Below are 72,089 nucleotides of genomic sequence, written 5' to 3' on the forward strand. Positions count from 1 at the left end.
ACAGTGACATAGACAGACAAAGAGAAGTCATGAACCAAATGGACTTAACAGATATTTATAGAACATTCTATCCTAAAAAAAAAGGATATACCTCCTTCTCACCACCTCATGTTACTTTCTCCAAAATTGATCATATAATTGGTCATAAAACAGGTGTCAATAGATACAGAAAGATAGAAATAATCCTATGAGACCTATCACTCCACAACGGGCTAAAGCTTGTCTTCAACGATAAGGGAAGCATGCCAAGATGTACATGGAAATTGAACAATGCTCTACTCAATGATAACCTGGTCAAAGAAGAAAGAAAGAACGAAATTAAAGACTTCGGACTATTTAATGAAAATGAAGGTACAGCATACCCAATATTATGGGACACAATGAAAGCTGTGCTAAGTGGAAAACTCATAGCTCTGAGTGCAGCTTGACAGAACACCTAAAAGATCTAGAACAAAAAGAAGCAAATACATCCAGGAGGAGTAGAAGGCAGGAAATAATCAAACTCAGAGATGAAATCAACTAAGTAGAAACAAAAAGGAAAATACAAAAAATCAACAGAACCAAAAGCTGGTTCTTTAAGAAATTCAACAAGATAGATAAACACTTAGCCAGAATAACAAAAGGGCCCAGAGAGCATGCCCAAATTACCAAAATCAGAAATGAAAGGGGGACATAAATACAGATTCAGAGGAAATTCAAAAAAATCATCAGATTCTACTACAAAAGCCTATATTCAATGACACTTGAAAATCTGCAAGAAATGTACAATTTCCTAGACAGATACTAGGTACAGAAGTTAAATCAGGAACAGATAAATCACTAAAACATGCCCAAAACTCATAGAGAAATAGAAGCAGTCATTAAAGGTCTCCCAACCAAAAAGAGCCCGGGTCCAGATGGGTTCAATGCAGAATACTTTCAGACCTTATAAATGACCTCATACCAATACTATCCAAATTATTTCACAAAATTGATAGAAATGTAGCACTACTGAATTCTGTCTATGAATCCACAATTACTCTTATACCTAAACCACACAAAGACCAAACAAAGAAGGAGAACTTCAGACCAATTTCCCTTATGAGTATTGACCCAAAGATACTCAATAAAATTCTTGCAAACAGAATCCAAGAGCACATCAAAACAATCATTCACCATGATCAAATAGGCTTCATATCAGGAATGCAGGGATGACTTAATATATGTAAAACCATCAACATAATTGATTATAGAAACAAACTGAAGGAACAAAGCCACATGATCCTTTCATTACATTGAAAGATGATATGATAGCATATTTAAGTGATCCCAAAAGATCCACCAGAGGACTTCTAAACCTGATAAACACGTACAGCAAAGTGTCTGAGTATCAAATTCTCTCAAATAAATCATTAGCCTTCCTCTACACAAAAGAGAAACATTCCATGAAAGAAATTAGGGAAATAACACCCTTCGTAATAGTCCCAAAAATATAAAATACCTCGGTGTGACTTTAACCAAGCAAGTGAAAAATCTGTATGATGAGAATTTCAAGCCTCTAAAGAAAGATATTGAAGATCTCAGAAGATGGAAAGATCTCCCATGGTCATGGACTGGAAGGATTAATATACTAAAAATGTCCATTTTACCAAAATTGATCCAGAGATTCAATGAAATCCTCATCAAAATACCAATCCAAATCTTCAGAGAGTTAGACAGAACAATTTGGAAATTCCTCTGGAATAACAAAAAACCCAGGATAGCTAAAACTATCCCAAACACTAAGAGGACTCCCAGGAAAATGATTATCCCTCCACACAAGCAGTATTACAGAGCAATAGTGATAAAAATTGCATGGTATTGGTACAGAGACAGACAGATAGACCAATGGAATAGAATATACCCATAAATGAACCCACACACACATATGGTCACGTGATTTTTGACAAAGAATCCAAAATCATCCAATCAAAAAAAAAGAAAGCATTTTCAGCAAATGGTGCTGGTCCAACTGGAGGTCAACATGTAGAAGAATGCAGATCGATCCATGCTTCTCACCCCATACAAAGCTTAAGTCCATGTGGATGAAGGACCTCCAGATCAAACCAGATACACTTAAACTAATAGAAGCATAAGTGGGAAAGCATCTTGAACACATGGGCACTGGAGAAAACTTACTGAACAAAACACCAATAACTTATGTTCTAAGATCAAGAATGGACAAATGGGGTCTCATAAAACTGCAAAGCTTCTGTAAGGCATAGGACACTGTTGTTAGTACAAATCGGCATCCTATCAATTGGGGAAAGATCTTTACCAATCCTACAAATGATAGAGGGCTTGTGTCCAAATATTCAAAGCACTCAAGAAGTTAGACTGCAGAGAGACAAATAATCCTATTAAAAATGGGTTTTCAGAGATAAACAGAATTCACAGCTGAGGAATGCCAAATGGTTGAGAAAGACCTAAAGTGATGTTCAACATCTTTAGTCATAAGGGAAATGCAAATCGATACAACCTTGAGATTTCACTCCACACCAGTGAGAATGGCTAAGATCAAAATCTCAGGTGACAGCAAATGCTGGATAGGATATGGAGAAAGAGCAACATTCCTCCATTGTAGGTGGGATTGCAGAATGTTAAAACATTCTGGATACCAGTCTGGATGTTCCTCAGAAAATTGGACATTGAACTACCTGAGGACCGACCTATACCTCTCTTGGGCATATACCCAAAATATGCTCCAACAAATAAAAAAGATACATACTCCTCTATGTTTATAACAGCTTTACTTATAGTAGCCAGATGCTGGATAGAACCTGGATACCCTTCAACAGAAGAATGGATACCGAAAATGTGGTATATCTACAGAATGGTATATTACTCAGATATCAAATACAACGACTTCATGAAATTCATAGGCAAATGGAAACTCTGGAAAATAGCATCCTGAATGAGGTCACCCAATCACAGAAAAACACAAAGGGTATGTCCTCATTGATAAGTGGATATTAGTCAAATGCTCAAATTACCCTAAATGCACAGAGCATATGAAACTGAAGAATGATGACCGAAATGTGAATGCTTCACTCCTTCTTTAAAAGGGGAACAAGAATACTCTTGCAGGGAATAGGGAGGCAAAGCTTAGAACAGATGCAGAAGGAACACCCATTCAGAGTCTGCCCCACACGTAGACCATACATATACAACCACCCAACTAGGCAATATGGATGAAGCAAAAAAATCAAAGTCGACAGGAATCAGTTGTAGATCTATTCTGAGAGTCACAGCCAGAAGACAGCAAATACACAGGTGAATGACATCATTAAACCACTGAACTGAGAACGGGATTCTTGTTGAAGCAATCTTAGAAAGGACTGAAAGAGCTCTAACAGGCTTGAGACCACGTATAAACAACAATGCCAACCACCAAGAGCTTCTAGGGGCTAAGTCACCACCCAAAGACTATACATGGACTGACCCTGGAGTCCATCTGCATATGTAGCAATGAATAGCCTAGTAAGAGCACAAGTGGAAGGGGAAGCCCTTGGTCATGCCAAGACTGAAACCCCAGTGAAATTGATTTTTGGGGGGAGGGTGGTAATTGGGGGAGGGTGGGGAAGGGAACACCCATATCCAAGGAGTGGGGGTGGGGTTAGGGTGATGTTGGCCTGGAAACTGGGAAGGGGAATAACAATCGAAATGTAAGTAAAAGTACTCAAGTTACTAAAGATGAAAAAATATTTATTGGGTTCATCTATGTGAAATTTCAATAATAAGTAAGTCTCAAATTCATGGAGTTTATATTTCAGTAATCCTACATAACAGATAACGAATATCTGGTCCATACGTATACATATACATATACATATACATATACATATACATATACATATACATATACATATACATATACATATACATATACATATACATATACATATACATATACATACACATACACATACACATACAAATACACATACACATACACATATGCATATACATAAACATACACACACAACAAAGACACACACACATATATATTTATATATATGTATATATATATATAGTGTGTTTGTGTATTTACATCAAAAATGTCATTTCTCAAAATTATATTTGTTCACTGAATCTGCAAAGCCATTCTGATCATCCTTTTTTCTAATAGGGCGGTGCCCCATCTACATACACTCTAGATAAAGGTGGTTCTTTGGGATATCAGATTTCAAAGAACCAATTGCCGACCTACTGAGGGATGACAAAGAGGCTGAAACTTCCTCTTTTCAAAATGCCCTGGGGAATTATTTTCCTTGGGGAGGCACTACTGGAATGGTCTCTCCCAGAAGCACTGCAGACCTTGGACACTTGCATGGGATAGTCCAGCTTCTCCTTACTTGGTGTCTTATAGGGTGCAGGCCAGCTAAGCTGGGCATCTGCACCTTGTGAATATGGACCAGGTTCCAAAGACAGTTCAGCAAATTATTGGCCATGTGTTTTTTCTTGGCCTGAAACCTCTTGGTGAGCTGGACTTCCATGGGGATGGGACTCCTAGGCAACTTGGTCAGCCACCCTAAGTGTCATTCTGGGCACCTTATGGGTGTCATTCTGTGTCACCCATAAGTGTGTTGTCACTGACCATTCACTGGCCATATACTCCAACTTGCATACACTTAAACGTGTAGGAAGAAAATTTGGCCTCTGCAAAACAGTAAAACCTATAGGAATTGGATTGTATGTCACATGAATGGAACATGGGTTTATACAATTCAAGTAGAAAAATCTCCCTAAACAAAGGTCCTTAGATCTTTGGGTGTGAACAAAGTTGTCCTACACATATCAAGACCTTAAACAACTCTCCCTATCCAAGCAACTGAGTGGTAATGAAGTATTAAGAACTCTGAAGCTCTAAAAGGAGTGAATGGGTTTTCTCTGGATCAAAAGTGAGTCTCTGCAAAAGTGCACTCCAGAAACAGGTCAGCATATGTAGAAGTATAGTACGTAGGCTATGATATTGCCCAATGACATTGTTAGTAGTGTCTTCCCTGGACATTCTCTTGTATCCAGGAGAACACTAGAATATTCTGTGATGTCATCAGTGTTGTGGTGAGACCAATTGCCTGTGAACTGTCCCTTCAGAGTCTAATGGGTTCAGAAGCAGACAATTACTGCAGGCTGCTCAGTCTATTTTAGATTGAGAATTGTATGCATTCAGAGACCAGACCAAGACAGAATGAGGACAGCCTTCTATCACATTGGAAAATAAGAAAAAGAAATGGTCCTGGGAAAGCCTAGTTAGGACTTGGAAGGTGTGGGGGAGCTTCCATGGAGAGGTTGACTTGAGCTGGTCCTTCTTAGAATAGGGCTTATGTTTTAGAGCCTCAGTCTTCCTGAAATGCTGACCCTGACTCAACAATTTCTGATGAATAATTGGACAGCGAGGTAAGAATTGGTATATGTCACATGGCTTTCCTTGTAGCTCTTTAATGTGATGGGGAGTACCAAAGTATACTAGGATGAGACTCTCTAAAAATATCAAACCGTGTCTCAGGATAATCTGTTGAAGCACCTCATCCTCAGAAGTGTCCTGTGTTACATGGGATATAGATGACAAAATGGATACTCTCCTGGTCATAAATCAAGGTCTCAGTTTCTTTGTACTTGAGCACACATGATTAGGGATTCAAGATTCTAAGCATTTTGGACTCAAGGACTTCCTACCTCACATTAGACATTAGCTGATAATGTCCTTCTATTCTCCTTGTTTAGGCCAGGTTTTGTCTTTCAGTACCAGAAGAATGGCACTAGGAACTGTGGCATATGTCTATGGTGGCATAAGTCAGCATATGGCTAGGATGGTGGGTAGCAGGAACATAGCAGAGTTCAGCTTAAAGATAGATTTATTACTCTCTCAGGGATTCACTGTAATTCTAGAACTTTTTGGCCACAGATTTCACTTTGGGACTAACAATATTTTTTCTGACATCATGTCCTCATATATGCCAGTTTACTCGTGATATCTACCAACAGAATTTCCTCAGGAGGCATCATTCCAACACTCCAGAAATCCTGTTGAGGAGGAGAGAATGAAGCATTTGAAGAAGTTGAAAATCTCCACAAGATGCCAAAGGAAGGAGAGAATCTTCACATATTAACACAGAAAGAACATAAACGACAGATATCCAGAATGAATGTTTTTGTTGAATGTATTGTGATGTCTGTCAAACCTATATTTCCTCACATAACAGTAGGCTAAAACTCCAAGGTGTCCTATTGGTCAAAATAATTTTCCTGATTGCATCTAAAATACAGAATGTGAAGTTCAGATAGGAGTGTGATGGGTGCACAGGTTATTTTGATTCCTTTAAAAGTAAATCATAGTGTGTGGACTGAATCACAGATTGGGAAAAAGAATAGTAGTGTATGACTTTTGTTTTGTGTTTTAAGAAGCCTGTGCATGTGTTGGCTTATAGGAATTTCTAGTTTCTATTTTTATGACAAATCATTGTTGTAATTAACCTGGAGGTGCTTTGGGTTCAATAGGTTATGTGAGCAGCTGGAAAGGCACATTCCCTCTTACTGCCTCACACTACATGACTGTATTGGCAACACGGTATCATTGGTTTTCTATGATTTTGTTCATTGTACTTTGAGATAAGGCCACATCATTGTATTCATTTGGTATTCTAAAGATGTGTATGTGAATGTGTGTGTGTGTGTGTGTGTGTGTGTGTGTGCGTGTGTTTGTTTCTTTGTGTATCCCTTAAGTTCCGGGTATTCTATGTCCTTGATTTGGCCTCAGAGTTAGCCTGTCTCTATTTCCATAGTATGATAGTAATAAGACTGAGAGCCTCCCTTTGAGGAATACAACATTTCACCTTATCTCACCTTTGATGCACAATGGTATCTCCTGGTATATTATAAATTCGTTTCCCTTTAAATACTCATAATATTCCTTTGGGTCTTTGTGTAGCAATAGATAATATGGATAAAAATTCTTACCTAATAAGACAGTAGTGTTCACAAATTTAGGTTGTAGCCTGGACTGTGAACAGGGTTCTAAATGTACTTGGAAAGCTAGTCTATTCCTTCATGAACTCTCATGGAGATCAAGCAGATGTGCTCCCTCCTATTGTTTGCTGGCTCTGCTATCCCCATGTCCATAATAATAAGCTTTACAAGAACCAAAAGGACCCAGTACCAATGGGCAAGTGTGTGGCATGTCATATACTGGGGTAATACAGGATTTAGCCTGAATTCATATAATCCTTGAATTTTTTTTCTGGACTGAACTGTATTATTGGTAGGTGTATAGATTAAATCTATGACTTTTATATAATTACTTTTTGTGTTCTCTGTAAGTATCAATATACGTTAAATTTATGACTTTTATCTATTTATTTTTTGTTTCTACTTAAGCCTCAATTTTTCACCTTAGGAAGAAAGGTGGCAAGAAAGCCAATCACTAAACTTAGGATGGAGTAAAAGCTCTGGGTAGGAGCAAATGTTCAACACAGAAAATAAAAATTCTAGGAACTGAACAAAGACCAAGTTCTTTTAGCTGGACTCTCAAAATCCCAGTGTAAACTTTAGACATGCTCACCTAAAAATGTCCATCAAGGTAGCACCTCCTCACTGACAGTTTGGTTGATGTCTCAGGTGATATTGGATCAATTACTATCTCCATTTGCATTTATCGTTGTGACTGAAAGACATTTATTTACTCAGATTGGGTCAACTAGTAAGTTGTATTTTTTCCACCATTGAAATACTGGTAACTCCTGAGATACCTGCTCAGAGTTTCCCAAGTATACTGTTGTTATAGTAACTTGCATTATGAGTACTATGCTGTATACTTTCCTGGAGACCAGCGTAGAGATATCATCACGTAACTCATTTCCTGTACAGTAACTGTGGGTACCATACTATCAATGTGCTTTATGTATTGGATTATATTGAATGATTTTCATACATTGAAATATTCTTGTTTCCCTAAGATAAAGCTTACTTGATCATGGTGTATGAGCATTTGATATGTTCCTGGGTTCTTATTGTGGGTATTGTGTTGACTACTCTTCATCAATATTCAGAAGGAAGATTGGACAGAAGTTATCTTTCTTTTGTACACTGGTGGATTCATAGAACAAATTATGAAGTTTTGCTTTAGTTTCTGTTTGAATAACAGTTTGGTAATTATAGGCAGATGGTCTTGTTTGTGATGATCTGGTAGAAATCTGCAGTAAAACCCTCTGGTCCTGGACATTTTTTTTTAATTTTTTTTGAGTAATGACTTTTCTTAATGTCTCTTTTTCCATAAAAATTATCCTGTATCTATCTATAAAATCATTTCTTCTAGGATTTTCATTTAATTCTTCATTGGTATATGGTTTTATGGTTTGGAAGAAGGATCTGTTGGTTTATTATATTTTGTTTGTTTTGTTTTAAATTTCCTGAGTTTCTGTTGTTATGTTTCTTTTCTCATTTCTAATTTTCTTAATTTGAATACTGCTTCTCTGCTGTCTGTTTTGTCTGGCTAAGATCTATCTATCAAATTGAAATTCTCAAGGACCAGCTCCTATATTTTTTGCTCCTTTGTAAAAATCTGTTTGATTCTATTTGGTTGATTTTTGAACTTTATTTGAATAATCCCTCCTATATACACTGTTCTACAGGTTTCAGATAGTTTATTAAGCTCCTTGCAAATGATCTAACCAGTTTCTTTATAAAGGCACTCAGAAAAATTAGGTGTCTCTGTGTTTGTTTGGATTTTTTATATCATTGCTTTCATTATGCACTGTATGTTTGTGCATGTTGTGGCATCACTTTTAATAAAGATTAAAAAAAACTCATAAATGTCTTAATTTCTATCCTAAACAAGTTTTAATTGAATTGGGAGTGTTCATCTTCCAGGTTTAGCTGGCTTTTTTCTTCTTTTTCATGTCACTGAGGAGCATCATTATTCCATAGTGATACAGTCTCATAGAACTCATGACATTAATTTAATAGTCTTATATCCATTGATGATTCTTTGTGTCTTATTATGTAGGCAGTTTTAGAAAAGTTACCATGTGGTGCCAAAAAAAGGAATATTCTTTTGTTTTAGGGGAAATATTCTGTAGATATCTGTTAAATTCTTTTGTTTCATAAGAAAATTCTTCTGTTAATTTCACTCTGCCTCAATTTAGACTATATTCCATGATCTATCTGGTGGTTAGAGTAGGCTGTTGAATGGTCTTTTTATTATTGAGTTATGTTCAATATGTGATTTAAGCTTTAGTAATGTTTCTTATACAAATATGGGGGCATATACATTTATATCAGAGATGTTCAGAATGAGAAATTTTGTGGGTGATTTTTTTTCTTTCTAGGGTATATAGTGTCCTCCATTTTTAATTAACTTTTTATTGAAAGATTATTTTGCTAAATTTTAAAATGAGTATTTCAGCTTGTTTCTTGAGATTATTTGCTTGGATTTTTTTTAGACATTTTTCATTGAGGTAGCTTCTGTCACTAAAATATTTGGTTCTAATTTAAGTATCCACTCTGTTATCCAAGGTCTTTTTATGGATGAATTGATTCCATTCATGCCAAGATATTGAGGTCGAGTGACTGTTGCTTCCTATTTTTCTTTTCTTTTATTGTTTGTTTGTTTTTTGTTTGTTTGTACATTTGTTTGTTTATGTGTAGTGTTTTTTTTGCGTTGGTTTGATTTACATTGATTTGGTTTGCTGTTTGGTTTGTAGTTTGGTTTGTTCGTTTGTGTTTTCCTTTTTTCTTTCTGGCCTTGGTTTGATCATGGTAGAATTATGTTTTTCTTGATCTCTTATTTTGTTTTTGGTTTTTGTCTCTTTTGTTTCTTTTGTTCTTTTCATAATTTCGTTTTTCCCCCTGGGTGTAGTTTCTCTTTGTTGGTAGAAATTTTCCAAATATTAAACTCAATATGGATGGATTAATGGATAATCCTTACTTCCCTTTGGGTTTTGAATAAAATATCATGTATTCTCCACTAATGGCAGTTGCAAGTTTTACTGGGAATAGTAGACCGGGCTGTGGTTTTGATTTTCTGAGGATCTATATGATAGCTGCCTAAGATCTTCTGAATTTTAGTGTCTGTGTTGCAAATTCTAGTCTAATTCTGATATGTACAATGTACATATTACTGGACTTTTTATCTTTTTTTTTGACTGGCTAAGACTTTTATTGGGTACAAAATTCTAATGACTTATTATTACATGCCATTCTTTAAGATGGCTTGAATAGAAATTTACATTGTAGCTTGATTATGTGATCAAACTAACATCTAAGGAAAAGCAGTTGTTTTTCTTTCTTTCTTTTTGTTTTTTTATTAACTTGAGTATTTCTTATATACATTTCGAGTGTTATTCCCTTTCCCGGTTTCCAGGCAAACATCCCCCCCCTCCCCTTCCTTATAGGTGTTCCCCTCCCAACCCTCCCCCCATTGCTGCCCTCCCCCCATAGTCTAGTTCACTGGGGGTTCAGTCTTAGCAGGACCCAGGGCTTCCCCTTCCACTGGTGCTCTTACTAGGATATTCATTGCAACCTATGAGGTCAGAGTCCAGGGTCAGTCCATGTATAGTATTTAGGTAGTGGCTTTCTCCCTGGAAGCTCTGGTTGCTTGGCATTGTTGTACATATGGGGACTCGAGCCCCTTCAAGCTCTTCCATTTCTTTCTCTGATTCCTTCAACGGGGGTCCTATTCTCAATTCAGTGGTTTGCTGCTGGCATTCGCCTCTGTATTTGCTGTATTCTGGCTGTGTCTCTCAGGAGCGATCTACATCCGGCTCCTGTCTGTCTGCACTTCTTTGCTTCATCCATCTTGTCTAATTGCGTGGCTGTATATGTATGGGCCACATGTGGGGCAGGCTCTGAATGGGTGTTCCTTCAGTCTCTGTTTTAATCTTTGCCTCTCTCTTCCCTGCCAAGGGTATTCTTGTTCCCCTTTTAAAGAAGGAGTGAAGCATTCACATTTTGATCATCCGTCTTGAGTTTCATTTGTTCTAGGCATCTAGGGTAATTCAAGCATTTGGGCTAATAGCCACTTATCAATGAGTGCATACCATGTATGTCTTTCTGTGATTGGGTTAGCTCACTCAGGATGATATTTTCCAGTTCCAACATTTGCGTACGAATTTCATAAAGTCGTTGTTTTTCATAGGTGAGTAATATTCCATTGTGTAGATGTACCACATTTTCTGTATCCATTCCTCTGTTGAAGGGCATCTGGGTTCTTACCAGATTCTGGCTATTATAAATAAGGCTGCAATGAACATAGTGGAGCACGTGTCTTTTTTATATGTTGTGGCATCTTTTGGGTATATGCCCAAGAGAGGTATAGCTGGATCCTCAGGCTGTTCAATGTCCAATTTTCTGAGGATCCTCCAGACTGATTTCCAGAATGGTTGTACCAGTTTGCAATCCCACCAAAAATGGAGGAGTGTTCCTCTTTCTTCACATCGTCGCCAGCATCTGCTGTCCCCTGAGTTTTTGATCTTAGCCATTCTCACTGATGTGAGGTGAAATCTCAGGGTTGTTTTGATTTGCATTTCCCTTATGACTAAAGATGTTGAACATTTCTTTAGGTGTTTCTCAGCCATTCAGCATTCCTCAGCTGTCAATTCTTTGTTTAGCTCTGAACCCCATTTTTAATAGGGTTATTTGTTTCCCTGCAGTCTAACTTCTTGAGTTCTTTGTATATTTTGGATATAAGGCCTCTATCTGTTGTAGGATTGGTAAAGATCTTTTCCCAAGCTGTTGGTTGCCGTTTTGTCCTAACCACAGTGTCCTTTGCCTTACAGAAGCTTTGCAGTTTTATGAGATCCCATTTGTCGATTCTTGATCTTAGAGCGTAAGCCATTGGTGTTTTGTTTAGGAAATTTTTTCCAGTGCCCATGTGTTCCAGATGTTTCCCTAGTTTTTCTTCTATAAGTTTGAGTGTGTCTGGTTTGATGTGGAGGTCCTTGATCCACTTGGACTTAAGCTTTGTACAGGGTGATAAGCATGGATCGTTCTGCATTCTTCTACATGTTGCCCTCCAGTTGAACCAGCACCATTTGCTGAAAATGCTATCTTTTTTCCATTTGATGATTTTGGCTCCTTTGTCAAAAATCAAGTGACCATAGGTGTGTGGGTTCAATTCTGGGTCTTCAATTCTATTCCATTGGTCTATCTGTCTGCCTCTGTACCAATACCATGCAATTTTTATCACTATTGCTCTGTAATACTGCTTGAGTTCAGGGATAGTGATTCCCCCTGAAATCCTTTTATTGTTGAGGATAGCTTTAGCTATCCTGGGTTTTTTGTTATTCCAGATGAATTTGCAAATTGTTCTGTCTAACTCTTTGAAGAATTGGATTGGTATTTTGATGGGGATTGCATTGAATCTGTAGATTGCTTTTGGTAAAATGGCCATTTTTACTATATTAATCCTGCCAATCCATGAGCATGGGAGATCTTTCTCTCTTCTGAGGTCTTCTTCAATTTCCTTCTTCAGTGTCTTGAAGTTCTTATTGTACAGATCTTTTACTTGCTTGGTTAAAGTCACACCGAGGTACTTTATATTCTTTGGGTCTATTATGAACGGTGTCGTTTCCCTAATTTCTTTCTCGGCTTGTTTCTATTTTGTATAGAGGAAGGCAACTGATTTATTTGAGTTAATTTTATACCCAGCCACTTTGCTGAAGTTGTTTATCAGATTTAGTAGTTCTCTGGTGGAACTTTTGGGATCATTTAAATATAGTATCATGTCATCTGCAAATAGTGATATTTTGACTTCTTCTTTTCCGATCTGTATCCCTTTGATCTCCTTTTGTTGTCTGATTGCTCTGGCTAGAACTTCAAGAACTATATTGAATAAGTAGGGAGAGAGTGGGCAGCCTTGTCTAGTCCCTGATTTTAGTGGGATTGCTTCAAGTTTCTCTCCATTTAGTTTAATGTTAGCAACTGGTTTGCTGTATATGGCTTTTACTATGTTTAGGTATGGGCCTTGAATTCCTATTCTTTCCAGGACTTTTATCATGAAGGGGTGTTGAATTTTGTCAAATGCTTTCTCAGCATCTAATGAAATGATCATGTGGTTCTGTTCTTTCAGTTTGTTTATATAATGGATCACGTTGATGGTTTTCCTATATTAAACCATCCCTGCATGCCTGGGATGAAGCCTACTTGGTCATGGTGGATGATTTTTTTGATGTGCTCTTGGATTCGGTTTGCCAGAATTTTATTGAGTATTTTTTGCGTCGATATTCATAAGGGAAATTGGTCTGAAGTTCTCTTTCTTTGTTGTGTCTTTGTGTCGTTTAGGTATAAGAGTAATTGTGGCTTCATAGAAGGTATTCGGTAGTGATCCATCTGTTTCAATTTTGTGGAATAGTTTGGATAATATTGGTATGAGGTCTTCTATGAAGGTTTGGTAGAATTCTGCACTAAACACTTCTAGACCTGGGCTCTTTTAGGTTGGGAGAACTTTAATGACTGCTTCTATTTCCTTAAGAGTTATGGGGTTGTTTAACTGGTTTATCTGTTCCTGATTTAACTTCGGTAACTGGTATCATTCTAGGAAATTGTCCATTTCCTCTATATTTTCAAGTTTTGTTGAATATAGGCTTTTATAGTAAGATCTGATGATTTTTTGAATTTCCTCTGAATCTGTAGTTATGTCTCCCTTTTCATTTCTGATTTTGTTAATTTGGACACACTCTCTGTGTCCTCTCATTTGTCTGGCTAAGGGTTTATCTATCTTGTTGATTTTCTCAAAGAACCAACTTTTGGTTCTGTTGATTCTTTCTGTGGTCCTTTTTGTTTCTACTTGGTTGATTTCAGCTCTGAGTTTGATTATGTCCTGCCTTCTACTCCTCCTGGGTGTATTTGCTTCTTTCTGTTCTAGAGCTTTTAGGTGTGCTGTCAAGCTGCTGACATATGCTCTTTCCTGTTTCTTTCTGCAGGCACTCAGCGCTATGAGTTTTCCTCTTAGCACAGCTTTCATTGTGTCCCATAAGTTTGAGTATGTTGTACTTTCATTTTCATTAAATTCTAAAAAGTTTTTAATTTCTTTCTTATTTCTTCCTTGACCAGGTTATCATTGAGTAGAGCATTGTTCAATTTCCAAGTATATGTGGGCATTCTTCCCTTATTGTTATTGAAGACCAGTTTTAGGCCATGGTGGTCCGATAGCACGCATGGGATTATTTTTATCTTTCTGTACCTGTTGAGGCCCGTTTTTTGACCAATTATATGGTCAATTTTGGAGATAGTACCATGAGGAGCTGAGAAGAAGGTATATCCTTTTGCTTTAGGATAGAATGTTCTATAAATATCCGTTTAGTCTATTTGGTTCATGACTTCTCTTAGTCTTTCTACATCTCTGTTTAATTTCTGTTTCCATGATCTGTCCATTGATGAGAGTGGGGTGTTGAAATCTCTCACTATTATTGTGTGAGGTGCAATGTGTGTTTTGAGCTTTAGTAAGGTTTCTTTTACATATGTAGGTGCCCTTGTATTTGGGGCATAGATATTTAGGATTGAGAGTTCATCTTGGTGGATTTTTCCTTTGATGAATATGAAGTGTCCTTCCTTATATTTTTTGATGACTTTTAGTTGAAAATTGATTTTATTTGATATTAGAATGGCTACTCCAGCTTCCTTCTTCTGACCATTTGCATGGAAAATTGTTTTACAGCCTTTCACTCTGAGGTAATGCCTTCTTTGTCTCTGTGGTGTGTTTCCTGTAGGCAGCAGAATGCAGGGTCCTTGTTGCGTATCCCGCTTGTTATTCTATGTCTTTTTATTGGGGAGTTGAGGCCATTGATGTTGAGTGATATCAAGGAATAGTGATTATTGCTTCCCGTTATATTCATATTTGGATTTGAGGTTATGTTTGTGTGCTTTCATTCTCTTTGTTTTGTTGCCATGACGATTAGTTTTTTGCTTCTTCTAGGGTATAGCTTGCCTCCTTATGTTGGGCTTTCCCATTTATAACCCTTTGTAGTGCTGGATTTGTAGAAAGATAGTGTGTAAATTTGGTTTTGTCATGGAATATCTTGGTTTCTCCATCTCTGTTAATTGAGAGTTTTGCAGAATACAGTAACCTGGGCTGGCATTTGTGTTCTCTTAGGGTCTGTATGACATCAGGCCAGGATCTTCTGGCCTTCATATTTTCTGACGAGAAGTCTGGTGTGATTCTGATAGGTCTGCGTTTATATGCTACTTGACCTTTCTCCCTTACTGCTTTTAATATTCTTTCTTTATTTTGTGCGTTTGGTGTTTTGACTATTATGTGACGGGAGGTGTTCCTTTTCTGGTCCAAACTATTTGGAGTTCTGTAGGCCTCTTGTATGCCTATGGGTATCTCTTTTTTTAGGTTAGGGAAGTTTTCTTCTATGATTTTGTTGAAGATATTTACTGGTCCTTTGAGCTGGGAGTCTTCACTCTCTTCTATACCTATTATCCTTAGGTTTGATCTTCTCATTGAGTCCTGGATTTCCTATATGTTTTGGACCAGTAGCTTTTTCTGCTTTACATTATCTTTGAAAGTACAGTCACTGATTTCTATGGAATCTTCTGCTCCTGAGATTCTCTCTTCCATCTCTTGTATTCTGTTGGTGAAGCTTGTATCTACAGCTCCTTGTCTCTTCTTTTGGTTTTCTATATCCAGGGTTGTTTCCATGTGTTCTTTCTTGATTGCTTCTATTTCCATTTTTAATTCCTTCAACTGTTTGATTGTGTTTTCCTGGAATTCTTTCAGGGATTTTTGTGTCTCCTCTCTATGGGCTTCTACTTGTTTATTTATGATTTCCTGATATTCTTTCAGGGATTTTTGTGTCTCCTCTCTATGGGCTTCTACCTGTTTATTTATGTTTTCCTGGAATTCTTCCAGCGATTTTTGCGATTCCTCTCTGTAGGCTTCTACTTGTTTATTAATGTTTTCCTTTGTTTCTCTAAGGGAGTTCTTCACGTCTTCTTGAAGTCCTCCAGCATCATGATCAAATATGATTTTGAAACTAAATCTTGCTTTTCTGGTGTGTTTGGACATTCCATGTTTGTTTTGGTGGGAGAATTGGGCTCTGATGATGCCATGTAGTCTTGGTTTCTGTTGCTTGGGTTCCTGCACTTGCCTCTCGCAATCAGATTATCTCTAGTGTTACTTTGTTCTGCTATTTCTGACAGTGGCTAGACTGTCCTATAAGCCTGTTTGTCAGGAGTGCTGTAGACCTGTTTTACTGTTTTCTTTCAGCCAGTTATGGGTACAGAGTTTTCTGCTTTCGTGCGTGTGGTTTTTCCTCTGTACAGGTCTTCAGCTGTTCCTGTGGGTCTGTGTCTTGATTTCACCAGGCAGGTCACTTGCAGCATACAAGTTGGGCTCACATGTGGTCCTGAGGTTCAAGTTCGCTCGCGGGGTGCTGCCCACGGGCTCTCTGCAGCGGCAGCAACCAGGAAGACCTGTGCCGCCGTTTCCAGGAGCTTCAGTGCACCAGGGTTCCAGATGGCCTTTGGTGTTTTCCTCTATCGTCCGAGATGTGTGTGCAGAGAGCAGTCTCCTCTGGTTTCCCAGGCTTGTGTGCCTCTCTGAAGGTTTAGCTCTCCCTCCCACGGGATTTGGGTGCAGAGAACTGTTTATCCGGTCTGTTTCCTTCAGGTTCCGGCGGTGTCTCAGGCAGGTGTCCTGCCGTTCCTGGGCCCTCTCCCACGGGAGCGCAGAGGCCTTATACAGTTTCCTATTGGGCTAGGGATGTGGGCAGGGTGGGCAGTGTTGGTGGTGTCTTCCGCTCTGCTGCCTCAGGAGTGCCCACCTGACCAGGTGGTGAGGTCTCTTTCCCACGGGGTCTGGGAGCAGAGAGCTGCTGCAGGCCTGGACTTTTTATTTTAATACTGTTAATAAGGTTTTTATTTTTTATTTTTTCTGGGCATTTTATATTTTCATTATGGTGAAACAATTTTTTTTTATTCTTGTCCAAACTGTTTGTTGTAGGCTCCTGCCGTGTTTATGGGCATGTGTTTTGTTATTTTAGGTATAAGGAAACTTTTCTTCTATAATTTTATTGATGGCATTATTGGCCCTTTTGGTTGGGAAATTTTATAATATTTTATACCTATTGCTCTTAGGTTTGTGTTCTCAATTTCATGATTTTTTTGATTTGGGATCCTTTTTGTTTTCATGTTTCCTTTCTTTTTTTTTTTTTTTTTTTTTGGTTCTTTTTTTCGGAGCTGGGGATCGAACCCAGGGCCTTGCGCTTCCTAGGTAAGCGCTCTACCACTGAGCTAAATCCCCAGCCCCTCATGTTTCCTTTCATTGTATCAATATCTTCAGTATTATCTTCTATGCTTGAGACTCTACTTCTTGTACTCTGTTGTGGATGCTTACATCTCTGACTCCTGTTCTCATTCAAGTGTTTTCCATATCCTGGGTAGCTTTTCTCTCTTCCATCTTAATGTTTCGGTTTCCATCTTTTTATCATGGATTTTTTTTAATTCCTTCACATGTTTGAGATGTTTTCTTGTATTTCTAAAAGAGATTTATATGTGTACTCTTTAACAGCTTCTACATGTTTGCCTCCATCTTTCTGTGTTTATTTAATTGTATTATTTATGTCTTCCTTAATGTCTTCTCTTATTTTAATGAAACATACATCAGAATCTACCTTTTCAGGTGTTTTGGGGTAGGTAAGTTTTTTCATGCTGGGAGAACTATATTCTGATGTTCCCAAATAGCATTGTTTATTGATACTTATATGCTTGGTCTCTCAATATATGGTTTTCTCTAACATTTATTTATTTTGTCGTTTCTGTAGCTTTTCCCTTCTGCAAACATATTCTCCTGGATGTGTTTGACCTCATAGGTGGCTGGCTGTCTCTTGTTTATTTGTGTTCTATGAGGCCTGAGCACTCCCTTCATACATGTGTGCAGTTGAAAACCTCAAGGAGCATATGTCTCTTTTTCTGACAGTTTTCTTGATACCTGGTTCCTAGTGGTAGGTGTGTTAGTAGCTAGTGTGGGCATGTAATATGGGTAGTTCCTTAAATGTCATCCTGAACAAATGTAATTCTCTTTCCTTCTTTCCTTCTTTCTTTCTCTCTTTCTTTCTTTCTTTCTTTCTTTCTTCCTTCCTTCCTTTCTTTCTTCCTTCCTTCCTTCTGTAGTTCATTATTTGTGTGTTACTCTTGTTTTTCATTATCTGGTCATTGTTTTATGAATAAAGATTAGATGATAGAACTTCATAGTGTCTATTCTACCCTAGACTTATTGAAAACTTTAGGAATGTATTTATAACATCATTACTTGCAAAGTACATATAGAATAATGGATGGCTTCTTTGATTCATGTGATCTAATAAGAATTTATAAAAGTGATATAGGCAAAGTTTGGAAATAATAACCTGGGAAAGAAATAAAATATATCACGTAAATTTTACTTTTTAAAATCTGGTCTTAATGAAGTACATTGTATATACTGATCATTAACAGTAATAAAAGTTACAGTTAGTGTGCCATGATTGTTATATTCTTGTGAAAATAAGTGATCATTGAGGAAGAAAGTATGAAAATCAGACATAAAATATCTATTTTTATAATATCTGTTTTATGGTAACTACTGTATTATTTAATTTAAACATAGTTTCACAATGTATTTTGCCACTGAATTTAGGTAGATACAATAAAAGAAAGTTGAGCCATTGAAAATGTTATCAAGGTAGAATGACTACATAACAGAAATGTATTAATAACTTTTCAATTCAGAAAATCATATGTCAATTTGCTAATATATAAATGTTAATGCTTTCAGCCAAAGGCTCATCAAGTATTTCTTTAAAGGACTAAGGATTTTGGACTTGGAGGTACATTCATAACTTTATGTCAATTTCTGTGCATATGATTTGTGATTGTGTTTCATGAACTATGTTTTCTCTCTGGTCACATTGCCTTTGTCCATTGTGACTAAGCAAGTGGTATAACCCATGTCTGTGGCAATATTCCTGGTGGACACTGTAGATTTTGTTGAGCATGATGTTTCTATATTTAAAAATGGGTCTATTTTATAAATAAGATATGTCTAATTGGGATAGTGTTAGGGTATTCAGTATGATATGCACAAATAGATTAGAGAGAATAAGTGGTCAGGGACATTTTACTGCTATTCTCATTTCCAGTGTTACCTTATATACCTGGGTTGACTTTCTCTGCTGTTATAGATTAATAATTTTATCAAGAGTGAGAGGAGTTGAGGAAAAATAATGTTAGGAAATTTAGACACTGGAAGAGTTTCTCTGGCAAATATTCTATTTGGGATTCTAGTGGATAATATGGGTTTGGGGATAGAATATATCTGTCTGAGTTGGAAAAGGTTTCATGGTTTAAGAGCAGTTGGGATTTAATTGTATAAAATATCTGATTAAAGAGGAGATGGAGTAAGTACATGTTCATAATCAAGCAACTTGCTGTGCATTTTAGCATATATGGTGAAATTTTGGTCAAGTGTAACTTTCTGAATTTTGAGGTGAAACATAGCAACCAATATGGCAGGGGGCTAAATATTGGTTTATTTGCATGGTAGAGAATAGGCAATAAACACTGGCATGTCATTTTCCTTGTGTTAGGGCAGTCATGATCTCTGTTTGGGGAGGTGCTCTCAGCTACAGGGAAACAATGACAGTGGGGAAGATCAAATTTATGTTCCATTGTCACATTTATCAAAACAAAGAGTTTCCTTATTTTGCACTGTGTAATAACAAAAATATGAAAGTATTTTAACCCTGTAGAAGGATTACGGTTATTAATGTTAAGGTAATTTCCTCACATAGCTGCATATAATCAAAAATGCTAAAGTAATAATAACCTTTTCATTTTATATTATCACCTCAAATTTCGAGTTAAAATAAAATCAAACAGTGGAGTAATATTGTAAAGTTCAGCTGTGAATTCTTTGCAGTGTTAAAAGGAAATGTACTCAGTCTCAGATCCGAAAATACAAAAAACAAAAAACCAAAAAAAAAAAAACAACAACAGCAAAAAAACCCAAGTAAATGTACATTCTTTTTTGTCAAAAAAACAAAAACGAAAGCAAACCAAAACAAGGAAACAAGCAAAGTAAAGAAAAGAAAGAAAAAAAAAGAAAAAAACAAAGAACAAAACGAGACAAAAAAAAAAAAACAAAAACAAACAAAACAAAATAAAATCCAAAGGGCTGCCAAATGATGATTCATTGGATATTATAAAGAAAACGTGATATAAAAGATAGAGTTGTTATATAAATTGAAAAACTGAGCTGTTTTACTGAATGAGATTACTTGGAAGAATCAAAAATATGTGTGTTCATAGACATTTTTAGAAGGAACTGTACTGTCTGGAGATGTCCTGAGAGTGAAAAGAGTTCTTAGAAATTTTTTATGTAATGAGATTTCTGACTCAGTCACAAGATCCAAAATATTTACAGCACTTGTGAACATTGCTCTGAAAACCCATTCATTATCAAAAACCTTTTAACAATTTTATTAGCAGAAAGAGCTCTCTCAACCAGAGAGGTTGTAGAATACCAAGAGAAAACTGTGTGGAACAGTGCAGAATACATTAACATTTACATTTATTCATTTACATTCCAAGGGATTTTCATGCTTTGGTCCCTCATTTATTTATTTATTTATTTATTTATTTATTTATTTATTTATTTATTTATTTATTTCCTTGTTTTCTTCTTTTCTTAATTTTTATTGGCCATATCCTTATTTGAATTTCAAATGGTATTCACTTTCGCTATATACCCTCTGGAATCACCCTCTTCTTCTTGCCTCTATGGCAGTGTTTCCCTCCCACCTACCAACTCTTTCCCATCTTCCAAGCCTTACATTCCAATTCACTGGGCCATTGAGCCTTCAAAGTTTCAAAGTCCTGTCTTCTTATTGATGCTACATATACGGATGGAGCCATGAGTCCCACCATGTGCACTATTCGTGCAAAGATTAGTCTCTGAGATCTCTTGTGATCTTCTTAGTTGATGTTACTATTCTTCCTAGGGGGGAATAAAACCCTCTGCTCCTTCATTACATTTTATAACCCTTCTATTTTGGGCCTTGTTTACAATTCAATGTTTTCTTGACACCATTTGACTCTGAATTTCACAGGATCTTGACAGTCCTCTCATATAATAACTATATAATATTCCTATTAACATATATCTCTTGGCATCAGCAATATTGTCTGAGTTTGATGGCTGTATATTTGTGCTATATCCCTAAGAGGGAATGGCCATGGGTTACCATTCCTTCAGTCTCTGCTCTAAACTTTGTTTCCTTATCTCCTTCTAGGAATATTTTTGTTCCCTCTCTTAAGAAAGACTGAAACATCCACACTTTGGTCATCCATTTTCTTGAGCTTCATGTGGTCCTAGGATTGTATCTTGGATAATTTCATCTCTTCAGCTACTATTCACTCACCAGAAAGAACATACCATGTATGTTTCTTTGTGCTTGGATTTCCACACTCAGGATGATGTTCTCTAGTTTCATCTATTTACCTATGAATTTCACGAAGGCATTGTTTTTGATAGCTGAGTAGTTCTCCATAGTGTAGAAGTACCATATTTTCTGTATTAATTCTTCTGGTGAAAGACATCTGAGGTCTTTTCAGTTTCTGGCTATTGTAGATAAGGTTGCTGTGAGTGTAGTGGAAGGAATGTTTTTGTTATATGTGAGAGCATCATCTCTACATATGACTAGGAATGGTATAGCTGTGTCCTCAGGTATTACTATATCCAATTTTCTGAGGAAACTACAAAATGAGTGAGAGTGTGGTTGTACTAGTTTGCAGTTCCACCAAAAATAGAGGCGTGTTCCTCTAACTACATATATTAGCCAGAATCTATTGTCACATGAGACTTTGATGTTAACCAGTAAAAGATGGCATCTCATTGTTGTTTTGATTTGCATTTGACAGATGACTTAGAATGATGAACATTTCTTTGGGTATTTTTCAGACATTCATAATGACTCAGCTGAGAATTCTTAGTCTCCATATACTTCCCATTTTTACTAGGGTTATTTGATTCTCTGGCATCTAACTTCTTGAATTATTTTTATATATTGTATAATAGACTTCTATCAGATGTAGGAGTGGTAAAGATCTTTTTGTAATTTGTTGTTTGCCATTTTGTGGTAAGGACAGATTATTTTTCCTTACAGAAGCTTTGCACTTTTTTGAGGTCCCTTTTGATGATTCTTGATATTAGAGAAAAAGCAATTGTTGATTTTTTTAAGGAGATTTTCTCCTGAGCCCATGTGTTTGAGGCTCTTCCCAACTTTTCCTTCTATAAGGTTCAGTCATTATGGCTTCATGTGGAGGTCCTAGGTATATTCGGACTTGAACTTTATACAGGGCAATACAAGGCATCAGTTTGCTTTCTTTTACATCCTGAACACCAGTTGATCCAGCCACATTTACTGAAAATGCTATGTCTTTTTCAACTGAATGGTTTTAGCTCCTTTTTCAAGGACCAAGTGACCATAAAGGTGTGGGTTTCATTTCTGGGTCTTCATTTTTATGCATTGGTCATTTTGTATGTCTCTGTATGAATACCGTGAAGTTTTTAATCACTATTACTCTGTAATACATCTTGAGGGCAGGATATTGATTCTGCAAGAAATTATTTTATTTTTGATGAGATGTTTTGCTATCCTGAATTTCTTATTTTTCCAAATAATTTTGAAAATTGTTTTTTCTAATTTTATGAAGAATTGTGTTGGAATTTTGCTAAGGATAATATTGAATCTGTGGTTTGCTGCTTGAAAACTGGCAATTTTTCCAATGTTAAATTTGGAAATCCAAGACAATGGGAGATTTTTCTATCCTCTGAGATCTCCTTCAATTGCTGTTTGCAAAGCATTGTAGTTCTTGCCATATCTTTCACTCACTTGGTTAGAATCAAGCTGAGATATTTTATAGTGTGTATTACTATTGTTATTCCTCTAATTTCTTTCTCAGCCTGTTTATTCTTCTAGCAGAGGAAGCCAATTGATTTTATTGACTTAATTTTATGCTCAGCTATTTCGCTGAAGTTGATTTTCAGGCTAAATTGCTCTCTGGTGAAACTTCTTGGGTCACATAAGAATACAATTTTATCATCTGCAAATTTTGGCAACTACCTTTTCAATTTGAATCTACTTAATCTCCTTTTGTGTCTAACTGTTGTCAATGGGCTTTGAGTATTATACTGAATAACTAGAGATAGTGGGCAGCCTTGGTTTTAGTGGGATTTCTTTAAGCTTCCCTCCGTTTAGTTTGATGTGGGCTACTGGTTTGTCCTATATTGCTTTTACAATGTTTAAGTTGGGCCTTGTTTTCAGTCTAATTTCAAGAAGATTATGTGATTTTTGCCTTTGAATTTGTTTATGTAGTCAATTAGTTTGTTGGATTTATGGATATGAAATTATACCTGCATCCCTGATGAAGCCTATGTAATCATGAGGGATGATCTCCTTGATCTGTTATTAAATTTGGTTTGCATAAATGTAATAGAGTATTTTTCCATTGACATTCCCAAGGCAAATTGATCAGATGTTTTCTTTCTTTGTTGGATCTTTATATGCTTTGTGTATAAGCATAATTTTTGCTTCACAGAAAGAATAGGAGAGAGTTACCTTTGATTATATTTTGTGGAATATTTGTACACTATTGATATTAGGGATTCTATGAAGGACTGATAAAATTCTCCACTAAACCTACCAGCTACTGAGATTTTTTTTTAAACCGGGAGAATTTTAATAATTGCCTCCATTTCTTTAAAAGTTGTGGATCTGTATAGGAGGTTATCTGACTCTAACTTTATTTTGTTATTTTGTATCTGTCTAAAAAATTTTCCACTTCAACCAGATTTGTAGTTTTAATGAATAAAAAATTTGTAGTAGGATCTTATTATTTTTTTGAATTTTCTCAGATTCTGTTGTTTTGTCATCATTTAGAAATGCCACAACACTTAAAAACTAGGCCTCTTGTATCTTACAATAAACCTTTTGCCATATTTATTGTTAGCTTTCACAACTGTCATTTATTCTTTCATAAAGATAATGTTTCAGCAAATTAAAGAAAGAAAGTTGTGGAAAGTGGGAGTTAGTGTATTCAAGAAAAAGAATAATAAGATATGGTCATCCCTTTATTATCATCTCAGTATTAAAATAGTAAGTAATATTCTGTGAAATTGTGCTCAGCCTCAGGTCCACAGTGGTAGATGCTTGGAAAATCAACATATTTTTTCCTTTCAGGAAAGCCTTAGTTTTAGCTTTGGGTCAGAGTCAATATCTATAGATGCTCTTGTATGTCAAATTGGAAAATCCTATTTCTTAAGAAGATGGCAGAAATAGCAATGAGGCATTTTTTCCCTTGCCAATACCTATACCTACAATACTGTTCAACTAATGCTTTATAAACCTCTGTGAAACCAGACACCCTGCTCCTAGGGATAACAAAGTCTAAGGCTTATCCAGTGTATGATTTCAAGCCTGTCCATGAAAATATGCTGACATTGTATAATATATGTTGTATACTAACACTAAAAGACTTTAATATTTAATATTTTGTTCTCAGGAACCTCGGATCATTGTCCCATATTATCAACTCTGATTATCCCCACATGGGTTGAAAGATATCAAGCATAACCTCACTATCGCAGATTGAATTAAACTTTCCAACATTAGTGAAAACGCTGTCACATAAGACTACTGAGTACATATTTATTGAATCCTACAAAACAAATATCTTATAGTATTTACTTTGTTTTTACTAATTATAGTAAAGGTCTATCTGATATATTTACAATAACTCACACACACATTGACGGGAAGGGATCACAATATCATGACACCAGATTGATGAATTTTTTGAAACAGTCCAAATAGTCCCCAAATAGTATCTTCTGAATAGAGACAAATACCATTCATGGTTTTCCAGCAATTAGCAATTATCTATCGTAAAACAAACTCTTTTTTTCCTGTATACTTTTTGCTAACTCAGTATAAACTAAAATGCTCGAATTAAGAACATAAATAATTATTTCAGCACATATATACACACTCTAAGAAAGACATACTTATAAAATAAAACTGGATATTAAAACAATAAAATTGTTACTAATACCCACACACATTCAAAGACACTTGAACTACTACTACTACTACTACTACTACTACTACTACTACTACTACTACTGCTACTACTACTACCAGTACTACTACTACTTCTACTATTACTACTAGTAATACTACTACTACTACTAATAATAATAATAGAAGATGAACCCAATCACAAACATCCATGTTCACATAGATATAAAGCATTTGTAAACATGATATTGAATTATATCTGTATTCATCACAAATTGGTCCTAAATCATAAAAATGTTTTCCTTCTACCATGACAGAAGTCCATGCTATATGGATGTAACTCTGTAGAGATCCTCTTTCTAACTTGTAAGATATTTGTAGGTATACAAAAACAATGAATAAATAAAAAAAAAGACGTACTCCATTTTTAGTGACATTGTGTAATTACTCTGTAATTATATGGAATCAGCATCTGTTTTAAAATTAGATAGCTCTCCTCTGGGATTCCTTCAATATACCAGAATTAGCCTTGCAAATAGTTAAGGTTTCTATGAACAAGAGATATCCATGAGGGTATAAGGAACAGCTATAATTTCTTGTTTAAACATGGAGAGAGCACGAAACAAATAATTTCTCCTACAACAGTTAATATGTGACATACACTTCCTATATGTCTGCATAAATTCACAGTTGGTTTCCACTCTAAACTATGAACAAAAGAAAGAAACCTTTGCCCAATTTGAGGGGTTTTTTTAGATCTATTTCACTATCTCATCTGAAATTTTTTCCTAGGTAATCCATTCTTCAAAGTAGATTCAGGAGTTACTTTGTCATGGAGAATTGTGTATACATGAAAAAGAATGTGTGTTTGTTCACACATTATATTCAGATATTCTCAAAGAATAATTTACAAATGATAGTAAATGCCAATTTTTTTTATTAACTTGAGTATTTCTTATATACATTTCGAGTGTTATTCCCTTTCCCGGTTTCCGGGCAAACATCCCCCCCTCCCCTTTTTATGGGTGTTCCCCTCCCCATTCTCCCCCCGCGCCGCCCTCCACCTAACAATCTAGTTCACTGGGGGCTCAGTCTTAGCAGGACCCAGGGTTTCCCCTTCCACTGGTGCTCTTACTAGGATATTCATTGCTACCTATGAGGTCAAATAATTTAGATGTTATAACACCTGATATTTTATTGTAAAACAGAAAGGCAATATAACCAGAGACATAGAACTACTTGTACTTTTTCAGTTTAAACTACCAATTTATCTTTTCATACAGATATATATTCCTGGTCGTTCATTATGATAAAACACAGAATTTTCTTCAAATCAATTTTCTACATTCACTTGCCACAACTTAGGTACAATGTAGTACATAGAATAGTTCTCACATTTCCATGTAATAAGTATATGGATATTTTTCTTGCAGAAAAGCTTATCTGAAAAGTAAAAGTGATAAATATATTGAAATTTAAATACTTATGTAATGAAAAAAGAAAGAAAGGGAATGTGAACAAAATAGAGGAATAATAGAAAATAGCTTTGGGAACAGAGAAAGAAAAATAAGGAATATATAGAAAGGCAATAGTAAGAGAAATTAAATGAAAAAGGAAGCACTGAAGAATGAATGGCATATATCACTACATAATTTGGATTAGATCAAAGTTTTTAAGATTTTTCATAAATATTTGTTTATGTAAAATAATATAAATCTTGATTTTCCATGGAAGTATATATTCATTTCTATCCAGAGATGTCAAGGGGTTTGAAGTAAGTATTATATAATATCTACATAGTAAGATTTCATTTTTGATAACAGACATTTCTCTTTTACTATGAAAGTTCTTTCCAAATCTCATTGTTCCTGAGATTCTTCTTGATCTCTACAAATAATTGTGGCATGTGGTTTGTTCCCAAAACTTTGTACTGTGTTCATTGATATCCTTTTACACCTCATATTTTGTCATGTTTTTTGATCAAAGTATAGCAGAGTGAAGAGAAAAGTAAGTATTATTGATTTTTTTTGTTTTAAGAGAAAATTGCTAAAGATAATTGAACAACTATGCCAAACATAATAGGATATTTGAGCAGCAAAAAAAAAAAAAAAAAACAGTCTGAAGAACGGAACCACAAATGGTTAAAGGGTATTCTCTACAACTCTGTTGGAAAGACAGGACAAGGGAGCTATGAAAGCTACACTTTTTATGTAGGGTGTCTACCTAATTCATTACATCCCCATTAAACAGGAACATAATTGAAACTAGAAACCTATCTTTATACTGACTTCCTAGGCATAAAGTATAGGTTTACCATACCCATAAGAAACTACAGCATTGTCTCTAGAACAAAAATTACCATTGAACACAAAGATAGAAGTCCCATGACAGTGCGGACTTTCTTCAATTCAAACTCAGAGAAGAAAAAATCAAGATATTATTGATATCGAAATCCTAGCTTTCGATTATCACCGTATAAACATCCTTCTTATGGGCAAACCATTTATTACCATGGCAACTAAATATCTCAATCAATTATTGTCTGGCAAAAGTGAACATAGTTGTGAATGTGAAGTTTTCCTATCTTTAATATTTTAAAGGTTTTTCATTTCCATTTAATTTGAAAAAATATAAATTTGGGCTAATTGCTTCTACTTTATTGCTAAGTCTCTGTAATATATAATTCATTCATTCTTTAATAGAAACATATTGGTAGCTGGAAGAACATTCAAAAGATTCACAATAAAATGACTTCATTCAATTTTGATGTAAGATCCTTTTTTTCTCCTTAATTAATGAAGGTAACATATTCTTATCTTTGATGAAGAGTAGATTCTCACATCTCTCTCCAACGAACCACCCATTTCAAAACATACTACCATAGTGCATGGTGGATTTAATGGAAGATAAAAAGATAAACTCTCAGGGAAGAAAAAATTACCATCAGGATCATAAAGAAATGCATAAACTGTGAAATCACAGTGTATTTTTTTTTAGTCTTACAATATACATCAACAATTCTTTCTTAGTTAAACAGCAAGGATAGTACTACATTTCTTGTCTTATATCGACTACCAATAGTAAAACCTTTCCAGTAACTCTGCATGTTCTTATCTTCTTTTTAGCTTAAGACAAGAAACACTATGCATGCCCATCTAGTCATTATGGGATTTCTGGACAAAAGCACCTAGCTACACTATATGCCAAGCATTTCTTCACATTTGAATAGCATATATATTCTTTATTTATGTGTCATATAGTTAAAATAAAAGCATTGGGAGAATTTCCCAATCTGTATATTGATAGTTCTTCAGAGTTTTCAAGTGAAAGCTGGTTGAATGTTACCATATTTAAAATAAATCAGTTATTATCTGTTGTATCTTTGTAACTTGAGTGATATGGAATAATATTAAAGAATAATAAACATCGTGATAAAGAATGCTATGCTTTTCTGCTACATGGGCTTAGGTCAGAATATGCAGTACATTTGGATTTTATATTAAATGAAATAAGGAATGTGTATATTGGTTGAAATGCAGCAAAGAATGATGAAATTAGGACCTCCTGGTTTTCTGTAATGAAGCCAGGAAATGAAACCTGCTAAATTAGCTCATTGGCTCCAGCTCCATACGTAGAAACTTTTTTATCCACTTGTCTGTCAGACAGTCTTTTTCTCTGAGTGTATATCATAAAATCCAATTTGCCAAACTTCTGCTACACACATTAGACAAGCAAAGGATCTAATCTACAATAAGTCTAGTAAGTGCTAATGTTCTGACATGGATTCCTTTAATATTAGCTGGGACATCTTAGCATCATTTAGTGTCTCCTATCTCTCACTGGATTCCACAATACATTAATATTTGTTGCTTGCTTAGTCATAAGGTGAGTAAGTCATAAGTATGTTGTACTCCATATACTACATATTAGACAAACTCTTCCAGTAATTCATCACCTTTTGAAGGTTAGCTAGCACCCTAGGCACCAAAACTGAATATGTTTGCCCTTCTTTTGCTATATTTTTTTAACCCATGAATCTATGTGGAATAAAAATTAGACTCATTAAGCAAATGATCCTACCTCACAGATCTGTGTACCCAAATCCTGTGGAGAGGAGGGATGAACACCCAACGTGTGGATAATCCTTTAAGTCCTCCAATGAGCACCACTTTCTCAGTTCAAAGACTGAATGTGAGCATTTGCCTTTTTACAATTCACATTCTACCAGTGCCTCTCAGGAAAAAGTTATGTCAGTATCCTCTCAGCATGCACTTCTTGGAATAAAATAGTATTAGGTGTGTATGTACGGGATCCCCAGTTGGGACAGACTCTGAAGTGCCATTCTTTCAAGATCTATTCCAAACAATGTCTCTATATCTCTTCTATGAAGATCTTTGTTTTCCTCTTCTAAAAAAGACTTAAACATTCATCATTGTTTATCCATCCTTCTTATTGAGCTTCAGTTAGTCTGTGAATTGTATCTTAGGTAACCAAGTGTTTGGACTTATCAGTGACTTCACACCATGACTACTTTTTATGTGTATGCATGTGTGTGATTGATTTACTTCACTCACAATATTTTCTAGCTCCATTTTTGTCTAATAATTTCATGAAGTCATTGTTTTTAGTAGATTTGAAGTACTCCATTGTGTATATGACACAATGTATCTAATACCCTGTTGAAAGATATCTTGGTTCATTCTAGATTCCAGTTATGTGTTTTTGTTATATATTGCAGGATCTTTTGGGCATATGTCCAGGAGTGGTATTGATTGGTTATCAGGTAGTACTACATCAAATATTCTAAGGAATCTTCAGGTAGATTTCAAGAGTGGCTGTAGCATGATGCAATCTAACCTACAATGGAAAAGTCTTCCTCTTTCTCTACCTTTTTGCCCGCTTCTTTTATAACCTGTGTTTTAGACATTCTTACCGGTATAAAGTGGGATGTTAGGGTCATTTTGATTTGCATTTTTCTGATGACTAAAGATGTTGCACATTTCTTTAGCTGCTTCTCAATCATTTAATATTTTTCATCTGAGAAATTGTTATTTTAGTATGTGTCCTAATTTTTAATAACTTGATTTTACTGGGGTCTATCTTCTTGACTTCCTTGTACATACTTGATATTAGCTCTCTTTCAGACATAGGATCGGTGAAGATTTTTTTGCCATCTGTTGATTGCTGTTTTGTCCTAATGGGAGTTTCCTTTGTCATACAGAAGCTTTGAAGGTTTATGATGTCCATTTGTAAAATCTTGGTTATTAGTTCTTAAGCTTTTGGTGTTGTATTTGGAAAATTTCCCAAGTGACCACTTGTTCAAGGCTCTGCCCCAATTTCTCTTCTATTTATTTGGGTGTTTCTGGTTTGATATGTAGGACTTTGGTCCATTTGGACTTAAACATTGCAGAAGTATTTAAGAATAGGTAGATTTGCATTCTTCTACATGTTGATCTCCAGTTGAAACAGCACCATTTGTTGAAAATGCTATCTTCTTTCCACTGGTTGGTTTTAGTTCTTTAGTCAAAAAACAAGGTTCAAAAGGTTTGTCAACACATTTTAGGGTCTTCATTTACATTTCATTGATTGACCAACCTGTCTCTGTATCACTACCATACAGATGTTATCACTGTTGCTCTATGGTAATTTTATTTCAGGAGTGGCGATTCTCCCCAGAAGTTCTTTTGATGTTGAAGAAAGTTTTTAATACCTGGGTTTTTTTTTTTTTTTGTTATTTCAAATGAATTTGAATTTTTTCTTTCCAACTCTATGAAGAAATGAATTGTTTTTTGATGGCGTTTGCATTGAATCTGGAGATTGCTTTTGGCAAGATGCCATTTTCCAGTATTAATCCTGCTAATCCAGGAACATGGGATACCTCTCCATCTTCTAAGATCTTCAATGCTTTTGATAGAAACTCGAACTCCTTGTCATACAGATCTTTCACTTGTATACAGTGTCAATGAGATATTTTTCATCCTTTGTGACTATAGCCAAAAATGGCATTTCCATAATTTCTTTATCAGCCTCTTTAACCTTTGAGAAGAGGAAGGCTAATGACTTATGTGAAGTAATGTATCTAGTCACTTTATTGAAATTGTTTATCAGGCTTACTAGTTTTCTGGTAAAACTTTTTGAGCATTTAAGTATACTTTAATATATTTCAGAAAATAATGATATTTTAATATTTTTCTTTTCTAATTTGTTTCCCTTTGACCTCCTTTGGCTGTCACATTGCTATGTTTAGGACTTCAAATACTCTGAGTAAGAAGGAGAGAGTGTGCAGCTTTTTCTAGTTCCATAATTTATTGGGATGCTTCAAGATTCTCTCCATTTAGTTTAATGTTGTCTACTGGCTTTCTGTATATTGCTTATCCAATGTTTAGATATAGGCTTTGAATTGCTAATCTTTCCAAGAATTTTAACATGGAAATGTGTTGAATTTTATCAAATGCTTTCTTAGCATCAAATAAGATGACCATGTGTCTTTTTCCCCCTTTCAGTTTCTTTATATAGTAGACTATGTTGGTGGATTTCTATGCATTCAACCATCACTGCATCACTGGAAAGAAGTCTACTGGATCATGATGGATGATCTATTTGATATGTTCTTGGATTCTGTTTGAGAATACTTTGTTGACTGTTTTTGCTTTGTTATGCATAATGGACATTAGTCTTAAGATCTCTATATTTACTGGGCCTTTTGTGATTTTGGTATGAACATAATTGTGGCTTCAAGGAATATATAAGGAGTCTTCCTTTTGTTTCTATTTTCTGAAATAGTTTGGACAGTAATATTTAGATATTCTATGAAGATCTGACAAGAAGATATATATATATATATATATATATATATATATATATATATATATATATATATAGTTTCCCCTAATTGGTTGCTATCATCCCAGAGTTTGATTATCATCTCTGAGGTACACCTTTTTTTTGGTTTGTTTGTTTTGATTTTGTTTTTTGGGGTTTTTGTTTTGTTTTGTTTGAAAGGGGGAACATATGAGTTGTCATCTTAGTATTGTTTTCATTGGGTTAAATAAGTTTGGTTCTGTTTTGCTACATTTTTAGTGAGATGTGTGGTTTAATTTTTATAGGTCTGCTTTCACATGTCACTTTACCTTTTTCTGTTACTGCTTTTAATATTCTTACTTTGGTTTGTGCATTTGGTGTTTTAACTATTATGTGATGGTTTGAATTTCTCTTCAGGTCCAATCTATTTGGGGTTCTATTTCCTTCTTGTATGTTTTTGGACACCTCTTATTTTAGGTTATGAGTTTTCTTCTATTACTTCGCTAGAGATATTTACTGAGCCTATAATTTGGAAACCTTAACTTACATCTATACCTATTATCCTTATGTTTGATTTTCTTATTCTGTCCTGAGATTCAAAGATTATATGGGGTAGGAATTATATTGTAAAGGAGACTTTTGCATTCTAGATCATTTTGAATGCTTGAGTCAATGTTTTCTATGGTTTGTTCTACTCCTGAGATTCTCTTCTGTCTCTTCTCTTCTCTTTGTTATGCTTTAATCTATGACTGCGGAACTCTGCCCTAGCTTTTGTATCTCCAGTTTTGAATCACCTTATGCTTTCTTTATTGTTTCTGTTTCCATTTTTAAATCCTGGACGGTTTTGTTTAATTCCTCTACCTGTTTGTTTTTGTTTTCCTTTAATGCTTTCAGAGATTTTTGTTTTTTTCATTGGTGTCTTTTACTTGTTTATTTGTGTTGTCTGGCATTTCTTTAAGTAAGTTATAGATTTCCTCTGTAAGATGTCCATCATTATCATAAAGTGTGTTTTTAAATCAAAATCTTGCTTTTCTGTTCTGCTCAGATATCTAGTATTTTTACTGATCAGAGAAATTGACTCTGATGATTACAAGTACTCTTGGATTCTATTTCTTATGTTCCTTCACTTTCCTCTAGCCATTGGGTTGTCTCTGGTGTTTGCTTGCCTTGGTGTTTCTGAGAGTCATTGATTCTCCTATAGGACTCTGTGTCAGCACTCCTTTAAAACTGTTTTCCTGGTTTTTTTCTGTCTTTTCTGAGAGCAGGTGCACTGATATCAAGTCTGTAGGAGCTCCTGGCTACTATTTTTTCAGCTCAAGGTGCAGGCAGGAATCAGAAGGGCCCTGCACTTGTTGCTACAATGTCCTTGGGCCAAGGGGCAGAGTTGTCACTAGGCAATTCCCTCATGCATCTGGAATGAGGGCACCTCTTAATTCTCAAGGGTGTCTCCACTTCTGAGGTTCCATCTATTTTTCCCAAGGTATTTGGGTGAAGGGAGATTGTTTGCCAGTTCAGTTCAGTCCTGGGTGAAGAACAGAACAACAGGTACCAGCAACTGTTTCTTTCTATATTCCTTTGTCCAGAGGAACTGTGCAGCTTACACCTGGAACACAGATGTGGGCACAGGTGTACAGAAGTGGCAGTCTGTCCTATGGAATTTTGGCACCTGATGAGCTATTTGAAACAGTTTTGTTTTAAATGTTTTAATTTTCAAAATTCGGGCAGTTTTAATTTTTTGGATTATAATCATGTTAGAAAACCTGTGTGAGATAGTTTGAAATATAGCATGCCTAAAAATAGAAAGAAAGAAAAAAGACACATTATACCATTGATGACAGATTTTTGGCCAAGTACCTACATTTTTTCTGAAAAAACAACACTTTTGTAGTCTTTCCAATAGAATACATAATAAGATTCATGTTTTTAATGGAATATGTACTAAATTGTTTGTCTACAGACAGGAATAAAATGAAAAATGAAGTCAGTTAACATGACAGTCTCATCCACTTACACAAGAAAAGATCTATCTGACACATGCAAATGAATGTAGCAAAACTTCAGCTATACATAGTCTCTGAACCTTCTCGGCTACAGAATCCTTAAAATAATCAGAGCACCAGTTAATATAATCTGATTGACGATGCAAATTGCAGTTTGATTATCGATCAAAGTAACTCAAAAAACATAGTTGAATTTCACCTTCTCCAAGAATAAAACTTCATACTTACCTAAATGTTGCCCTTTCCCTTTTATAGAACTAAATATTGGTAGTAAGTTAAATATTACAAATGTAAACACCATTTGTGCATTCCTAACAAAAACCACACTCATGGATGGTGAAATCATCTTCTTTCCGTTTTCCTGCCTTATCCTTTCCCAACACTCTGTTTCTTTAGATTTATTTCCAAGAGAGCTTTTGGAAAGGCTAATGATCTCTAAAAACCTCGGTTTTTTCCCACTTTTCAGATCAGTCAATTTAACTTGGAACCTTTTCATTTTATTAGGACTGGGAAACCAATAATGTCTAATAGCCTTATTTTGAGTTAACTATTTTTGGAATTTCTTTTTATGCCCCAAAGTATTTCTTTACATCAATTCATTTGAAGAATTTATGTAAAGGTGATTATTCTAATCATATCTTTGGTTATAAATTGTAGAAATATTGTCTGGTTGAAGAACAATTAAATAATTATTATTATTGTCTTGGACAGGAGAAAAAACAGGGAGCTTAAACTAGGGATTTTTATTTTTTTCTTTCAACATCTCTTTCATTATTTAATGCTTAGTAATCAGTTTTAAAACAATGAATGATTACATTTACACTTTAAAGGCTATTATATCCAAAATCTTACATTTTAACTTGCTTTTGCATTTTGATTGTGATTTGGAATTATATTTTGTTACATTGACAGAGAATGTTTACACACAGATAAATTTTATTGCTTCACTCGTCTAAATTTTGTACTTTGATAAAAAGTTTACAAATTATTAGTTCCATTTTGTAGTCAGCATGTTTAAAAATAGAAGGCTTAATTTTAGTTCTTTTTATTGATTGTAAATCAAATATTTATGATGATTAAATATTGCACATTACTAGCAAGTCAATCACTGCTAAAATTTGTCCTGTCTTCCAAAAAATAGCAGCTACAAACACAGAGAATATATGGAAAAGTTAGTAAAATAACCACACAAACTTGAAATACATACATATCCCATGTATCAAACTCTGAAACTATTAATGTTGCTCTTATTCTTGCAGACAAGAGTATGGACTATCTTATGAGAGGCTTCATCCTTCAGCTTACTGAAACAGATGAAGAGTCCCACATCCAACATTTGATGAAGCAGAAGGAGTGTACTCCAAGAGGGGCAGAAAGGTTTTTGTACATAAGTGGTTATGAAATACAAATGAACACTAATCAAGTCCACTAACATGGATTGTGTGCTCTGAGAATCTGAACTGCCAAAAAATGTACAAGCACTGAAAGTAGGACAGCTACATATGTAGGAAATATGCAGCTTAGTTTTCACATGGGTTACCCTGCAACTAGATTCAGTTCTGTCCCTAATAAATATATGTTGAAACATCCCACCATTACAGTTATATTGAGTAGCTTCTAAAGGAGAAAAGGCATCTCAAACTACACAGTCGATGTACCGTACATAAGGGAAACCAAATAAGAAACTCCAAACTCACAGAAAAACAGACAGAATGGAATCAGGAAGGAACTATGCGAAGGTGTCCATGAGATAAGATCAATGATAACAATGTAAACTAAGTAAATCAAGTAAAATGGAAAAAGAAAACATGCATCACAATGTGAAATTTTGATATAAAATATTTCTTTAAAGTTTTGCAAAATAGTCTTCTAAAAATAAAATAAATTCTACCTTCATAACAAATATCATCACATAAAGTATTTTTATGTGTAATAATTAAATTCATTATACCTCATAAAGATGAAATATATTTTTAAATCGAAAATGATCTCAAATAGTAACAGTTTTATCATACTGGTACAGAAATTACATACACCAAAATAGAATTTTATTCCTAAAAGTGGAAGCCAGTAACACACAAAGGCAGAAACCACAAATTCTATCATACCTATATTTTAGATTCCTATGGTACAATTATTTTGTCATAATAGGTTGATAATTCTGTCCTATAATATAACACACATTTCAGTATTTTGCTGAGAATTGATTTTTAGTTTCATTAACATATTTCAGTTTTATTTTATTTCATTATTTTTGATAAAACATGAATTTTTGTTTTATTTGACAGGTATAAGTATAAATGTATAAGAAATAATTTTAATTTTAATAAAGTTGGATATTAAAAACATTTGAAATTAAATTTACTTTTGGAAAAAATAAACCTCATGCACCACAAGATAAACTTCAATTTTCAAATTCTAAAATACCAACAATTTGACGATTCCTTCTTTCAGGAAGACCTTGGGTATAAAGATTAACAGTTCTATCTCTAGGTTCAGAAAAGTATGCATTATATTTTCATTTCTAGAATTTTCTGAGTTGTAGTTTTTCATATATTATATTCCTGTTTTAATTCATTTTATTACATTTAACAGGTTTTTTTATTTGCTGAGCTTGCTTTTTCTGTAGTTCTTGTTTTATTTACACGATTTTTTATTTCCTTTCTATTATGTTTGAGTTTTCCATAAATAATCCTTCATTACCCTTTAAAGGAAATTAATTGTCTTCTTATTGAATATTTCAAAGTCTTCTTCTGCTTCAGCAAGATTGAAATACTGACTTACCAATGTGATATGATTGAAGGACTATACTAGGGAATTATTTCCCACAGTTGCATAAATTCATTTTATTTTACAAGCTGAGTATATTTTTTTTTCTTTTCACTCATGATTACATTATGTGAGACCTGTCTGTGGCCAGCACCCCTACAAAAAATACTGGCAAAATTGTGTATTTATTATTAAAATGCCTGTTCTAACTAGAGGATAGGATGACATTGTGAAATGGGGGAGGGAGTATGATACTTATCCTTCAGCAAATGTATTAAAAGAATATATTCAACAATATTCATTTTACAGAATTTAGATGGGACTAGAGGAATTAGGTGTAAGTAGCTGCAAAGTGAGAGGAATAGTTGTACATTTGTGGTACATGTTCTCCTACATTTTGGTACATTGTTAGAAGAGTATTCATCCTACTCTTTTAGAAGATTACTCAAGTATCCTTTCTTTTCATAACTTATTATACATTGCACATTGTGTACACACAAACATTTAGATATTTCAGTATAGGTATCCCATATTTTTTGTACTGTGTAATCAAATTGGTACTATTCATTTTAAGGGGACTGATAATTAACCTACTGGTTAATCACACTTAAGACCGTTCTTTCAGACAATTTTTTCCAGCATTCACATGGCTGTTTACCATCAAATATACTTTTCCAAACTATAACGTATGGATGATTCATTACCTAAGAGTACTCTACATTATTATGTCATAGTTCACTGTAGAAACAAAACACCATTTAAAATACCGCATTCAATGTTTACTAAAGGTGCTTTATAATATTCATATTCATATGAATATTATAAATAATAATATAGAATATTACATATTCTATAATATTAATTTTTATCAATTTCAGTAAGTCTATGTTAAGTCATAAATGTAATCTTAATGATAATATTTCTTCTTTTCATGTAACAATTACTTCCAATTAACTTTACTTATTTTTGAGAATGTGTTTGTATGTATGAATTTGTATTTTTGTGGTGGGTGTGAAACAGAGATCAAGAGTGAGAGAGAAACATACAGACACAGAGATTTGAATGGAAGACATGGAGAGAAAACAAATATGTATGTAATACAATTATTAGAAATCCAATAAAAATCTAATACTAGTATTGGAAATGACAGTCTATGGTGATACACATTTAGCACAAAACTACTGAAGGAAATAAATGGGAATAAGTTTTATTGTTACACTCTAGGTGGTATAATATTCAGACCTGGAATGTGTTCAGATTTTAGGAAACAGAGTCAAAGACAGAATCTTTTCTTTTTTTCTTTTTGAATATTAATATGTTTCTTTTATTTGCAATTAATTTGTCATATTGTATATTTAAGTAATAGGAATCAATATCAATATTCTGTTTTGAGAGTTGTATCTTTGAAACATGGACGAAAACTGCTGGGCCATGAATCAGATTTGCACTTCTCTTCAGGTTGTATAGTGATCCTTTATGTGTTTGTTGGTTTAGTTGTTGTTTTTGTTTGGCTCATATAAGTTACAAATGCATCTATTTTTTTTCCTTACTAAGTTGTTCATCTTATTTTTCCTCCTTCTCTATTAAATTGGGTATTTCTGATTTACATTTCAAGTGGTATTTACTTTCCTGGTTTCCAGGCCAACATCCCCCTAACCTTACTCCCTCCCATTCTATGTGGTTGTTCCCCTCCCCATCCTGCCCATATTACCACCCTCTCAACAACATTCTGGTTCACAGGGGGTCCAGCCTTGGCAGGACCTATGGCTTCCCCTTCCACTGGTACCCCTACTAGGCTATTCGTTGTTACCTATGAATTTGGAGCCCAGCATCAGTCCATGGGTAGTGGCTTATTCACTTGAAGCTCTGGTGGGTTGACAATGTTGTTCAAATGAGGTCTCAAGCCTCTTCAAGTTCTTTCAGTCCTTTCTCTTATTCCCTCAATAAGGGTCCTGATCTCAGTTCAGTAGTTTGCTGCTGGCATTCGCCTCTGTATTTGCTGTATTCTGGCTTGGTCTTTCAGGAGAGATATACATCCAGTTCCTGTCAGTCTGCATTTCTTTGCTTCATCCATCTTATCTAGTTTGATGGCTTTATATGTATGGGCCACATGTGAGCAGGTTCTGAATGGGCGTTCCTTCAGTCTCTGTTCTAAACTCTGCCTACCTATCCACACCTTAGCATATTCTTGTTCCCCCTTTAAAGAAGGAGTGAAGCATCAGCATTTTCATCATCCTTCTTGAGTTTCTTTTGTTCTTTGCATCTTGGGTAATTCGAGCTATTGGGCTAATATCCACTTACCAATGAGTGCATACCATGAATGTTTTCTGTAATTGGGTTACCTCACTCAGGATGATATTTCCCAGTTCTATCCATTTGCCAATAAATTTCATAAAGTCATTGTTTTTTATAGTGAGTAGTATTCCATTGTGTAGATGCATCAAAATTTCTGTATCCTTTCCTCTGTTGAAAGGCATCTGGGTTCTTTCCACCTTCTGGCTATTGTAAATAATCCTGCTATAAACATAGTGGAGCATGTGTATGTGTTATATCCTGGAGCATCTTTTTGGTATATGCCCAAGAGAGGTACAGTTGGGTCCATAGGTAGTGCAATGTCCAATTGTCTAAAGAAATTCCAGACTGATTTCCAGAATGGCTGTACCAGTCTGCAATCCAACCAAAAATGGAGGAATGTTCCTCTTTCTCCACATCCTTGCCATCATCTTCTGTCACTGGCATTCTTGATCTTATCCATTCTCACTGTTTGTTTTTATTTGGATTTCCCTTGTGACTAAAGATGTTGAACATTCCTTTAGATGCTTCTCAGCAATTCAATATTCCTTGGCTGTGAATTGTTTGCTTAGTTCTGAGCCCCATTTTTAATGGGATTATTTGTCTCCCTGCAGTCTGACTTCGTGAGGTATTTGTATATATTGGATATAAGCCCTTTATCAGTTGTAAGATTGGTTTCTTTGTGGTTTTGTCCTAATGACAGTGTACTTTGCCTTACAGAAGTTTGCAGCTTATTAGATTCATTTGTCAATACTTGATCTTAGAGCATAAGCCATTGGTGTTTTTTTTTTTCAGGAAATTTTCTTCAGTGCCCATGTGTTCAAGATTCTTCTTCACTTTTTCTCCTCTTAGTTTGACTGTATCTGGTTTGATGTGGAGGGCCTTGGTCCACTGTGAGAAAACTTTGTACAGGTTCATAGGAATAGATAGATCTCCAATCTTCTCTTCATGTTGACTTCCAGTTGAACAGCACCATTTGCTGAAAAGGCTATCTTTTTTCCATTGGATGGTTCTGGCTCCTTTGTGAAAAATCAAGTGACCCTACGTAGGTGTGTGGGTTCATTTCTGGGTCTTAAATTCTATTCTACGGGTCTGTCTGCCTATCTATGTACCAATACCATGCAATTTTTATCACGGTTGTCAGTAATACTGCTTGTGTTCACAGATTGGGATTTCCTTGGAAATCCTTTTATTGCTGAGGATAGTTTTAGCTCTTCTGGGTTTTTTGTTGTTCCACATTAATTTGCAAGTTTTCTGTCCAACTCTATGAAGAATTATATTTTCCTCATAGAACCTTTTTTTTAAATATGTGAGACCACCTTTACTTACTATTTTTTTATTTTTATTTTAAAGCCAGATTCATAGATTCATGGATGAAAACACCACAGCAGTTGGGAATATGAATTCCTCAAAAGAATCTGCTTCCTCTTATTCTTCTTACTAGAAAAAGTAAGTGGATTTAGTCAAGTTCAAAGGATAAGAGATTAATACATTTATAAAAGACGATTTTATTAGGATACAACAACAACAACAAAACTTTGGAAATAGAGTTCTGAAATGGTAACATTTGCAATACCACTAGAAATACCAAATCCTTAATCATGAGCCTTAAAAAGAATGTACAAAGTTGGTGCATGAGCTCCATAAAATTTCAATGAAAAATATCAAAGATGGCCAGAGTAAATACAATGTATTCCTAACCTGAAGACTTGCTGTGGATATCTTGGTGAAAGATAACCAACGGTCTCCAGTAAGCCTTGCTTTCTGGACACTCACATCATTATACAACCTTTCTTGAAGGGTACAGTGTAAGAAGATATACATTTTCACACACAGAATTAGCAGGACACAGGAGGGAAGAGGCAAGTTTTAGGAAGTATCATCTCCTAGATAGGTTTTTAAGAGGCCGTAGTTTTCCTGGGTGATTACTCCCACACTGTTAGGTTTGTTATGTTCCAGTGTTGTGTGAAGTTCTAAACAGATGTCACAGGAACATGGAAAGGCTTCCCACAACAAGTAGGAAAGAATGACATCTTTAAAAAATCTTTTGATTGGGGTTGGGGATTTAGCTCAGTGGTAGAGTGCTTGCCTAGCAAGCACAAGGCCCTCGTTTTGGCCTCACCTCCGGAAAAAAAAAGAAAAAAAATCTTTTGATGATTTATTTTATGAGCACACTGTAACATTCTTCATACACACCAGGGGAGAGAATCAGAACCCATTACAGATGTTCATGAGTCACCATGTGATTGCTACGAATAGAACTCTGGCCTTCTGGAAGAGCAATCAGTGCTCTGAATCATTGAGCCATCCTTCCAGCCCAAGGAAGTATATCTTAAATATATATATTTTGGTTTATTCATTTATATTTTATTTTATGTAGTGTGATTTGCCTGTATGTATGTGTATGTATTATGTATGTTTTATGTATGTATGTGTATGCATTATGTATGTTTTATGTATGTATGTGTATGCATTATGTATGCTTTATGTATGTATGTATATATGTATGTATGTATGCATGTATAAGTCTGAAGCCTGAGGAGGCCAAAAGATAGCATGAGATCCTCTGACACTGGAGTTCCAGCCAGCTATGAGCTTCCAGGAAGTTGTGGGGAATCTGGGAATAGAAGGCAGGTTCTTGAAAAGAACATATTGTATGCTTGTTGCTTGGGTTGCTTAGGTTTTTTGGATGGGCTGCTTAGGTTTTTTTTTTTTCTCCAAACTCAAAGTACCCGCGTTCATCTTGGGAGGGGATGCTTAACTGAGAAAATGACCACTTCAAGTTTTCTAGAGGCAAGTATGTGACACTATTTTCATGATCAATGATTGAGGTGGGAGGACATTCTAGTTGTGCCATGCCAGGAGAAGTTGTCATTTGATTAATGAAAAAGCAAGCTATGGAGATCAAATATGTAAGTCGCAGCACTCCTTCATGACTTTTTCTCTGTATCTCTTGTCTCCAGGTTCCTCCTTTGCTTTGGGATCCTGACCTGGCTTCCCTCAGTTATTCAGTGTTTGTGAAACTGTAAACTGAAAAAACAAAACAAAACAAAAACCAGAAACAAAATCATTTCATCAAAAGTTGGTTTGTCATGGTGATTATTGTTGACAATAGAAAGTAAATTGTCATCTCTCCAAATCTACACAACAGATGAGTTGTAGGTATTCTCAGATACTATCGCAACCTCTGGAGCTGGAGTTATGGGCAGGTGTGAACAACCTTAGTTTGGGGCTGGTAACTAAACTAAGATCATCTGCAAGAGAGCAAGTTCTCTTAAATGCTTGCAAGACTAATCATGCAGACAATTCTATGATTATGGGAGTTCCCACCTTATTGTATCAGCTCTGTCTGATGACTTGATTGCAAACTTGTGAGCCAAAGATCCTAAGATAAGAAGCTCTGAACTCTAACCAGATTCCTATAGCACAGGGTTCCTGAAATACAAAGTATTATGTTACAGGACATTAGGATTTGTGACATTTTGCAACTCAGTAATGATGAAAATGTCCATTTTCTTCAAATTCATGAAAAAAGTGCAAGGACCATCAAACCCAGTAAGACCTTTAGAAGAAAATTGCAAGCAAACTCTCATTTATCTTTGATGAAGCAAAAGAAATATAATAGTCAAAAGAAGTAGGAAGTGTGTTGTTAGAGAACTCAGTAATTGATTCAGAAGAATCAGAAGAGTGAACCTCCACAACTTGTCAATTCTTTGTAAGAATTATGAATGATTTGGTATTGCTAACCATTTTGAAACACAACAGTTTTAAAATTAAATTTCCAATGTTTTGATGGTGTTGTATACAGGTATAACATTCCTTTTTCATTAGATTTTCTTGAATTTAAATTTCAAATATTATACCATTCAGGATTTCCTTGACCTATCACCCAGAAAAATCACCACACTTTGACACAAAAAAATTTCTCTGGACCCATTCTCCCTCCTGCCTCTCCCACATCAATTCCATGATACTCTGTGACATTGGAAGTCCAACCAAGTCAAGACCAAGGGCTTCACTTTCTTTTTTTTTTTTGTTTATTAACTTGAGTATTTCTTATATACATTTCGAGTGTTATTCCCTTTCCTGGTTTCCGGGCAAACACCACCCTCCCCCCTCCCCTTCCTTATGGGTGTTCCCCTCCCAACACTCCCCCCATTGCCGCCCTTCCCCCACCAGTCTAGTTTTCTGGGGGTTCAGTCTTAGCAGGACCCAGGGCTTATCCTTCCACTGGTGCTCTTACAAGGATATTTACTGCTACCTTTGAGGTCAGAGTCCAGGGTCAGCCATGTATACTCTTCAGGTAGTGGCTTAGTCCCTGGAAGCTCTGGTTGCTTGGCATTGTTGTACATATGGGGTCTCGAGCCCCTTCAAGCTCTTCCAGTTCTTTCTCTGATTCCTTCAACGGGGGTCCTATTCTCAGTTCAGTGGTTTGCTGCTGGCATTCGCCTCTGTATTTGCTGTACTCTGGCTGTGTCTATCAGGAGAGATATACGTCCAGCTCCTGTCGGTCTGCATTTCTTTGCTTCATCCATCTTGTCTAATTGGTTGGCTGTATATGTATGGGCCACATGTGGGGCAGGCTCTGAATGGGTGTTCCTTCATCAGAGAAAGAACTGGAAGAGCTTGAAGGGGCTCGAGACCCCATATGTACAACAATGCCAAGCAACCAGAACTTCCAGGGACTAAGCAACTACCTAAAGACTATACATGGTCTGACCCTGGACTCTGACCCCATAGGTAGCAATGAATATCCTAGTAAGAGCACCAGTGGAAGGGGAAGCCCTGCGTCCTGCTAAGACTGAACCCCCAGTGAACTAGACTATGGGGGGAGGGAGGCAATGGGAGGAGGGTTGGGAGGGGAACACCCATAAGGAAGGGGAGGGGGGAGAGGGATGTTTGCCCTGAAACCGGGAAAGGGAATAACACTTGAAATGTATATAAGAAATACTCAAGTTAATAAAAAAATATAATCATAATGACCAAAAACCAAAAATACAAAAACAAAACAAAACAAAAACAAAACTGAACGACAGCAAAAACAACAATACATATAATGTATACTCTCCAAAAGAACTATACAGTTTGGTAGAGTTTTGGAAACCTAATCAAGAGACAAGCAACAGATTCATGGGCAACCACTTTTGAAGTTGTTCTGGGACCCTCCTGTACACCAACCTATGCTTCTTCTACATGTGGCTTAAATCCAGCCCATATCTCAGTTTCTTTCACTGTTGAGTTTCTATGAGCATATATAATTGCAGGCAATTTGACTCTGTCTTCCAGTGAAGCGTCTGTCTAGTTTGATTCCACTTTTCATTCTCCTAACTCGTTGACAGCATTTCTGTAGCTCCACCTCATGTTGGTCTGTGGTACTCTTTCCATTGGCAGCTGAGTGAAATTTCTCAGGATACAGTTATAATATACTCATGTTTGTAGGGAAAATAGAGGAAAACTGATTATGTCAGGGACTGCTCATAACTTTTGCCAGTCATTTATTTTCTAGTCACTCTGTGTTCTATCTTTGTCCCTAAATTTCTGTTAGATAGGGCATGAATTGGATGGGTTGTATTTCTTATCCTTTCAATGTGAGAATAGCTTGCCTACAGGAGGAGGCCATAATCAGGATTCATGTTTCCCATTAATAGCACTCTTAAGTACTGTTGCTTTCACAAACCCCATAAGGCTTCCCTCTTTCTTGTTCCGTCTTAGTATATGACTATTTCAACATCAATATTTATATGAGAAAGTCGTCGGGAACTATCATTCTTTGTGGAAACTTTGTGTGGTTTATTTGAGAAAGAACCAGATAGTGACTTTCTACAGTGTTGCTTCTGTTATATTTCACAAAATTCTCTTTGTTATGTTGGAAGTTATTTATTTATATTTCAAATCATCTTACCCTTTTTGGATTCATGGGCCATAAACTGCTAGCATGTCTGCCTTCCCTTTTACTATAAGTGTGTTTCCCCTCCGCAAACATCCCATTTCCCATGTCCCTTGTACTGACGTTTCCCTACACTCCAACCTGAGGACACCTTGTCCATTCTACTGTTTACTGCAAACATTTGCTATAGTATTTGACATGCTCTGGTTGAACCGCTCAGGGAACAGCTCTATATGGCTCCTGTAAGCATGCTCCTTTTAGCTTCATCAATTTTATAAAGCTTGGTGGAGATGTACATACATACATACATACATATATACATACATACATACATACATACATACATACATACATACATACATACATACACCCTAGTGGTGCAGGCTTTCATTGGTCATTCCTTCAATTTGTGCCCCAATCTTTGTCTTCATATCTCCTTGCATGTGTTCCCTGTTTTAAGAAGGACTGCAACATCTGCATTTTGGTCAACCATCTTCTTGAATTTCGTTTGGTCTGTGGAATGTATCTTGGTTAAATTGAGATTTGGGCTAACATCCATTGAGCGTTTTGCTGGATATAGTACCCAAGGTGGGCTTTTCTTTTCTGTTAGGGTGTGTTTGAAATCTCCCCAGAATCTTCTGGGATTCACATTCTCTGATGAGAAGACTAGTGTAATTATGATAGATCTGCCTTTACATGTTACTTGACTTTTATCATTACTGCAGTTAATATCCGTGCTTTGTCTTATGTATTTTTTGTTTTGTTTTCATTTTTGTTGTTTTTGTTTTGTTTTGTTTTGTTTTCCACTATTATGTGTCAGAAAGAATTTCTTTCCTTGTCCACTCTTTTTGGAGTTCTGTATTCTTCTTATATGTGTAATGACATGTCTTTCTTTAGGTTATGGAAGTTTTCTTCTATAATTTTATTAAAGATACTTCCTTTAATTTAAGAGTACTCACTCTCTTCATTCCACAAAATCCTTAGGCTTGATCTTCTCATTTTAGCCTAGATTTACTGAATATTTTGGAGATATTTGTATTTTATATTATCTTTGATGGTTGGGTCAATGTTTTCTAGGATATTTTCAGCCCTGGATATTCTCTCTTTTATCTCTTATATTTTGTATGTGAGAAATGTGTCAATGAATGCTGATAACTTTCTTAGATATTTTGTCTCCTGGTTTATCTCCCTTTGTGCTTTATTCATTGTTTCTAATTTCCATTTTTAAATCCTGGTGCTCTTGTTTAATCCCCTCACTGTTTTGGTTTGCTTTTTCTGTAGGGATTAATCTCTTCTTTTTAGGATTTGTATGTTTCCTCTTTAACAGCATCTATTTGTTTACCTGTATTTTCTGTATTTCTTTGAGCCAGTTATTTATCTTCCCCTTAAAGTCCTTTAACATTATCATGAGATAGAATTTTAAATCCAATCTTGCTTTAAAGGTGTGGTTGTGTTGAAACATTCATTATTTGCTTCGATGGCAGAACTGGACTCTAATGATGCCAAATAGTCGTGATTTCTGTTGCTTCAGTTCCTGTACTTGCCTAGTGGCATGAGGTTGTCTCTGGAATTATATTGTCTTGCTGTCTTTAATATTGTCTTGTCTCTCTGTTATGCCTGTACGCCTGCAGTCGTCTAGATCTGTTTTCTTTCAGCAGGATCTGTAAACAGTAGCTTCTACTTTGTGAAGCCCCCAGGTAGGTCACTTAGCACAGAAGTGTTTGTCTTACCTCTGTTCTCAGGTGTGTCCACGTTACTGGCAAATGAAATTCAGCTCTTGGTTCAGGCCAAAACCTGAAGTGACCTGTCCCAGACTCCTCCTAGTTCCCTGTGCCCAGAGGGAACAGAGGGCACAATGCAGGTTTCCCTTGAAATAGGAGTGTTTTTAGAAGTAGTTGTCCCCTCATAACTCTCAGGATTTTTAGCACTTAACTCTAGCACTCTCCCTCACAAGATTGGACTGTAGGAATCTGTGGATCCAGTTCAGTCCAGTTCCAGGCTCAGGCTGAAACCGGAAGGTTCCTTCCAGTGACTGTTCCTATATTTCTGTATCCAGAGGACACTGGACAGCTTCCTCTTGGGCCAGGAATATGAATAGCAGTGGATGTCTCCTCTGAGTACACTGGGTTGTCCCCACTTCTGAGATACCAGTTGTCTCCCACTGAAAATTTTGCTACAGAAAGCTCTGGTACCAGCTCATCTTGGTGCATATGGAGAAACCTGAAGTGCCCTGTCTCAGATATCTTCTACTTTTGCATTTCTTGAGTACAGAAGACTTGTAATTGGAGCAGAAGGCATGGTCTTACTTCTGCTCTCAGTTGAGTCAGTGCTCCCGGTGACTGGCTTTTGCTTCTAGTCATAGACAGAAGCCTGGAAGGTCTGTTCCTGGTTCCCACAAGGCACAGAAGACACTAGGTGTGTTCCTTTTGGGTCAGGATTTTGGGCAGAAGTACTTGTTTCTTCTGCGCGCTTAGCATTCTCTGCACTTCTCAGAGTCTAGCACTCTCCTTCACAGTATTTGGGTACAATTATTGATTTTCTTTTAGATCCAGCTTGTGATATTTTGATTCTTTGTTTGTTTGTTTATAAATGAATGATTTCAGTCACAGATTTGATTATTACTTCTTTGTCGTTTTTGTTGCTTTTGTTTGCTTGTTTGTATGTTTTTGCTACTTTCTTTTGTTTTGTTCTGTTTCGTTGTTTTCCCTAGAGATTTTAGGTTTTCTTTAAACTTGTAGAATGAAAACTCAACATTTTCTCTAGAAAGGCAGATAATGTTAAGTATGTATCTTTCTCTTAGCCCAATTTTCATTTTGTTACACAAGTTTAGTTATGTTCAACCCTCATTTTTTTGAAAGCTAGTATTACTTGGATTTTAAATATTCTTTCTTTTAGACCGTTTTACAGTTTTTAATAATATTTAGTCTTTTTCTTGCTCTCCACCTTTATTCCATGGTGTGCTAAGAAGCTGCATGTTCTATATCATTTTTTAAAAAATCTGTTATAGCTTAGTCATTTGACTGATTATATTGTCATTTTTGAAGAAGGTTCCATGAGGTGGTTGATGAAAATTTATATGCTTTTGTGTTTCAGTGAAATGTTTTATAGGTCTTTTTGTCCATTTGCTTTATACCTTCAGGTTCTTTCATTATATACCGGTTTAGATTCATCTTGAAATTCTGTCAATCGGTGAAGTCCTGTGTTCCTGTATGCCTCAATTAATATGTGGTGTTCAATCAGTGATTTAAGCTTTAATGATGTTTCTTTTCTGAATGAGGTTTTAATTTCATTTTGTAACAATATATCTTGAGGAACGAGAAAATCACTTGATGCATTTTTTCCTGTGATGTGTATAAGTTTTCTTCTCCCATCCTTGGTTTCTTATAGATGCAAATTTATATTATTACATATTGAAGTGGTTATGGAAGTGTTTTTCTAGAGTCCATCTCAGAAAATATTTCTCAGCCCTTTATTCCATGGTTGTATCTATCTGTACTGCTGAGTTCTCTTTATTGTAAACAGCAGAATTATGAATCCTGTTTATATATCCATTCTATTAAACATAGGCTTTTATTGGTGAATTGATTTTATAGATATTATTAGATATTAATGAACATCCACTCATTTTCTTTCATTATTATGTTAGTGGAGTTGCGTACGTGTGTCTGAGTGTGTGTGTGTGTGTGTGTGTGTGTGTGTGTGTGTGTTTCTTCTTTCTTTTGGGCTGGTGCAAAATTATTAAATTTTTCATGGGTACAGTAAACATTTTGTGTTAGAATTTTCTATCTAGAATTCCCCATTGGACTGAATTTGTGAAAATGTACTTTTTAATATGTTTTTATTGTGGAATATCTTAATATCTCAATCTAGGTTGACCGAAATTTTGCTGCATATATTAGTCTTACCAGACTTCCATGTCTTGCTAATGTCTTTCAGCGCTTCTAGCTTTTAGAAACTCAGTTAGGAATTAAAGTTCAAGTGTAATAATCTTCAATAATCTTCAATAATAGCTGACTTTATATTTTCTGTTGCCAGTTTTAATATTTTTATTTCTTTTGGTGTTCTAATTAATCTGTTGTAATAATAATATTAAAAATTCAAGACTAAGGCATCTTCCCAGCCTTGGAACTTTTATGTTAGCTGACAAAATCACATGCACCATTATCCTTTAATACAGGCCATACATGGTACAATAGCAGACCAACTGTATACCTGCTATGCTGTTCAAATATACCTTTCTATAAAATCTCCAGTTATGTATTTCTAGCTTCTATGTCCCATTCTTTCATCTCTTAAGTAAACTGAGCAATTCTCTGTGATATGACCTCATGGCCGTTAGTACATGGTGGCTCTTTATCTTCTTCCTAAATGCTCTCTCCTTCCTTTAGACTTCTTTTTGCTCCTCTCTTGTTATGGTCCTCTCATCTAAAGCACATAATACCTGAACACTACATGTGTGAATTCTTCCTATTTCCTTGCTACTTGTATCATGATTAAGTAGATAAATTTAATATTGGGGCAGGGTCTATTTCAGGGACTAAATGCAGACTCTAGGTTCTGTAACACAGCATTTTTCATTACTATGGACAATAAAAGATAAAACCTCAACATTATGCAACAGGGTAATTTTCTTTTCAAGTACAATGTAGTTTGTATTTTGCACAATTGTATGTTTATAGTCATTTTTATGATTTTGTGCAATATGTTTTCTGCTGAACAACTCCTCCTCTTTCTATAATTCTAAGGTTTTATTTATCTTATATTTCCCCCAGTTGTTTTGTTTCATGAATGTTTTAGATTTTGCAGTTACATCCTCGGGGATATATATATATATATATATATATATATATATATATATATATCCTTTATACATACTATCCTTGATATTCTTTCTTATATTCTTTCTTTTTATTGGTGATTCCTTTATATCTCTATTAGTTCAGTTCCCTTTCTCAATACAACTCTAAATATTATTTTATTTCTTTTTATTTGTTTTAATTTTTCCCCTTGTGCCTGTGTTATCTTATTGGATACATTTGCCATGCCCACTTTTTTCTCTATAAAAGGTGTGATTCTAAAAGGTGTACTTCTTTTAAATTTCTAGATTAAGAGATACCCAATTCTATTATGAAATCTTGTTTTACAGAACTGTAAATTTTCTTCTGACTTTGACCTGCATTTTTTTTGATATTTTGCATGCTTATTTTTACCTAATTCTAGAAAATGTTTTTAATTTGTCCCCTGATCCAGTGATCAAGTAGTGAGGCGTGTTAAAATTTTCTGAATTTATAAACTTCAATTTGTTTTAGTAGATTTTGGAAAACCAAATTTAAATTCAATAAGAAACAAGGGGTTATTTCAATTCTTTATATTTGATAATGGTTGATATGTGAAAGGATATATATATATATATATATATATATATATATATATATATATGTATAATTTTGGACATGTTTCCATGTGTTTCTAAAAATGAATAGTCATTTCTGGTAAGATTAAAAGGGCAGATCCTTATGCTCCTAGTGTATTGTAAGGGTAATGGAGCAAGCAATTTGACCTGGGCGTTTTTATTTTTTATTTTTTGTTTTTGTTTTTTTGTAGTTAGTTTGTTTCGCCGGAGCAGGGGTAGACAGGTCTATTTTACACTGACAGAACTATATCTACACAAGTGAACTCTATGGTGAGCCAAGAGCATGCCCAATGCAGCTGGTGATGTCTGAGTAGACAGATAAAGACTGTACATTTGTTCTTGCTCTAAAGCTTTATTTCATTTATACATTTATTTTCCTATTTATTTACTTATTTATTTTTGAGATAACAAATCGTGGAAAGGTTGAGATTCTCTGGACTTGATGAAGGTGACCTTTTTTGAAACACACAACAATGGGAATGTGGAAACTAATTTATCCTAGTAAAGAAACAAGATAGGATTTGTATTGGATGAATGGTATCAACAACCCACCCAGAAAGTTTTTATCCAAAAGTGTTCATGTTTACTAGAATACAAAAGCAACATAAGAAGAATGTAGAAGCGGTTGACAAATAATGTGAAAAACATGGGATTCATCTCACTGGTAGAAATCAAATCCCAGGTACTCTTTTTTCATTATAGTGTATCTAATGGTATGGAAGTATAAAAGCCTGCAGATCCAGAAACATACACTCAATGATACTCATCTGAGGTCTACCACACAGAAGCATCAAAGCTTAAACACTGAAGTACACACTGCAAATGGAACAAACAGGGACCAAAACCGTTTAAATGAATAAAAACCCTGAAAAGAACATAGTAACCTAAACCTAGGAAGATACCACACTTCAAAAATATCTCTATATCTACCAGCACCTCTAAATATTCTAATTGAATTGAAGCACAAAAAAATCTTATAAAAATTATAATGGCCTTTAGAGAGGAAATGAGTAAGTACATAAACATATTTAGTAGTATGCAATTAAATATATGAAATATATAAATAAACTGAACATGACTTGAAAAAAGGAAAAAGAACCAATGAAGAAAATACATCCTGTGGGACTCACAAAGCTGGTAACTGAGAGAAGAGATTTGTAAAAACTGATGTAAGGAATAGAAAAAAAATTAAGGAGATGGCAACAGAAATATCACATAAAGAAGATAAAAATCAAACAAAATGATACATTACTCAAAGAATATGGTAATGCAAAAATTCCTGGCAAAATCATACAGGATATCTTGAATATTATGAAAATCAGCTAAGCCTAAGAATAATAGGCATAGACGTTGAAGAATCTCAGCTCCAAATCCTTGAAAATATTTTCAACAAAATTCATTAACAGAACATTTTTAAATTAAAGAAAGGAAATATATAAAAACACAAGAAGTTGACTGAATATCATTACTACTGGATGTTAGAGAAAATCAAATATGCAAAACACAACATCGACAGAACAAATCAAGAATATTAAAGTAGCAAAAATAATTGACAAAAAAAAAAAAAAACCACACACACATGGATGAAAAACCAATTAGAATTATATTTGATTTCTCAATAGAGAATACCAAAGCTACAACTTCCAGGACACATTGCTTACATCTTGCAAAAAAATAGTACAGATTATGAACAAAACTACTACTATATCCAGGAAAATTCTCAATTACAATAGACTAAGAAACAAGACATTTCAAGACAATTCAAGTTCAATCTATTCCTATCCACAAGTCTGTCTATACATAAATACTACAAGAAAAAACATCAACCCTAGGAGAATACCTACATTCAAGAAAATACAGGAAATAAGTAATACAATATTAATAAATGCATACTAAGGACATATTTGAACACACACACACACACACACATACACACACACACACACACACACGCACACACACACACTGATAGACATAAACACACCACCAACATCAAGGGAACTGGAAATAACATTGACTTCTCATTAATCTCTTAATTTCTCAATAAAAAGGAACAACCAATCATAACTGATTTAAATAGTGACAATGATTCTAAAACTACATAAATGCACAAAACCCTAACATTATATACCAATTTTACCTTTGGTATATAGAATTTATGAAATAAATGTATAGAACTATCTTTTCCCCCTAATATTTTTAAAAAGAATTCAATAAAATTCAGTATGACTCAATAAAATGATGTACAGCTTGAGTACAAAGATGTATCCAAATATTCCAAGATTAGATGCCAATATGAACAAGATCTCTACAGTACACATGACATTCACCTTTGGTGCTGTAGTATGCACTACATGCATACTACATGGATACACTGAAGAATACTAGCATACTGCATGACAAGAACGTTCCTTAATTGAATTCTTCAAGCAGATTATTTACTACGAAATGGTTATTCAAGCTTCCTGAGCCCAGGTTAGCCAAGTTTTCCAATACAAATAATACAGCCTTTGTTCTACAAAATGATAATGGGGTAATGCTCAAAGTATGTATCAAAATTAGCAAACGGAGGACTATTTGCTACTAGCCATATAGCACAGAATTTATTGGATGAGAGAGAATATGGAAATCTTGTTTTATCTTTTCGGTTTCATTTTGTTGTTGTTGTTTCTTATTAGTTTGTTTTTCCATTTGTTGATTTTTTTGTTCAATTAGTTTTTTGTTTGTTTTTGTTTCCTTTTGATTGTAATTCTTTTGAAATTTGGCCTGTTCTGTGTCCATGTTTTACTTTTTGTAAACTATAGAATTTAGATTGGAGTGTGGTAGTGAATGCACATTCTAACTGAATCCTATACCATGTAAACCCATCTTTCCCTGAGCTGTGTGACGCTGTCCCCTGCTACTGATGACACAATTAGATTTCTGAGGTTTTCCAAATTTCTTATGTATCATTTGTGTAAATATGCATTTTAAGTTAGAAATATTCTATGTATTTTATTATTTTTATATGTGATTATTATATATACAACATATTTTGTGTATATTTACAATTATTTTATTTTGCTCACATCATCAGATTCTTAAACTGTCCTATGTAAATATGTATATATTTTTAGTTTTTCCTATATTAAATTCTATTAGAATATTGTTTCAACACCAGTATTTTATTATTGTATTTCAGTATTTCATTTTGCATAAATAGTAAACATTTTGTTTTATGATGGAATATGTATTTTCATATTGGTATGTTTCTGAAAAGAAGAACATTAATGTGTTTGGGTTACATGATGCAAGTTTCTAGTTCTGGCATTCTTGCCAATCTGAAATGTCAATAGATCTTTAATCTAGAAGAATTGATAAAATAGTGTAGATATGAATTCTGAGGAGTATCTCCCACAACGTTTGGCAATTGTTAAATATGTATTTTTTATTGAACAAAAGACAAACAGTAGAGAAAGATAATATGGAGCAGACAGGATAGTGAGAAGTTTGAATAAGTAGGGAGTGTCTCAGGAATTGGCTGAAGAATTGAACATGAAACAGCACAAAAAGGTATAAGCTTGAAAGAGAGAGGAAAAAGTTGTTATTTTACTTGGAATAGTTTCCCTGGACAAACACATGAGGGGGATTATGAGCAAGAGTCTTTCTAGAGCCTTTACTACATTAGTGTTTGGAACTAGATAGAGTCATGTGAAATATTATACTAATTAAAAATTATTAAACATGAAGAGTATCCCTAGGCACACTTGGCAGAAATCCAGGAAAAAGAGAGAAAGGAAGGCCACTGAGAGGTGAAAAAAAGGGGAACAAAAATGGGCCTGAGAGAAATGCAGGCAATTACATACCCAAGCAACCAAGAAAATAATTGTGCAGCATATTACATAGGAAGAAAGACAGCATAAGTAATTGAAAGTATAACTAAGAAATTAGCGCAACCATATCACTGGAAAGATAGAAATTGCAATGGGTTAGCAAAATATGCTAAATGGACAGATCATTAATTCATACTCAGGACAGATATTAATGCAATGGAAAATCGGAAGGAATTTCAGTTATCTACATAGTAAGAAATAGGACTGCAGGTAAATCTTTGTTACCTAATACTTCGGATACAGTTGCCTTCTTAATAACAATAGAACTGCCTTAAGTTGGAGGTCAAACTTTGCTAGCTGATACCAGGGCAGCTATCAATGAAATTCCGTCGCCCAAGTTATGACAAGAAGGAAGATACTATTGTTGAATATAAGCCTATATGATAATAATGTGTAAAGATATCTGAATATTCTTTCCCAGAAGGCATGAACATGTATAAGTATATGAATATATTTATGTGTATATGCACATGTATTTATGCAAAAAATTGAGTACATGGTGATGTTCATTTTCTTCAATGAATTTGAGTACAGTCAGTTCATGAAGATATTCTCAGATCAATTCTCAGTGACATGTTGGAGATTATCACAATGTACAATTGTTATCAAGCCCTCAGGTTTGCATGCAAACAGAGCATTCACTCATAAATGAAAAATTCCCATTCAATTATATATTATTGAGTCTATATACATAGTTTTTTGTTTTCCCCTTTTGGCTCTTATTATGACTATATTTTAGGTAAATAACTTTTCTCTTTTTCTTTTTTACCTTTATTTTTGCATATTTCATGTATTTAAATTTCAAATGTTATCAGTTTACATGTTTCCTCACATAAGCATGCCTAATGCATTCACACGGACCCTAATTCTTTCAGGGTGCTTACTCAATCAACTACCCTTTCCTTAAGTCACTATCCTGGCATTCCTCTACTCCGGGCTTCAAGCGTTTCCTGCACGAAGGGTCTCTCCTCCAATTGATGCCAGACAAGATCATACTCTGACACATAAGCTACTCTAGCCACGGGTCCTTCCATGTGTACTCTTTGCTAGGTGGTTTAGTCCCTGCGAGTTCTGGGCTGTTTGCTTGGTTGACATTGTTGTTCTTTCTATTGGAGTGTAAACCACTTCAGCTCCTTCAGTTCTTCCCCAACTCCTTTGCGTTCAGTGTTCAGTCAATTGTTTGGTTGCTAGACTAAGTTACTGTATTTGTCAGGCTCTGGCAGACCCTCTCAGTAGAGACCTTAACCAGGTTCCTGCCCTCCAGCAATTATCAGTATCTGCAGTGTTTTCTTTTCATGTCTCTCTATAAATCTGCAGGGTGCAGGCGGGAAGCTGCAGACTCTGCCATTCCATCAGTGTCTGATCCAAAATTAGATCCTGTATTTCCTTTTGACAGGAGAAATTCTGGGTTAAAAATTTAGAGATGACTAATTGGCTTTTTCCCCAAACAGAAACATCTTATAATCTATGCATATAATCATTAAAGGCCCTCCCTCGTCTTTGTTGTTTCCCCTTTTTGTTAATCATTTTCCCCTTGGGTACTGTGAGCCTCTCGTTTTGCTTGCATCAGGTAGTTTCATCTGGGTAACAACAGCTACCAATTTACCCTTGTTACCAACTTCAAATTAATTTGCTGATCCTTTGTATATCATCTTCATCTTTTCACATAATCCTTCCCAAGCCCAAGCCCAACTCTCCTGTGACTTGTTCCATATTCTAAGAAGAATTGAAGTGTCCACACTTTTGTCTACCTTTTTCTTGAACTTAATGTGATCAGTGAATTTTGTGTACAAATAACATGTGTTATTTTGTGAACTGGATTAAGACATTCAGGATATTATTTTCTAATTCATTCCATTGGTATAACAATTTAGTGAAGTCATTGATTTTCAGAGCTCTGCAGTAATACATTTTGTAAATTTACTACGTTTTCTCTATCCATTCTTCAGATGAGAGACATCTCGGTTCTTCACAGCTTCTGTCTATTATAAACAAAGCTTCTATGAACATAGTGCACCATGAGCTTTTATTATTTGTTGGGAAATTTATGAGGTACATCCACAGGAGTAGCTTAATTCAGTCCTCAGGTAGTAGTTATATTTTCTGAGATACTGACATTGATTTCTCGAGTGCTTTTTCCAGCTTGAAATCACACAAATAATGGAGGAGTGTTCTTCTTTCTCCCCAATCATAATAATATCTGCTGTAACCTGAATTTTTGATCTTTGCCATTCTGATTGTTGTGAGGGTATCCAAGGTGACTTTAAATTTTCATTTCCCCCAAGGAATACAGATGTTGACCATTTTTTAGGTGCTTCTTTGCAATTGAATTCAGTTGAGAATTCTTTGTTCGCTTCCCTTTTCTATTATGATTAATTGTATCTCTGGAGTTTTTCTTCTTTAGTTCTTTTTAGTATTGGAAATTAACCCTGCATAAAATCTAGGATTTGTAAAGATTCTTCCTTAATGACTTGCCTGCTATTCTTTCGTATTGTCAGGGTCTGCTGCATTACAAAAGCACTCAATTTTCTGAGGTCTCATTTGTCTACTGTTGTTATTAAAGCCTAAGCCATTGGATTTATGGTCAGTAAAATTTGTCCTATTCCAATGTGTTTCAAACATCTTCTCACTATTATTTTTATCAGATCCATCATATCTGGATTTATTGAGAGGTCCATCATTCATTTGTATTTAATCTTTGTGCACGGAGATTAAATTGGATAAATTTGCATTCTTCTACATGCAGTCTAGGAGTTGAACCAGCACCATTTGCACAAAATACTGATTTTCCACTGGATGTTTTAGCTCTTTTGTCAAAAATTGAAGTGACTGGAGATGTTCGTTTTTATTTGTGTATCTTCAATTTTATTCCATTTCTGTACATGCCAGTCTCTACACCAGTATCATCCAGCTTTTTATCAGGATTAATGGAGGTGAGGGATGGTGATGTTCCCAGATGTTCTTTTATTGTTGAGAATATTTTTAACTAACCTCCATTTCTCTAAATGATTTTGGAAATTGCTTTTTCCAATTCTGGGAAGAATGGATTTGGAATTAGCAATTTAGTTGGATTGGCATTGCTTGGATCTGTAGATTGCTTTTGGCCAGTTGGCCATGTTTACTATATTATTCATCTCAAACCAAGGATATGGGAGACTGCCATCTTTTGAGATCTTCCCTGATTTCTTTCTTCAGAGATTTGATGTTTTTGTCATACAGATGCTACAATTGCTTGGGTACAGGAACAAGAGGATATACCATATATGTTTGTAACTCTTGTGAATAGTGTTGTTTTCTTCTCATCATGGTTATCCTTTGAGTATAAGAAGGCCACTGATTTGTCTGTGTTAATCTTATATCCACCCACTTTTCTGAAATTGTTTTTTAGATTCCAGAGATCTCTGATACCTTTTATTTTTATGTATACTATCACAACTACTGATATATTTACTTCTGTCTTTCCTGTGTGTCTCCCTTTGATTTCCTTTCTTGTTTACTTGTATGGCTAGGATACGAAGTACTCTATTGAATAGATAGGGACAGAATGAGAGCCTTGTCTCCTCACTGGTTTTAGTGGAATTGCATTAAATTGTTCTCCATTTAGTTTTATTTGTACTACTGGATTGCTATATTGTGATTTTAGAATGCTCAGTTGTAAGCATTAAATTCAGGTCTTTTCAAGACTTTTTTTTTATTAACATGAGTATTTCTTATATACATTTCGAGTGTTATTCCCTTTCCCGGTTTCCGGGCAAACATCCCCCTCCCCCTTGCTTATGGGTGTTCCTCTCCCAACCCTCCCCCCATTCCCGCCCTCCTCCCACCAGTCTAGTTCACTGGGGGTTCAGTCTTAGCAGGACCCAGAGCTTCCCCTTCTACTGGTGCTCTTACTAGGATATTAATTGCTATCTATGAGGTCAGAGTCCAGGGTCAGTCCATGTATAGTCTTTAGGTAGTGGCTTAGTCCCTGGAAACACTGGTAGCTTGGCATTGTTGTACATATAGGGTCTCAAGCCCCTTCAAGCTCTTCTAGTTCTTTCTCTGATTCCTTCAATGGGGGTCCTATTCTCAGTTCAGTGGTTTGCTGCTGGCATTCGCCTCTGTATTTGCTGTATTCTGGCTGTGTCTCTCAGGAGCGATCTACATCCGGCTCCTGTTGGTCTGCACTTCTTTGCTTCATCCATCATGTCTAATTGGGTGGCTGTATATGTATGGGCCACATGTGGGGCAGGCGCTGAATGGGTGTTCCTTCAGTCTCTGTTTTAATCTTTGCCTCTCTCTTCCCTGCCAAAGGTATTCATGTTCCCCCATTGAAGAAGGAGTGAAGCATTCACATTTTGATCATCGGTCTTGAGTTTCATTTGTTCTAGGCATCTAGGGTAATTCAAGCATTTGGGCTAATAGCCACTTATCAGTGAGTGCATACCATGTATGTCTTTCTGTGATTGGGTTAGCTCACTCAGGATGATATTTTCCAGTTCCAACCATTTGCCTACGAATTTCATAAACTCGTTGTTTTTGATAGCTGAGTAATATTCCATTGTGTAGATGTACCATATTTTCTGTATGCTTTACTCTGTTGAGGGGCATCTGGGTTCTTTCCAGCTTCTGGCTATTATAAATAAGGCTGTGATGAACATAGTGGAGCACGTGTCTTTTTTATATGTTGGGGCAACATTTGGGTACATGCCCAAGAGTGGTATAGCTGGATTCTCAGGCAGTTCAATGTCCAATTTTCTGAGGAACCTCCAGACTGATTTCCAGAATGGTTGTACCAGTCTGCAATCCCACCAACAATGGAGGAGTGTTCCTCTTTCTCCACATCCTCGCAAGCATCTGCTGTCACCTTAGTTTTTGATCTAAGCCATTCTCACTGGTGTGAGGTGAAATCTCAGGGTTGTTTTGATTTGCATTTCCCTTATGACTAAAGATGTTGAACATTTCTTTAGGTGTTACTCAGCCATTTGGCATTCCTCAGCTGTGAATTCTTTGTTTAGCTCTGAACCCCATGTTTAATAGGGTTATTTGTCTCCCTGCGGTCTAACTTCTTGAGTTCTTTGTATATTTTGGATATAAGGCCTCTATCTGTTGTAGGATTGGTAAAGAACTTTTCCCAATCTGTTTGTTGCCGATTTGTCCTAACCACAGTGTCCTTTGCCTTACAGAAGCTTTGTAGTTTTATGAGATCCCATTTGTCGATTCTTGATCTTAGAGCATAAGCCACTGGTGTTTTGTTCAGGAAATTTTTTCCAGTTCCCACGTGTTCCAGATGCTTACCTAGTTTTTCTTCTATGAGTTTGAGGGTGTCTGGTTTGATGTGGAGGTACATGATCCACTTGGACTTAAGCTTTGTACAGGGTGATAAGCATGGATCGATCTGCATTCTTCTACATGTTGACCTCCAGTTGAACCAGCACCATTTGCTGAAAATGCTATCTTTATTCCATTTGATGATTTTGGCTCCTTTGTCAAAAATCAAGTGACCATAGGTGTGTGGGTTCAATTCTGGGTCTTCAATTCTATTCCATTGGTCTATCTGTCTGTCTCTGTACCAATACCATGCAGTTTTTATCACTATTGCTCTGTAATACTGCTTGAGTTCAGGGATAGTGATTCCCCCTGAAGTTGTTTTATTGTTGAGGATAGCTTTAGCTATCCTGGGTTTTTTGTTATTCCAGATGAATTTGCAAATTGTTCTGTCTAACTCTTTGAAGAATTGGATTGGTATTTTGATGGGGATTGCATTGAATCTGTAGATTGCTTTTGGTAAAATGGCCATTTTTACTATATTAATCCTGCCAATCCATGAGCATGGGAGATCTTTCCATCTTCTGAGGTCTTCTTCAATTTCTTTCTTCAGTGTCTTGAATTTCTTATTGTACAGATCTTTTACTTGCTTGGTTAAAGTCACACTGAGGTACTTTATATTATTTGGGTCTATTATGAAGGGTGTCGTTTCCCTAATTTCTTTCTCAGCTTGTTTCTCTTTTGTGTAGAGGAAGGCTACTCATTTATTTGAGTTAATCTTATAACCAGACACTTTGCTGAAGTTGTTTATCAGCTTTAGTAGTTCTCTGGTGGAACTTTTGGGATCACTTAAATAAACTATCATGTCATCTTCAAATAGTGATATTTTGACTTCTTCTTTTCCAATCTGTATCCCCTTCACCTCCTCTTGTTGTCTGATTGCTCTGGCTAGAACTTCAAATACTATATTGCATAAGTAGGGAGAGAGTGGGCAGCCTTGTCTAGTCCCTCATTTTAGTGGGGTTGCTTCATGTTTTCTCCATTTAGTTTAATGTTAGCAACTTGTTTGCTTTATATGGCTTTTACTATTTTTAGGTATGGGCCTTGAATTCCTATTCTTTCCAGGTATTTTATCATGAAGGGGTGTTGAATTTTGTCAAATGCTTTCTCAGCATCTAATGAAATGATCATGTGGTTTTGTTCTTTCAGTTTGTTTATATAATGGATCACGTTGATGGTTTTCCGTATATTAAACCATCCCTGCATGCCTGGGATAAAGCCTACTTGATCATGGTGTATGATTGTTTTGATGTGCTCTTGGATTCGGTTTGCCAGAATTTTATTGAGTATTTTTGCGTCGATATTCATAAGAGAAATTGGTCTGAAGTTCTCTTTCTTTGTTGGGTCTTTGTGTGGTTTAGGTATAAGAGTAATTGTGGCTTTATAGAAGGAATTCAGGAGTGATCCATCTGTTTCAAGTTTGTGGAATAATTTGGTGGAATATGAGGTCTTTTATGAAGTTTTGATAGAATTCTGCACTAAACCCGTCTGGACCTGGGCTCTTTTTGGTTGGGAGAGACCTTTAATGACTGCTTCTATTTCCTTAGGAGTTAGGGGGTTGTTAACTGGTTTATCTGTTCCTGATTTAACTTCGGTACCTCGTATCTGTCTAGGAAATTGTCCATTTCCTGAAGATTTTCAAGTTTTGTTGTATATATTGGTTTTTATAGTAAGATCTGATGATTTTTTGAATTTCCTCTGAATCTGTTGTTGTGTCTCCCTTTTCATTTCTGATTTTGTTAATTTGGACGCACTCTCTGTGTCCTTTCCTTAGTCTGGCTAAGGGTTTATCTATCTTGTTGATTTTCTCAAAGAGCCAACTTTTGGTTCTGTTGATTCTTTCTATGGTCCTTTTTGTTTCTACTTGGTTGATTTCCGCTCTGAGTTTGATTATTTCCTGCCTTCTACTCCTCCTGGGTGTATTTGCTTCTTTTTGTTCTAGAGCTTTTAGGTGTGCTGTCAAGCTGCTGACATATGCTCTTTCTTGTTTCTTTCTGCAGGCACTCAGCCGTATGAGGTTTTCCCTTAGCACAGCTTTCATTATGTCCCATAAGTTTGGGTATGTTGTACCTTCATTTTCATTAAATTCTATAAAGTTTTTAATTTCTTTCTTTATTTCTTCCTTGACTAGGTTGTCATTGAGTAGAGCATTATTCAATTTCCACGTATATGTGGGCATTTTTCCCTTATTGTTATTGAAGACCAATTTTAGTCCATGGTGTTCTGATATCACGCATGGGATAATTTCTAACTTTCTGTACCTGTTGAGGCCCGTTTTTTTTTTTCCAACTATTTGGTCAATTTTGGAGAAAGTACCATGAGAAGCTGAGAAGAAGGTATATCCTTTTGCTTTAGGATAGAATGTTCTATAAATATCCGTTAAGTCCATTTGGCTCATGACTTCTCTTAGTCTGTCTACGCCTTTGTTCAATTTCTGTTTCCATGATCTGTCCATTGATGAGAGTGGGGTGTTGAAATCTCCCACTATTATTGTGTGAGGTGCAATGTGTGTTTTGAGCTTTATTAAGGTTTCTTTTACCTATGTAGGTGACCTTGTATATGGGGCATAGATATTTAGGATTGAGAGTTCATCTTGGTAGATTTTTCCTTTGATGAATATGAAGTGTCCTTCCTTATCTTTTTTGATGACTTTTATTTGAAAATAGACTATATTTGATATTAGAATGGCTACTCCAGCTTGCTTCTTCTGACCATTTGCTTGGAAATTGTTTTCCAGCCTTTCACTCTGAGGTAGTGTCTGTCTTTGTCTCTGAGGTGTGTTTCCTGTAGGCAGCAGAATGTAGGGTCCTAAGTGCATATCCAGTTTGTTAATCTATGTCTTTTTATTGGGGAGTTCAGGCCATTGATATTCGGAGATATTAAGGAATAGTGATTATTGCTTCCTGTTATATTCATATATGGATGTGAGGTTATGTTTGTGTGCTTTTCTTCTCTTTGTTTTGTTGCCAAGACGATTAGTTTCTTGCTTCTTCTAGGGTATAGCTTGCCTCCTTATGTTGTGCTTTACCATTTATTATCCTTTGTAGTGCTGGATTTGTAGAAAGATATTGTGTAAATTTGGTTTTGTCATGGAATATCTTGGTTTCTCCATCTATGTTAATTGAGAGTTTTGCAGGATACAGTAACCTGTGCTGGCATTTGTGTTCTCTTAGGGTCTGTATGACATCTGTCCAAGACCTTTTGGCCTTCATAGTTTCTGGCGAAAAGTCTTGTGTGATTCTGATAGGTCTGCCTTTATATGTTACTTGACCTTTTTCCCTTACTGCTTTTAATATTCTTTCTTTATTTTGTGCGTTTGGTGTTTTGACTATTATGTGACGGGAGGTGTTTCTTTTCCGGTCCAATCTATTTGGAGTTCTGTAGGCTTCTTGTATGCCTATGGGTATCTCTTTTTTTAGGTTAGGGAAGTTTTCTTCTATGATTTTGTTGAAGATATTTACTGGTCCTTTGAGCTGGGAGTCTTCACTCTTTTCTATACCTATTATCCTTAGGTTTGATCTCCTCATTCAGTCCTGGATTTCCCGTATGTTTTTTACCAGTAGCTTTTTCTGCTTTACATTATCTTTGACAGTTGAGTCAATGATTTCTATGGAATCTTCTGCTCCCGAGATTCTCTCTTCCATCTCTTGTATTCTGTTGGTGAAGCTTGTATCTACAGTTCCTTGTCCCTTCTTTTGGTTTTCTATATCCAGGGTTGTTTCCATGTGTTCTTTCTTAATTGCTTCTATTTCCATTTTTAATTCCTTCAACTGTTTGATTGTGTTTTCCGGGAATTCTTTCAGGGATTTTTGTGAATCCTCTCTGTACGCTTTTACTTGTTTATTAATGTTTTCCTGTGTTTCTCTAAGGGAGTTCTTCACGTCTTTCTTGAAGTCCTCCAGCATCATGATCAAATATGCTTTTGAAACTAGATCTTGCTTTTCTGGTGTGTTTGGATATTCCATGTTTATTTTGTTGGGAGAATTGGGCTCTGATGATGCCATGTAGTTCTGGTTTCTGTTGCTTGGGTTCCTGCACTTGCTTCTTGCCCTCAGATTATCTCTAGTGTTACTTTGTTCTGCTATTTCTGACATTGGCCAGACTGTCCTGTCAGCCTGTGTGTCAGGAGTGCTGTAGACCTGTTTTCCTGTTTTCTTTCAGCCACTTATGGTGACAGAGTGTTCTGCTTTCAGGCGCGTAGTTTTTCCTCTCTACAGGTCTCCAGCTGTTCCTGTGGGCCTGTGTCTTGAGTTCACCAGGCAGGTCACTTGCAGCAGAAAAGTTGGTCTTACCTGTGGTCCCGAGGCTCAAGTTTTCTTGAGAGGTGCTTCCCTTGAGCTCTCTGTGGTGGCAGGAACCAGGAAGATCTGCGCCGCCCTTCCCAGGAGCTTCCTTGCACTAGGGTTCCAGATGGCCTTTGATGTTTTCCTCTGGCATCTGAGATCTGTGTGCAGAGTGCAGTCTCTTCTGGTTTCCCAGGCATGTCTGCCTCTCTGAAGTTTAGCTCTCCCTCCCATGGGATTTGGGTGCAGAGAACTGTTTATCTGGTCTGTTTCCTTCAGGTTCTGGCGGTGTCTCAGGCGCAGGTGTCCTTCCGCTCCTGGGCCCTCCCCTGTGGTTCCGAGGCTCAAGTTTGCTCGTGGGGTACTGCCTAATTCCTCTCCTTGGTGGAAGCCTCCAGGAAGATCTGCGCCGCACTTTCCAGGAGCCTCCGTGCACCAGGGTTCCAGAGGGCGTTTGGTGTTTTCCTCTGGCGTCTGGATGTGTGCAGAGTGCCCTCTCTTCTGGTTTCCTGGGCGTGTCTGCCTCTCTGAAGTTTGAGCTCTCCCTCCCACGGGATTTGGGTGCAGAGCTTTTCAAGACTTTTAATGTGATTGTGTGTTGATTCTTTTTTTCTTTCAAAATGGTTTTCAGAATTTAATGAGATGATAATGAGATTTATTTTCACTTTGAATTATTTTAAATTGTGGTACTAATTTATAAATTCTCATCCTTTATTTTATTTTGTAATAATTTACTTGTTTCTAATTTGAATCATGAAATGAATTTTGAACTTTTTGAAGTTTCCCTTGATTAAATCTAGATATCACTAAAATATTTGCTAATTATAAGATTTCATTATAATTGTTTAGGTGAAGGAGTTTGCAAGAAAAAATGGAATAATTGTCTATTTTGAAGGGAGTTGTAAAAATGATTGTGCCCTTTATTACTTTTATATTCTGTTTAAATACTTAATGTTTATATATTAATTATTTTCTACTTGATTCTCAGAAAAGTCTATGACAACTTATTTAACTTAATGATTAGAGATTACAGTTTTTATTTACCAACTCATATTACTATATTTTTATATATATTTCTTTGATTTCTATTTCACCCTCTAATTTTATATTTTGATTAATGGTCTATGTTTATTACCATTATTTATTAGTTTAATAATGTAGTAAATAGTAATAATTACTTTCTTAATATTAATACTTATTAATATTTTCTGTATGTATATTCTCTGTCTACATCCTTATTCCTCTCCTATATACAAAACTACACATACCCATCCCACATTTTCTCTGTGATTTTCACCCTCAAATCATATCCATACCTTTAATTTTCACCCTAAGTATTGTGGCTTCAGTGATATATCAGGTAGTATGTTAACAAAACTGTAAATTGCCTTATTTATATTTGGTGGCATATTTTTATATACTAATCCTGAGTGATGTACCCAGTAAGAAGAAGGTTCTATAAACAGGGAAGGCTTCTCTGTCACCTGTCACACCTACTGTTAGTAGCCCTCTTTTATACACATTAGACACTGCGTAATCATCACAAATTTAGAGAGATAATGTCTATCTCCAATTGTTTCTTTGGTTGGTTTAATTTTCTTTGAACCCAGATCAGTTGAATTTTACATTTTTCCTATTTTTTGAAATGTCTACTTTCATATTGCCCCTCTACACCAGTTCCATCTTAAGTATATTTATGTATTTTCATAACCTGATGGATATACCATCCATCAAGGAAATTATTCTTGGTTCATGTCTCAAAGAATAGCAGAATATCACCACTAATTTTTGCCCTGACTCTTTGGTTTTGTTTTTTGGGTTTTTTGTTTGTTTGTTTTGTTTTTTGTTTTTTTTTTGTTTTCCACTCTGTTGTTTTAGACTATGTCCTACATATCAGATTATACCAAATTTACATACTTGACATCCTGGCAGTTTCCAGGATCAGATCACATTTGTGGCATTGTCTCAAGGTGTAAGATACATTTGTTTGATACTCCTCTCTGTACTGCTATTGGCCAAACCCATGTGGAAAGACAGGAAATAATAGTTTGATTATTCGGAGTAAGTAGATTAAGTGATTCTGCCAATAGAGACAGTTGGACAGCTTGCGAAATCTTTTAACCCTAACTCTGTGAACGTGAGGAAAGTCAATCACATATGTTCTTTTTTTTTTTTTTTTTTTTTTACTTGAGTATTTCTTATATACATTTCGAGTGTTATTCCCTTTCCCGGTATCCGGGCAAACATCCCCCTCCCTCCTCCCCTCCCTTATGGTTGTTCCCCTCCCCATCATCCCCCCATTGCTGCCCTCCCCTCAACAATCTAGTTCACTGGGGGTTCAGTCTTAGCAGGACACAGGGCTTCCCCTTCCACTGGTGCTCTTACTAGGATATTCATTGCTACCTATGAGGTCAGAGTCCAGGGTCAGTCCATGTATAGTCTTTAGGTAGTGGCTTAGTCCCTGGAAGCTCTGGTTGCTTGGCATTGTTTTACATATGGGATCTCGAGCCCCTTCAAGCTCTTCCAGTTCTTTCTCTGATTCCTTCAACGTGGGTCCTATTCTCAGTTCAGTTGTTTGCTGCTGGCATTCGCCTCCGTGTTTGCTGTATTCTGGCTGTGTCTCTCAGGAGTGTTCTACATTCGGCTCCGGTCGGCCTGCACTTCTTTGCTTCATCCATCTTGTCTAATTGGGTGGCTGTATATGTATGGATCACAATCACATAGGTTCTTTATAGGTTCCTCCAGACTCAATTTTCTGCATGGCCATTTTTCACCTGTAGACACCCATTTAATGGTGATATTCTAAATGCTCATGTTCTAATGGCAAAATACTTAATACAAATACAATTTTTACATAAATTTAAGTTATGGCTGGACTTTTAGATATTCATCAATTCAAATCTGTAACTTGTTTATTCACCAAAGGCTTTTTTTTTCTTTTCTTTTTTTTTTTTGAATCTTCCTTTAACTTGAAGTGTTCCACTGTCTCCACTGTTTTTATATGATCAAATGCAGTGATAAACTTATACCTAGGATTCCAATTATATCCTTTCTGCCTGGCCACCTTTTATAGAAATTCTTCATAAATGTTCCTACCTTCACTCTTCATAAATAAGTTTAGTGTGATCTTAATTCAAGCATGCTTGTGTGTTTGGCAAGTTATAGGTTGAACTTTTTTTTTTCTCTTGCAAGTCACAGATGGTGGAAGATAAATTTGGAAAACATTAAGAAAAAAATTGTTTAATCATGGGACCAAATGGATTTTAAAGTTGTGTCAAAGAACAGAAATCACTTTTTATCCTGTCATCTTACTCTTCATTTTTACACGTGGTCTAACCATAATGTATATTTAAATAAAGGAGATAGATATATAGCCCAAAAAACTATTGTGTGAACTGTTACTTAAAATCCCTTTATCTTAGGATCATAGGATTATATCATATTTTCACGACTGACTGATATAAACTAAAATTGTATTAATACTGTATTTCTTTATATTATCTGGGATATATAACTCTGAATGAATTCCGTTTTTATTTTACCCATTTTGAGGCAAGTATTTTAACGCCATTTTTAAAGAGCTGAATATATCTTTATTATATAAAATTAACAGATATTAATCTTATGAGGCAAGGACATCAACATTTTTCTCTAAATAAAAAAAGACATTATAAACATACATGAACAAATGTTACTAACAGGATTTAGAACTTTCATAATATATACAACCAGTCTTGGAAACGATGAGTTTGTGTTTATTCTTTGTGCATTTTTCTGAAAAGCCATATATTGATTCCCAAAGTGTCTGTCAATTATTGGACTACCACCAATAATTTAGAGATGTAAAAATTGACCTGCTACTTCAGTAGCATAAGCTGTAATTTCTGCTTTAAATATGGCTATTCTGCCAGGAAAAATATTCTTAGTTATAATTACTTGCATTTTTAATGCTTGGGAATACACATTTCTTTAGATACTCTTTTGACATTTGACAGCAATATGTTTAGAAATTTCTCTTTATATCAGTACATTGTTTTAAATTTCATGAAAATTACTGTTTATATATATTTAGATTATATTTGTATTCAGTTTAAGAAATTATCCTCTGCTCTACTGATTGCTCAACTGATTTATTTATTTTAGAAGGAAGAAAAACTACACCCTGAAAAAAAAATCTACTTTCAACCAGCCCAAAGACAATCCAACCTCCAAAAAGAAAAGTAACAGGAAGCAACAAATTTTTTCTTCATATCTCATATCAGCAATGGACTCAATTCTTTCATAAAAAGTCATACTAATTAACCATATTTGTAAAAAGAACCAAACACCTTGCTTCATACATGAAATGCACCTCAGTGACAAAGATATACACTACCTTAGAATAAAAGACAGGAAAAAGTAATAATTTCAATCAAGTCATCCCAAGTAACAAGTTAGAGTAGCCATTCTAATACCTAATAAAACTGGCATTCAGCTGAAAGTTACCAAAAGAGAACAAGGAAGATCTCGTTATCCTTAGCCAAGAAAACAACTACCAAGATGACATTTCAATTCTTAACAGCTTTGCTCCAAGTGAAAGTGTAGCCTCATTCATAAAATAAACTTTATTAAGCAGAAACACCCAGGACCACGCACAGAAATAGCGGGAATTTCAACACTACACTTTCATCAATGAAAAGATCATGGAAAGAGAAGCTAAACAGATAAAGTGAATCTAACAGAAGTTATGAACCGAATGGATTGAGCAAATATCTATGCAACACTTCATCCAAAAACAAAATATTATATTTTGTTCTCAGAACCTCATAGAATATTTTTTTAAAATCCACCATAGATTGTTCACTAAACAGGTATCAACATATACAACATGTTTTAAATAGTCCCTTGCACCCTTTCAGACAACAACAATCTAAGAAAATAAAAACAAAGACAACAAAAATTTTACATACAAATGGAAGCAGAACAGCACTGAAATCAATGAATACATGGTCAGGGATGAAATAAATAAAGAAAATAAAGACTTTTAGAATTTAATGTAAATAAAGGCACACCGTTTCAAATTTATATGACACAATGAAAGCTAATTTGAAAATCCTTAGTTTTGAGTGCCTCAAGAATCAACTGGAAAGATGATACACTAGAAGCTTGAGGGCACACGTGAAAACAATAGAATAAAAAGAAGCAAGTAAATGCAAATACAGCTGGAAATATTCAAATTCAGGGCTGAAATCAAGTAAGGAGAAACAACAACAACGCCAAAAACAACAATGAAGCAAAACAAAACAAACAAACAAAACAAAGAGTCAACATTTTGGATAGATACCACATCACAAAGTTGAAACAGAATCAGATAGTCCTTCCAAAGTATTCCAGAGCCACCAAAGAAATAGAAGCAGTCATTAAAAGACTTCCAACCAAAAATGGCCAAAACGAAGGTTAGTTTAATTTCAAATTCTGTAAGTTAGTCTAAGAATAACTAATATCAATACACTACAAACTATTCCACAATATAGGAACAGAAGAAACATGCCCTAACTCATTTTATGAAGAAACAATTATGCCTATACTTAAACCACAAAGAGCAAAGAAAAAAATGAAAAAATGAAAAAAAAAATTCGGATCAGTTTCACTCATGAATATCAATGAAAAAAAATTCAATAAAGTTATCTAAGACTAAATCAACAAACATATGAAAAAGATCATCTATGAAGCATACTTCATTCCATGGATTCAAGGATGGTTCAATATATGTAAATTCACCAAAGAGATCCACTGCATAGCCAAACCCAAAGGGAGGTAGAGGCCATGATAATATTATTACATGCAGAAAATATATGACTTGAAGCAATACAACTGTAATTGGAGACTAGATAAAGCTGTTTACTTTCTCTCTACCTGCAAAAGCAGTTACACAGGAAAAGGTGATAACAGGGATACAAAATTCGAAAGATAAAAGTGAAAATGTCAGTATTTGCATCTGATAAATGGTATATTTAAACTACCTCAAAAATTCCACTATAGAATTTTTTCAGCTGGTAAACAACTTCAGCAATTGGCTGTATATAAATTTAACTGAAAGAAATCAGTAGCCTCCCTGTACTGAAAGGATAGACAGGCTGAGAAATAAATTAGGGAAAGGACATCCTTCACTATCATCACAAATAACATCAAATTTCATGGTGTGAGTCTAAACAAGCAAATGATAGATCTAAATGCCAAAAGTACAAGTCTCTGAAAAAAGTAATCAAAGGTTTCAAAAAGTACAAGAACTCTAATATGCATGGGTAGGTAGGATTAATATGGTAAAAATGGTCATCTTGTCAAAGCAATCTACAAATTCAATGGAATCACCTACAACGTTCCAACACTATTCTTCACAGACTTTGAAAGAGCAATTTGCAAATTTATTTCGAATATCAAAATTCCACAATAACAAAATCTATTCAAAAACCATAAAATAATTTCTAGAGGAATCACTACCCCTGACAACAAGCCGTATTTCAGAGTAATATTGATAAAAAGCTTTGTGATATTTGTACAATGGCAGGCAGATAGACCAATGGAATAGAATTGAATACCCAAAAATGAACCCACCCACTTATGGCCACTTGATCTTTAACAAAGAAGCTAAAATTGTCCAGTGGGAAAAAATATAGCATTTTCAGCACATAGTACCTTTATACCTAGCAGGCAGCCTATAGAAAAATACAAATTGGTCCATTCTTATTACCTGGTAGAAAGCTAAAATGCAAGTAGATCAAGGACCTTCACATAAAATCAGATACACTGAAACTAATAGAAGAGAACCACATGGACACATGGGAAAATGACCTGAGCAGAAAACCAGTACTTATATTCTAATGTAAAAAATTAACAAATGGGATCTGCAAACATTGCAAATCTTCTGTAAGGCAAAGCATACTGTCAATAGGACCAAATATCAACCAAGAGATTGGGAAAAAATAGAATCTTTACCAACTGTACATCTGATCGAGTGCTAATATCCAATATATACAAAGAGCTCGAGAAGTTAGATTATTGAGATTCAATAAATCCAAACTAAAAATCGGGTACAGAGCTGAAGAATTATTCTCAACTGAAAAATATCAACTGGCTGCACTGAACTTAATGAACTGTTCAACATGTGGCAATGTGTCCATTGAGCTGTTCAATATCATTAGTATTCAGGGAAAAATAAATCAAAACAACACTTAGAAGAGATAAGGTAAAAATAATGAAATAAAATAAAGGTCACCTCAGGTGCCAAGGATGTGGAGAAACAGGAAGATGTCTTGATTTTACATGGAATTTCAAGTTGTACAACCACTCTGGAAATAATGTAAGCAATTTCTCAGAAAACTGCATATAGTACTATCAGAGTAGCTAGCTATAACGCTACTGGGCATATACCTTATGATGTTCCAAAATATAGCAAGATACATGTTCCAACATGTAAATAAAAGCCTTATTTGCAGGGTCAGAAGGAGTGTAAAAACAGGATGTCTTTCAACTGAGAAATGGATACAGAAAATTTGGTACAAATGTACAATTTTTAAAAAGTAGAACTAATCAGGTATTAAAAACAAGATTTCATGATTTCTTTTTTGTTGTTGTTCTTTTTTCTTATTAAGTTGAGTATTTCTTATTTACATTTTGATTGTTATTCCCCTTCCCAGTTTCCAGGCCAACATTCCCTCTAACACCTCCACCTCCTCTTCTATATTGGTGTTCTCCTGCCCATCCTTCCCCGATTACTGCCCGCTCCAACAATCACGTTCACTGGGGGTTCAGTCTTGGCAGGACGAAGGGCTTCCCCTTCCACTGGTGCTCTTACTAGGCTATTCATTGCTACCTATGAGGCTGGAGCACAGAGTCAGTCCATTTATTGTCTTTGGGTAGTGGGTTAGTCCCTGGAAGCTCTTGTTGGTTGACATTGTTGTTCCTATGGGGATTCAAGCCCCTTAAAGCTCTTCCTGTCCTTTCTCTGACTCCTTCAACAGGGGTCCATTCTCACCTTAGTGGTTTGCTGCTGACATTCGCTTATGTATTTGCTGTATTCTGGCTGTGTATCTCAGGAGAGATCTACATCTGTTTCCTGTCGGCCTGCACTTCTTTGCTTAATCCATCTTTTTTATATTTTGAGGCACCTTTTGGGTATATACCCAAGAGAGGTATAGCTGGGTCCTTCGGTATATAAATGTCCAATTTTCTGAGGAACCTACAGACTGACTTCCAGAATGGTTGTACCAGTCTGCAATCCCACCAACAAGGGTAGAGTTTTCGTCTTTCTCCATATACTCACCAGCAGTTGCTGTCACCTGAATTTTTGATCTTAGCCATTCTCACTGGAGTGAGGTGAAATCTCAGGTTTGATTGATTTGCATTTCCCTTA

General features: G+C 35.4%; 1 long non-coding RNA gene across 1 annotated transcript; it reads left to right on the forward strand.

Annotated features, from left to right (window-relative positions):
- Positions 1-5,069: 5,069 nt before the first annotated feature.
- On the forward strand, positions 5,070-41,250 carry LOC147997948 (uncharacterized). Its single transcript, XR_015647405.1, has 4 exons — positions 5,070-5,418; positions 35,134-35,251; positions 40,289-40,384; positions 41,135-41,250. It is a non-coding gene; the product is annotated as an uncharacterized LOC147997948 (long non-coding RNA).
- Positions 41,251-72,089: the final 30,839 nt, after the last annotated feature.

The sequence above is a fragment of the Rattus norvegicus genome, chromosome Y, assembly GCF_021556685.1.
Source record: "Rattus norvegicus strain SHRSP/BbbUtx chromosome Y, alternate assembly SHRSP_T2T, whole genome shotgun sequence".
In the NCBI taxonomy this organism is placed as follows: domain Eukaryota; kingdom Metazoa; phylum Chordata; class Mammalia; order Rodentia; family Muridae; genus Rattus; species Rattus norvegicus.